The 72,089-nt window shown below is 42.6% G+C and overlaps 2 protein-coding genes across 2 annotated transcripts; both read left to right on the top strand.

Annotated features, from left to right (window-relative positions):
- Positions 1-17,598: 17,598 nt before the first annotated feature.
- Positions 17,599-45,179, top strand: LOC306919525 (globoside alpha-1,3-N-acetylgalactosaminyltransferase 1-like). Its single transcript, XM_079496187.1, has 11 exons — positions 17,599-17,725; positions 33,912-33,944; positions 34,262-34,396; positions 34,604-34,636; positions 36,228-36,362; positions 37,431-37,539; positions 38,527-38,640; positions 40,152-40,268; positions 41,662-41,795; positions 44,175-44,252; positions 44,911-45,179. The coding sequence occupies exons 1-11, from the start codon at positions 17,661-17,663 to the stop codon at positions 45,059-45,061; spliced, it is 1,104 nt and encodes a 367-aa protein (XP_079352313.1). The 5' UTR covers positions 17,599-17,660; the 3' UTR covers positions 45,062-45,179.
- A 16,617-nt stretch (positions 45,180-61,796) lies between these two features.
- Positions 61,797-67,879, top strand: mpc1 (mitochondrial pyruvate carrier 1; the record flags this gene model as incomplete). The annotated part of the gene is made up of 4 exons (XM_079496930.1): positions 61,797-61,996; positions 65,029-65,032; positions 65,246-65,342; positions 67,743-67,879. The coding sequence occupies exons 1-4, from the start codon at positions 61,926-61,928 to the stop codon at positions 67,877-67,879; spliced, it is 309 nt and encodes a 102-aa protein (XP_079353056.1). The 5' UTR covers positions 61,797-61,925.
- Positions 67,880-72,089: the final 4,210 nt, after the last annotated feature.

Here is a 72,089-nt window from a genome sequence, read left to right as displayed (position 1 = left end):
CTTCAGATTACGACGGAAATGCAGTATACATACGGTAAATATATTAGGGTGCCAACTAACCAATTTAATCTATTATAACAATATTTATTTTAACAGTTTGACGCCACATCACGCGGAACCCGCCTTTTAAGCAAATATCCTACGCTGCCTGGATTGTTTTATTACCTTTAGATCATACGCTGAAGTATGGGATCCTGTGGTATGCGGCCCCTACGCTTGCAGGGTGAGAAGCCATGGTCTACCCTGCCTTTAGGCCTATTACTTTCAGCTCACAGCCCTCTCATAAAGAGAGCTTTGAGGAGTCTGTATCTGGTGAGATGGGCTGGATCCTGTGGGCTGTTTTGTCCGATAATAGCCAAATGGATTCGGTCCCCAATGGACAGACGTGTTTACTAAACGCTTCGTAGGTGGCGCAAGGGAGATTACGTGTGCCACTCTTGAGTAATTAGGGGCCAGCACGTGCATTTTTGACATGCATACCAGTTACATGTTACAAATATAATATTATACTAGAAGAGATGGATTATGTGTGTTTGTTTGTGCCGATTCTCCCAGCACATCACACAATCTCCTTACCTTTCTTTTATTCACTTTTCTCAGAATTGTCATACTTTTCATTCATATATAGGCCCATATTTTGGCCACTAGGGCACCCGGACGCCACACCCTAACACGGTGACTCGCTGCAGCATCGCTGCTGTTTATTTTCATTAATGTCCATTTCTGGCGACAGACAGTGGACAAAGTGTGTGCTATCTCTCTCCATTAATTAATTGCCATATGGTTATCTTTAGTGTAGCTTAATTGAAATATATAATTAGACAGACAAAATGCTATACAGTAGACCGTGGTGTGCAACAGCGATGAAGGATGGCATGTACAGGTGGATTATCCATAGCCAACTTTTATTCAAAACAGTACATGGTACGTTGCGAACAGATTGCAGAAATAAAACAATATTGCAAGCACATCGAGTGTCAGACCAATCACACACAATTGTTCTGTCAGATGTTGTTTGGACTATGTAGCCGCCGAAACGTTTTAGTGAAAAGAACGATAATTCCCATTGCATTCACTAGTACTTCAGGAAAATATTTCAATTGCATAAAGGTTACAGCAAAATTCCACCAGGCTTCTTTTGAACCCACCGACATAGTTCAGTCAGATAACTCACGAATAGATTTAACCAATATTTATTATAGAATGAGAATACATGTGTGCATATAATATTTTATCTTGGCGTTCGGCTCTACATTTTTTAATTGAATTTAATTAAACACCATCATTAAATATTAAGAGCAAGGAGATAGATATACAATAACAACCCCCCATGGGGAACAGAAATAACAGAGCCCACCGGTGGTGCTGGGGTGGCGGTCACATAACAACCAGGAACCATATGCAGAAGGAAGGCAGGAAGAAGCATGCAGTCTAGGTGAGCTTAAATACCCCTCCCAATTGATCAGCTGATCCACCAGGATCATCTGATCCTGGTGGATAACCCTTGTCTCCACCAGGCCAAAGGCATGGGGAGAGAGTATGTTTTGCACTCCGTCCGTGTGTCCGTCCGTCCGTCTGTGTACAGCTAATCTCCGGCACCGTTAACCCGGTCGATGCCAAACTTTGCACACACTTTGGCCTGTTATAGCGCCACCAGGAGGCCGACTTTTGTAAAACACATTTTTTTATATTACTCCTCAATATTTTGTTCAAAAATCCCGAAAATCGTTACACAGTACCTCTATGTGCTCTAGACAGATCTTTCCGATATTTCATATTCCATCCTGATTGGCTAACATTGGCTTTCAAAATTTGCAGGATTGGCTTTTGAACATCAAATCATGAACGCAGTGTGCAATTTACGTGAAATCTTTCACAGACGTTCCTACTAGGCTGAGGAATATATCCCACCCTTTTCACATTGGCCTGTTATAGCGCCACCAACAGGTGTTTTTTTGCAAAACACATTTTTGGAAGAAAATGCCTCAAATCATCCAATTGCCATCCAAGGCGTAAGAACAAATGGCACCCTTTTCACATTGGCTTATTATAGTGCCACCAGGAGGCCACAACCTGACCTGCCCTGGTGGAGACCTGTGCCCCGAGGGGCACTTTTTCTAGTTCTGTCTCATATCTTATTGTCATGTCATTATGATCCAGCACTATATATGTTCCTGTTTGTGTAATAAACTTTGAGAACAATAACGCGACACTGTTATGTTATTATCATGAGTTGCCCATGTCTATGTACTCCAACTTGAGATACAGTCTACTTGATATGTATTGTGTACTGCCTGTACTGTAGCATACTTTATAGATAGGCTACGAGAGACATCAGCGGCAGCAAGGTCAGCCTTGCTGCAGTAGGCACGTTATTGTCTCCACCAGGCTGAAGGCATGGGGAGAGAGTATGTTTTGCACTCCGTCCATGTGTGTGTGTGTGTGTGTGTGTGTGTGTGTGTGTGTGTGTGTGTGTGTCCTTCCTTCCGTCCGTCCGTCCTTCCGTCCGTCCGTTATCAGCTAATCTCCGGCACCGTTGGCCCGATCCATGCCAAACTTTGCACACACACTCCCTAGATGCCAACGACGAACCTCTGCCCCAAATATTCCTCAACGGCCTGTTATAGCGCCACCATGAGGCCGATTTAAGCAAAACTCATTTCTGTAGATTACTCGTACACATTTTATCCATACCTCACACAATTCGGTATACACTATCTCCATAGTCATGTGATCAACACGGAGCGGCACCATTTCCCATCTTCCATCCAGATTGGCTAAGATTGGCTTCCAAAGCTCACACGATTGGTCCGTTTCGAACAAAATGCCACAAATCACAAACACAGTGTGCAATTTCCGTGAAATTATACACGCACATTTCCACTAGGCCGAGGACGACATGCCACAAATTCTTTCCCCAAATCAGCCTCACGGTGGCGCTATAACAGGCCAATTCCTGTTTTTAGTCGACTGCATCGATCTGTATACAACTTATGTATGCACACTCCCTAGAGGCCATGGAAAAACATTGTCCCTGCATCCCTCCACATCTGCCGGTTTTAGCGCCACCATGAGGCCGATTTCTGCAAAACACATTGCTTATGTTAGTCGCACAGATTTCATCCAAATCTCACGCAAATCGGTCCACATGATCTCTATAGTCATGTGATCAAGACGAGTCTGTTGGATTTCTCAGATTCTACATTGATTGGCTAAGATTGCCTTCCAAAGTGGCCCGTTTCGTTCAAAATGTCCGGCTCATCCAGAATTCTATCCTCAGAGATGCTATGAGTGATTTGGCTCTGCATTTCCTCAACAAAATGAAGAAAATTGTTGCAAAAAACGAAAACAAAAAAACATGTTTATATTACTCCTAAACATTTTGCCAAACATCTCACACAGTCCTATCCTCCTGGTGGAGACCTGTGCCCAGAAGGGCACTTTTTCTAGTACTACAATTGTTTTTGGCTTGCAGCGACCCCACATTGTTTCTTCAGGAACAATATTTTCTAGTTAAATTCATGAATTTTGGAGTGAACCTATTTCTTACAAAACGTAATGTAATTTTAGAAGGCCCTTCAAGAGCGCACCTCCTTTCACTTCTGCCCATAGGACTTGCATGCGTGTGATTGAGCTCAGTGTGGTGACATCCAGATTTGTTTGTGAGTGTGAGTACGTGTGTATGGTTGAGAAGGAGTTCAGTGTATTGTTGAATGCTGTTTATATTGTTTTATTGATTATTTTATTTTCACAAACTTCATTTCAAGGATCTTTATTTCCCCCATCACATTACCAAAGGAAAATATTCCTGCACACTGTCTTCAAATGCAGTTAAAGGCTTCATTGGGAAATCACAACGTTTCAGTCTATGGTATCACATTACCAGAAATGTCCTGCTTTTAGCCAGAAGACAAAGGTTAAAACTGGTATGTGGAAGATGAATCAATGAACAACAATGTCTTATTGTCTTCGTTGTGTTACATTCAGAGATGATTACACTGACTGTATACAGTATACACTATATTATGAGTACGCCTGAATCACTGCCGAGTTGTGTTAATATATTGTTATCAAAAGAGCAGTGCTGTTCTTTTCAATGGTTACACTTTGATTAGTCAGCAGAGAGAAGAGAGATGAAAGTAAAGATAAAGGAAATAAGCATTTAAGTGTTTTTGTCTCCACCAGGCCGAAGGCATGGGGAGAGAGTATGTTTTGCACTCCGTCCGTCCGTCCGTGTGTCCGTCCGTCCGTGTGTCCGTCCGTCTGTGAACAGCTAATCTCCGGCACCGTTAACCCGGTCGATGCCAAATTTTGCACACACACTCCCTGGATGCCAACGATGAACCTCTACCCCAAAAATTCCAGAACGGCCTGTTATAGCGCCACCAGGAGGCCGCTTTGTGCAAAACAAGTTTTTGGACAGTACACCTACAGATTTTGTCCAAACATCACGCAAATTGGTACACAGTCTCTCTAGAGCCATTCAACGAAACGGGTCTTTCAGATTTCTCAGACTCCATCCTGATTGGCTAAGATTGGCTTCCAAAGTTTGCAGGAGTGCTCAGTTTCAAACAAAATGCTGCAAATCATGAACACATCGTCTGATTTCCGTGAAATTGCGCACGCACATTCCCACTAGGCCGAGGAAGAAATGCCACGTTAACATTTTCAACTCAGCCTCATGGTGGCGCTATAACTGGCCGAAAAGTGTTTTTACCTCCAACTGCACGGATTTGTGGATAACTTTGTATGCCAACTCCCTAGAGGCCAAGGAAAAACCTTTGCCTGGAATTTTTCACATCTGCTCTTTATAGCGCCACCAGGAGGCCGACATATGTAAAACACATTTTCTAATATTACTCCTTCAGATGTTATCCAAATTTCACGCAAATCGGTACACATGCTCTCCATAGTCATGTGATCAAGACGGGTTTGTTTGATTTCTCATAATCCACCTTCATTGCCTACGATTGGCTTCTAAACTTTTCAGGAGTAGCCCCATAGAGTATATATATAATAGAGACTGAACTAGCGCGAAGCTCCGCCCCCCCAGCTATTCATGTCAGTGGAAGTTGCTCAGTGGCGTTTTGAAGCACCCGGAAGACTGCCGGAAGTCCCTCCCAGGACCTCAACTTTGAGGTCCTGAGTGACGTAGGGCAACCGAGCGCTCAACGTTAAAGCCCAGCTGCACGGGGTTTCCCGGTCATGAATCCACGGGTCCGCCTGTAGTCCCTCCTCCTACCACTAGGACCCAGAGCTTCAACGTTGGAAAGTCTGCCTGCCCCCTTGAGTAGCCCGCTTTGTACCCGTTTTGTACAAATCGCCACAACTACTCAACGCAACGTCCGATTGTGGTGAAACTGTGCATGCATATTCCCACTAGGCTGAGGAAGAAATGCCACTTGACAGTTTTCAAATCAGCCTCATGGTGGCGCTACAACAGGCCAAGCCGTGTCACGCACACACACACACACACACACACACACACACACACACACACACACACACACACACACACACACACACACACACACACACACACACACACACACACACACTTATATTACTCCTAAACATTTTGCCAAACATCACACACACTCCTATCCTCCTGGTGGAGACCTGTGCCCAGAAGGGCACTTTCTCTAGTTAGTTATGATTTCAACTAAGTGAGATTAGAGGGGTTTCATCTGTGAAATGTTTTATTTATTTCCTTGTTTGTTGTATAATATTTGTTTGTTTTTACACAGAGCACAACTTTGGAAAAAAGTGTTATAAGTATAGACCCAATATGCTTGTGTAGCCCCCAGCCAAGACCCAGCCCGCAACAGCCCTGCCAATCGGGCTCAGCCCTATTGCCAATCGGGCTCAGCCCTATTGCCAATCGGGCTCAGCCCTATTGCCAATCGGGCTCAGCCCTATTGGCATAACAGGTTGCGCATGACAGGTTGCGTGTTGGTCTGGCGAGTGGGAGGCCGGGGTTCAATCCCCGCTTTCCGCGCAATGCTACAATCTGGCGTAGTCGGCAGGACGTGGCGTGTGATATCCTCGTGTGAGGGACATGAGGACGGGCCGGCCCGAGTGCCGTGGGCCCCTGGCCTGGACCAGGGGCACGCAGCTCTTCAAAGACTGAGGAGTATAGAGGAGTCCCAGGGGACATCGTGTGTGGCGGTCCATGGTGTGAAGTGAGAAGCGCGAGGACGCGCTTCAAAAGACTGGGGGGTGATTGTAGCCCCCAGCCAAGACCCAGCCCGCAACAGCCCTGCCAATCGGGCTCAGCCCTATTGGCACGACAGGTTGCGCGTTGGTCTGACGAGTGGGAGGCCGGGGTTCAAACCCCACTTTCCGCACAATGCTACAATCGCAATGAATTTTATTTCCTCATGTTGTAATAAGATGTTGTGAGATCCATGGGCCTGGGCCATGGCTCAGTGGTCCAGGCACCTTGGCTGGTAATCCAGTCTGGCAGTGTGCCGTGGGTTCGACTCCCGATCCTGACAGCCTTTACTGCATGTCTTCCCCCCATCTCTCTCCCCATTTCCTGTCAGCCTACTGTCTATCCCTCCATGAAAAAAATATAAAATAAAGGCAAAAGCCACAAAAAAAAAACATTAAAAAAAATTAAAAGATGTTGTGAGATCCTACAATAAATAAAATCAATAAAACAATCAATTAATCAAGTGTCTCAGGCAGATCTTTGTCGAAGTAATGCCTCGACAAAACAGAGTGCAACACTCACATGGGTGGGGCGGATTAGTGTCGTTTTCTCAGCTAATCCACGCAGGGATAATTTGAATTGCAGAGAATAAACAGTTAACGGATGGATGGAAGAGAATAAACATTAAACATTGTTACAGCCAGCAGGATGGGAGCAGCTCCTCCCGGATGGCAAGGTCAACAATAAACATAGCTCTGGTCCATAGCTCTAATGCGTTGCTATGAACCAGAGCTACAATAAACATAGGCCTATGACTTTTATTTGTACTACATAGACTTTGTCAAGAGGTCAAGATTGGAGGGTGGCTACATGGGTACGTTATGTGATTTTAGGCATCGATGTGCAGTTTATTTTGTGGTCAGATCAGCAGCAGGTTAAATATTTATCATGGAGAAGACCGAATATGTATAGCACGATACTGACATGCAAGCCAAGGTACAGTACAGTATAGTGCAGTTAAATTCCTTGATCAGTGAAGAAGAGGGAATTCCCTGTAATTAACCACTTAATGCCTATGTACATAACATATCCAAATCTGCATTTTTGAGACAGATTTTTGTAGGGATGCAGGGTTTAAAGTGTAAAAAAAACACGCCAGCAGGAAGTCATATTTGGAATCTGTAATCAGGGAAGTTAGGCCTACTACTAACGATAGCTTTACATTTAAGCTCAAAACGCACTTATTCTTCTACCAACCATTTACTCAAATGTTTTACTTAAGTAAAAGTATCAATACTGCAATGTAAGTATTGGGCATCAAAATGTACTTAAAAGCACCAAAAGTAAAAGTATTCAGAATGTTTCATTTTAAGTTTTCAAAAGGCCAAAATGTATATTATATGTTTTCAAATAAATGTAGTGGCGTAAAAGTACAATATTTGGATCCAAGATGTAGTGGAGTTGAAGTAAATGTATTGCAATTTGGAAATACTAAAGTAAAGTAAAAAATACCTCAAAATTGTACTTAAAGGGATATTTCAATTTTTGGTCATTTTATCATCTACTCAGGTCTATGTGAACACACCCCAGACAGTTTTTAAGTTGCTCGATTCAGATATTTGAAGATATTCATTGTAGCTGCCCTGCCCCCTTCCTATACAAACCAAATAAATTACATTTTAACCATGATAGAGTAATCGAAAATACCTTTTCTGGTGACTGATATTGTCCTTGTAATACGTGAAGGGGTCGTGGTTTTGTTGTCTCCACCAGGCCGAAGGCATATGGAGGGCCAAAACTTCCATATCTAAAAATAAATGAATAAATAAAATAATAAATAAATAAATAAATCCAAAAATAAATAAATATATATGCAAAGAAATATATAAATCAATAATTAAATGCAAAAATAAATAAATAAATAGGCAAATAAATACCCAGGCAGTCTGCCGTCACCCAGGCGCATCCGCCTGGGTGACGGCAGACTGCTGACCCCCCATGCTGGCCGCTGGCGCTTTGGCATGGGGGGTCAGATCAACATATGGAATGAATTCTGTACTGGCCATATATGGAGCGTGTCTTGAGTGTACAGGGTTTGATGAGGTCAGAGGTCAGATCAACATATAGAACAGGACAACTCCAGTCAGAACAGGTCAACTCCATATATGGAGATATAAGGGTGGCAGCGGGGGCAGTGTCTTGAGAGTACGGGCCTTAATCTTCGCGCCTGTTGCATGGACAGGTATCAGTCAAAAGGGAGACATCGAAGTGGAAGGACAGGTGGAGAAGGATCAACATATGGAATGTCAGAACAGGAAGGAGAGGTGGAGAAGGATCAACATATGGAATGTCAGAACAGGTCAGCTCCATATAGAGATCTAAGGGTTTGAGTTTGAGGTCAGATGTAGAGTTGCTGGCCGGCTCCATATGCAGATCTAGGTGATGATCCAGTCTTCTCCATGTATGCCTATCCAGGGTTTGATGAGGTCAGTGTCATGATCTTCATATATGGAGATGGCCATATATGGAGACGTGATGTCACGAGGCGTGATGTCACGAGGCATGATGTCACGAGGTGTGATGTCATGAGGTGTGGACTGATGACTATATATGGAGGCGTGACGCTGACTGACGGAATATGCAGGTTTTCATATTAAACTGTGTATATCTCAACAAATACCTCAAACTTGTAGCCTACTTAGGTACAATACTTAAGTAAATGTACTAGATATTTTCCACCACTGCAAATACAATGCTAAAAATTTTGAACACAAGAAAGGGTTTGATTGATTGATTGATTGATTGAAAATTGTATTCACAGTTTGTATAATTTGGGTACAGTTCAAACGAAGGTACAGGACAAAAACTGCTATGAGGATAAAACCAGAAAAAACACTAAGACTTGTTTGTTTACATCAGGGTCCTCCATTTTCAATTTATCAGAAAGACGGGTAACAGGGTTACAGGTCAAGTGGACACTTAGTGGATCGACAGGTCACTTGTACACCTTGGATGAGTGGGCACTAGGTACAGGGTTGTAGTTTTTCTGGCACCTTGGATGAGTGGGCACTAGGTACAGGGTTGTAGTTTTTCTGGCACCTTGGTCGATTACCTTTGACCTCAGTACATTTTATTCTCAGTAGTAATTCTTAGTGGGGCAACTGGGCACCTAGGGGTAGGATAACTGGGCACCTGGACAACTTGGCACTGGGTAAAGGTGGGCAGTTTTTTGCCACCTTGGTCTGGCACCATTGACATCAGTACATTTTATTCTCAGTAACATTCTTCTTGTGTGCAGTGAGATTAAGTATTGGCCTAAATTGGACATCATATATCTCTGATTGCACACTGTATGCCCAGGCAAACATATGAATGCAGACATTTTGTAAGTGCTCTTCAGATGTTAAGGTTTAACTTTTTAAAGCATTTTGCACACCATTGTACACCAGGGGTTTTCAACTGATTATGAACCAGGGACCACGTACCACCCTGACTGAGAATCAACCTGGGGACCACCACCCTGACTGAGAATTAACCTGGGGGCCATTGTTGTGTTGGGAGGGGGGATATGGTCGTGGTGTGGGGGAAAGAAATTAACCTTCCATATTGAACTCATGTTGCTGTTCATTGTAACTTATTCTATGAGTAAGCAGACACCTGCGATTGATTATGGGCACATTTCCTTAATGGTGACTCAACCAGGCAATCCGGTTTCCCTTGAGATTCTAACTCACTTTTCTGTGGAAGTTCTTCACATCCGACTTCCCAGTAACTGACAACATCGACGCGTCATCATTTGTCACCAGATAATTTACTGCATTGTTTCTCAACTGGTCAATACAATAAATTCAAATACGAATCTTCACTTTCCTACATTACTAAATGCATGGTCAGGGTCCAGGGACCACATGCAACACCTTCACGGACCACCAGTGGTCCACGGACCACCTGTTGAAAACCCATGTTGTACACCATCACTTGTTTACCTTTACTACCACCATATGATAATATTGTATCTGTATTTATTTATCATCATTTCCTGGGAAAACAGACAAGTACAGTCGATCTCTGAGCTCCTACATAGATTATCCAATGGTTGTTAAGTGACATCATCAAGTTCCACCCGGTCAGTGAGTGACATCATCAAGGTCCACCCCCTCATTAACATATGGTTCATGAAATAGACCCTTGGGAAAAGCAGCTTGAAATACACATTTAAATGTGCATTTAAATGTGCATTTTAAAGGGGAATTTAAATGCATATTTAAATGTACATTTAAATGCGTATTTAAAGGTACTTATATTTAAATGCATATTTAAATGTACATTTAAATGTACATTTAAATGTGTAGATAAATAAAAATAAATAAATAAATAGTCACTTAAATACATTTAATTATTGATTTATATATTTCTTTGCATATTTCTTTATTTATTTTTGCATTTATTTATTTATTAAATTATTTATTTATTTTTAGATATGGCAGTTTTAGCCCTCCATAAGCATGGGGAGAGAGTATGTTTTGCACTCCGTCCGTCCGTCCGTCCGTCCGTGTGTCCGTCCGTCTGTGAACAGCCTCATGGTGGCGCTACAACAGCCCCCCCCCCCCCCCCCCCCCCCCCCACACACACACACACACACACACACACACACACACACACACACACACACACACACACACTCCTAAACATTTTGCCAAACATCACACACACAATCCTATCCTCCTGGTGGAGACCTGTGCCCAGAAGGGCACTTTTTCTAGTTATGTTATGTTTTAGTTATATGAATAAAAATGAGTAGCGATTTGAAGGAATTAAAAATAATTTCACGTAAGTAAGTAAGTAAGGTGCGCGTATAAAGATGTATTCCTTTTGGTTGCTGGTGTTTATAATAGATTTGTTTTAATTTATTAAAGCAAAGAATTATTACATGTTATTATTGTCTCCACCAGGCCAAAGGCATGGGGAGAGAGTAGGTTTTGCACTCCGTCTGTCCGTGTGTCCGTGTGTGTGTCCGTGTGTGTGTGTGTGTGTCTGTCCGTCCGTCCGTCTGTGAACAGCTAATCTCCGGCACCGTTAACCCGGTCGATGTCAAATTTTGCACACACACTCCCTGGATGCCAACGATGAACCTCTGCCCCAGAATTTCCAGAAGGGCCTGTTATAGCGCCACCAGGAGGCCGATTTGTGCAAAACAAGTTTGCAAATCATGAACACATCGTGTGATTTCCGTGAAATTGTGCACGCACATTCCCACTAGGCCGAGGAATAAATGCCACGTGAACATTTTCAACTCAGCCTCATATAACTCGCCTAAAAGTGTTTTTACCTCTAACTGCACGGATCTGTGGATAACTTTGTATGCCAACTCCCTAGAGGCCAAGGAAAAACATTTTCTAATATTACTCCTTCAGAATTTATCCAAATTTCACGCAAATCGGTACACATGCTCTCCATAGTCATGTGATCATCACCCGTTTTGTACAAATTGCCACAACTACTCAACGCAGCGTCCGATTGCGGTGAAACTGTGCATGCATATTCCCACTAGGCTGAGGAAGAAATGCCACTTGACAGATTTCAAATCAGCCTCATGGTGGCGCTACAACAGGCCAAGCCGCACACATGCACACACACACACACACACACACACACGCACGCACACACACACACACACACACACACACACACACACACACACACACACACACACACACACACACACACACACACACACACACACACACACACACACACACACACACACACACACAATATTACTCCTAAACATTTTGCCAAACATCACACACAGTACTCCTATCCTCCTGGTGGAGACCTGTGCCCAGAAGGGCACTTTTTCTAGTTCTGTCTCATATCTTATTGTCACGTCATTATGATCCAGCACTATATATGTTCCTGTTTGTGTAATAAACTTTGGTAACACCTGTGTGTGCATAGAGCCCATGTACTAGTTCTAATGTGCAGTTTTTGAAGTTTAACCTAAATAGCTTTCCAGTAAAGTCAAGACACAGTTGAATGCTTCTCTCTGCTCTGAGAATGCTGAGGCCTCATTCACACGTATCAAACACCAATCAAGCAAATATTTGGTCGTTTTTTTGTTTTTTTGGGCCACCCCAATGCTTTTCCAATGGGAGTCACATGGTTTGACCAAACATTTTTGTTTGATGAGGGGGGAGGGGCAGAACAAACCATGTGACTCCCATTGGAAAAGCATTGTGGTGGCCCAAAAAAACAAAAAAACGACCAAACATTTGCTTGATTGGTGTTTGATATGTGTGAATGAGGCCTGAGAGCCTCTTTATGGTAGCCTGAATACTTCTGGCCAAGTATGATTTTAAGACCATGTCTGAGTGCTTTTCAGCCTTTTAGGCCCACGTTTCACATTCAATTATTGGACAATGTTTATCATGCAGATATACACTGTTAAGCATTGTCTATTTTAAGAGGTTTTAAGAACGTATTTATTGCTTCAGCAGAAGGGAGTTCCAACCGCGCCTCTAGCCTATGGCAGGCCAGTCTGGTGCATCTCAGAGGCCTCTAGCCTATGGCAGGCCAGTCTGGTGCATCTCAGAGGCCTCTAGCCTATGGCAGGCCAGTCTGGTGCATCTCAGAGGCCTCTAGCCTATGGCAGGCCAGTCTGGTGCATCTCAGAAGCAGGACAGGTTACAGGAGGAAAGGAGGCACTGGAGCAACTCAGACAGTTTAAGCCCTTATTTTATTACCAGGGTGCAAGTAAAAAAGCGACAACATTTCGATGTTTCAGTTACATCTTCGTCAGGTCCGTATTTATTGCTTCCTTATAGGAACATCTTGTTCCTAACATAAACATTAAATGCCATTAACAATAAAGATAATTTAATGTTTGTTTTGTCACTTTACATCACCATTACATCACCTAATCAACATGAGTTGGACTTTAATATATTAGCGCCCCTCACTTCACACGGGTGTGATTTTTATGCTTAGATAAGAGTCTTTTGAGTGGTGCAAACCACTCCAACAACCAGCTTTGTCTGTATCTGTGTATGTGTGTACCTGTACGTGGGGCCACGTACAGATGAGCACGGTTGCTATGGTTAGTGCGTGACGTCACTGCACCACTCAGTTCACACGGGTGTGATTTTTAATTGATTGAATACTTAACAGTTTGCAGAAAAAGCACAGGAAAGTACAGTTCAATATAAGGTCTGCTAAGAGGATTTAAAACCCAAGAAAGCCTATATTGGCTTATTGCCATTGGGGTCCTTCATATTCATTTTGTCAGAACATAAATGCCTGGCATACAAATATACAGTACAATGCAAAAACATCATATAAACGGTTAGAAGTAAAATAAAGAAATAATAGGCCTACAGTAAAGTTTTTACTTGGGCCAGTTTCAAATTGCAGCCACCCGTGCTCTTTTGATGATGTTTTCAAATAAACTTAAACTTGATATAATAATTCATAACCCTCAATATGGAAACCGAGACATACAATCACAAGAGACCCCCTCCGATAAAGCTATCATTTATTATGTATTTTTAAACGTATTCACATATTCATTCATCTCTGTAAAGTTTGCATACAGCTAGACTTCTTCAGTTGAAATGTATTAAGGTATTGTTGCAATTTCAGTAACATGCTTGTCTTTGTCCCATGAAATTAATTTGGTTTTTGACTGCTGAGTGAACTTCTTTTAAGGTTTTTTGTGTGGTGAACATTTCCCATCATGTTGTATGTCATATAGGGCTGCACGATATGGACAAAATGTCATATCTCTGTATTTATGCCAAATATTGCGATATCGATATGATATACAATATTACCATTCAAATTGCATATTCTATATTTTAAGTTGAATAGAGGAAGGAAGCGCTGCCGTGGTCCTTTGTTTGTTGAACTGAATACAGGTGCTCGTTGGCGAGGTATAATCATTTAGATAAAGAAGAGGATCCAAGGTACTCTGTTCCAGTGAAGTAAAAAATCCTTTATTATATTTTATGGCATGGCATGGGACTCTGGCGAAGGCTTATAGCCGAAACGCGTTGGTCCTCCTTTTTTTAATGATCTTTTGCCATGCCATATAATATAATAAAGGCTTTTTTACTTCACTGGAACAGAGTGCCTTGGACCCTCTTCTTTAGCGTCTATATATTTTTGCAGAATTACAGTACATTTCAAGCACAAACTCAATACAAAGGCTGTTAACTGTGAGTGGACGACCCAATTAAGCATTACACTTGTTTACAACAGGGTCCACCATGTTCAATTCATCAAAACATTTAGAGACGTACAAATAGACACTTCTATATAGACAAAGAACAGTACAGGAATTCATCATAATGGAGGTAAAAAGGGAAAAGAAACATATACAGTGAGGGGAAAAAGGGGGGGCGGTGGGGGGGGATTCAGATTTTACGGGGGCCAGTTTCGAATTGCAGCCATCCGTAGGTGCCCTTTGAGAGCGGTTTTGAAGGAGTCAAGGGATTCGCATGTCTTAATGACTGTTGGTAGGGCGTTCCACATTTTGGTGGCATAGGAGCGAAAAGAATTTAGTCCCTTGTTTGTGCCGAATCTGGGTTGAACATGATTCGTTGCACTCCCTCTGGTGTTGTGGGTGTGGACTTCGTTAACATTAAGGAAGTATCTACACAGGTACATGGGTATCTTGGTGGAGTATCGAATCTTGTGGACCAGACCCATTGCAAGATGCTGTACTCTGTCGCCGACCCTAAGCCATGCCAGTCTGTCAAAGTGGGCAGGGGTGAGGTGGGTTCGGGGGGTGAGGCCAAGTAGGAGCCTGACCAGTTTGTTTTGGGAGGTCTGGAGCCTAGTTTTAAGGGCCTTTGTGTTGCAACATTGTGTTGCAACATTGAAAACTAAACATTATTCAAAAAAGTGATGTTGCTGACTTTAGAAGTGGGCGATATATTGACGATTTCTTATGATCTAAAATGAATTGCAATGAAGTGAATGTTGTGAATTTAGTTGACCATCCACGATTCCACGTGGTCCTAACAGGGTACATGGTTCAGTTGATGACAAGTTCGAAGAACAAGATGACACCACGACAAGTTCTGAGGTTTATTACACAATAATATAGACATGATTGACCAGAATGATTCAACAAATATGTACTGGCAGTATACTCATAATTTAAAAAAGAATGGAGAGATTGGGCTAGTTGGTTAAAAATCTGAAAGGAGGGGGGGAAAGCAATTGTTTAGTTGTATTGGTATTTGACTTTAGACTGCAGTGCTGCCAACATTGGACTGAGAATCCAGGAGATTTGTTTTGTGCATGGGGTGGGGTGGGGGGAACTCCCTAAGCAGGGGTCCGGGGGTCTGGGGGTGCTCCCCCAGACACTTTTTAACAGAGTAGATGTACGTTCCTGCATGTGTTCTGGTGAATTTGGGGACTTTGATACTGTTGGCAGCCCCTGGGCTTGGGCCACACACACTTATGTGCAGAGGCAGCTCATTGGGAGCTGCCACTGCAAAAGCTCGGTTCCCTCTGAGCTCGAGCCTGGTTTTAGGCACCACCAGGAGAAGCTGGTCAGAGGACCTAAGCGTCCGTGTCGGAGCATAGGGTTTCAGCAGTTCAGATAAATAAATGGGTGCCAAACCATTTAGACACCTAAAGACAGAGCAATACTGTTGTGTATAAAACTCCGGCGACCCAAGGATCAATTTGTTACATAAATTTAAGATAAGGGAAGGCTCGAAGACCAATTTGTTGGAAAGATGGCGAGAAAGGCCATTTAATGGATAAAAATTAATTATATCTATTCTGTAATGCTAATTAGAAAGGACTGTAAATATATACCTTCAATAACCCAGCAGGGAGACCAAATACCGTGCTGTATTTACCTTAAAAATGAGTGATTAGCCCTTTAAATCTTGAATGACAGCCACGGTACCATAAAAAATAGAAGGATACCTTAAAAACGAATTGGAGACAGACGAAATAAAGTTCTGAGAGGAAGTTTAAGGTTTTAACTGTAATTTTTAGTAGGTAATAAAGTAAATTTACATAGAGAATGTGCTACATGGTTCAGATAATAATAATAATAGTACAATACATCACTATAATTTAGAGTATTCAATTGTTCCAATATGGATCCGAACTGAACCTGATTTGAGAGGCCATAGACCGGGAAAGCACAGAGGCTGGCGTTGCTATGGCAACCTGAAGATAACATTCTTTCCCTGCTAGCTGTAAACTTTCGACAGAGAGAAATACTCCTATCTACTTTCTCACTAGGCACCAAGGTCAAATACATGTCTCAAATCAAAATAGGCCTCTCAGTATGCGAGTTAACTTGCCTGGGGACAGACAGTATGGAGACCGAATAAGGAGTCAACAAGATATAAGATATTAAATCTGAATGTGGCATCAGGAAATCCATAATATAAATATGATAAAATAATATAAAGGATAATATAGGGCTGAGATGATTAGGCACGTGGATGGTGACATGACATAAATAGGATAAGGAGAACAACCCGGAGTAAACAGGCAGTAGGCTTTTAAGAGTAAAATGATGATAAAAGGGCAAGATGACAAAATATGACCTATATGTGGAACACGGTCTGGGCCCAAAGTTCTATATGTGTTGACCAACAGAATATGATGGAGTGGCCAACTTGACATGACGTGTAAACAACATGTCAGAATTTATCTAACAAATACTTTGAAGTCAATCCTGTATCGCACAGGAAGCCATGAATTACAGTTTCAAACACAGAGCGGGATAGACAAGATTTAACCTTAGATTGCCTCCTAAGCGGAAGAAGCTCTTTCTTACTACCTCATTTATCTGTTTGTCGATTTTGAAACCTAGATTGGTGGCAGTTGGCTTTAAGAAGGGCACACACACACACACACACACACACACACACACACACACACTCACACTCACACTCACACTCACTCTCACACACACACGCACACACACACACACACGCCCCTGATAGTACTGTCAGGAGGTCATGGCTGGTAGGCCTATATAATCCATATGGTGAGATAAGCCCTAACTTGTCTGTCATTTTGGTTACTTTTTTTCCTAGGCTACAGGTTTGGCCACTTCCTAATTGTTGCTGTTGCCTCTCATTCCTATTCTATCCCCCGGGCCCGACTCAAAACACACACGGCACACGCACGCACGTGTACACACGCACGCGCACGCGCACGCACACGAGCGCGCGCGCGCACACACACACACACACACACACACACACACACACACACCCACACGTTTGCTCCTCCTACCCCAGTGTTGATGAGACACCAGGTAACCTCCTCTCCTAACGTCTCGTCTTTATTATTATTTCCAACTCCCTCCCTGCGGTATGTAGCGCTAACTACGACCTGGTTGCTTGATTTGGTCGTGTTAATTTAGTCTTTAATTTGGTCTACAGAGGATATTTGATGTGTGGTAACTAAACTGTATACACTTCAATATACCTGCAGGCAGATATTTATCAGATTAGAACATATTGATATGTTTCGACAAGTCTCCAAGACTCATGCTGTTGCATTGGCTGCTGCTCTCCTCATCCTCCTAGGGTAAGACTTTTAACAATAGCTGTTTAATAGGCTTAATTTGCACATTTCATTGTATAAAATCAAAGCCTTAATGTAAAATGATGATGTATTTTTTGTATGTGGAGCAGGCTTTTTTTTAAAACCCACATGCATCTATGGATATTTTTACCTTATCTATAATTTCCTCAGTTTCATAACTACTTCATTTGAAGTTATTCATTTCATTTATTTAACTGCTTTCACATGATCTGCAGTTTACCATGAATGACCCTGCATATAGCGAGACCGCATTGTGAACCATTTCATTCAATGTCTTTGGAAGTTTTAAAGTAAACTGAATTGTAGAGAACACAAATGTATGCATTTATTTCAGACAGTCTCACACTATATGTTGCTGAATGTTGTCGGCTCCAATGAGTAGCTTATACGCACAGAAACATGATCTGATCTATTCACCAACACGTGCATATAAAGAACAGTAGGCTATAATCCACTCAGATCTGAAAGGCCTACATGAAAGAGACCGTTATATAAAACTAAAAACCACATGAAGATCACATGATGTACCTTAGCAAAACAAAACGCGGCACATTCTATTTCAACAACACCCCCCAGGGCTTTTCTTGTGAAATGGAAATGAAGAAATGGCTGCACTCATGCAGCACCCAGTGTTGGCTAGGTTTTAGTTGTGTTCAGAACTTCTAAACGATATTGTTTTTGAACGAATGCTTATTTTCAAACATACGACATTAACTGGAAACCAAATAAATTGATCAGTCTTTCTCACCTTTTTTTTTTTTTAATCCTCAAGGACCTCACCTCCCCCAAACAACATAGGCTCGTTTATATTGAAGACAGAACACCATTGATCTTAAAGCCAGATTTTAAACTTAGTTGCACACCAGTGTCACACTAAAAATATCTCACGGTGCGTTTTGAGCGTGGCTGACAATGACTGTTAGCCTACTATAATAGCCTGTAGGAACAGTCACTGGGCCTCAGAAGAGATAGCCAAGGAATTCCCTCAGGTATAAGAGAAAATGTTACAAGAGGTGGTGAAGAGCTCATTAGGCCACAAACAGTTGTTTTTCCAATGCAGGGAAATATATGTTTTAAAGTAGAAGAACATAAATGCATGAATATATTATAATCACATTTAGTCTTTGTTTTTTAGAGTAATTATAACTGATTGAATGGTGCATTATTGAATTATTACATTTGTGGGCTATGGAAATACTAAATGCTCCACTGGATCCTCCCCGATTATGTGCATTCATGCTTCCTCTTTTTCTCATTTTCGGCCTCCTAGCTGACACAGCATTTACAGCATCACAACTGTTAATGTTTAGCTACTACCTTAGCCGCTACTCTTCCTGGGGTCCACATTAGATTTTATAAGACAGTATAAGAAAAGCTTAAAACACAACCAAATGATATGATGATATGGTATTGTACATCATTGTGTAAATATAACCTCTTAACAACTCAACAACCATAATTACAATTTCAGTTTTTAAGTACAGATACAGTATAAAAGAAACATTTTAAACAGTGTGCAGTGTGTTAACCGTAATCAAAAGCAAATGACATGACATATTTCTACCAGTATAAGACGCCTGAGGGCGAGAAGCGAGGTCACGTGCACGCATCCGCCTGGGTGACAGCAGATTGCTGAGCGAGCGCTGGCGCTTTGGAATGGGGGGTCAGATAAACATATATCCGCCTGGGTGACAGCAGATTGCTGAGCGAGCGCTGGCGCTTTGGAATGGGGGGTCAGATAAACATATATCCGCCTGGGTGACAGCAGATTGCTGAGCGAGCGCTGACGCTTTGGAATGGGGGGTCAGATAAACATATATCCGCCGAATACGAGACATCTCACCCCGGTGAGTTGTCTTCACTTTTTGACATGTCGGGGTGAGATGTCCGGGGTGAGATGTCCGGTCAGCTCACCCCGGAAAGTGAAGACATCTCACCCCGGAAAGTGAAGACATCTCACCCCGGTGAGATGTCTTTACTTTCCGGGGTGAGATGTCTTCACTTTCTGACATTGCGGGGTGAGTTGTCTGTACTTTCCGTGGCACCCATTACAGTAGGCATAATTCAATTTCGGATCTAACTATCGGTTCCTACAGACGTGCGCAGTCACGGCTAATTATTTATTTATTTAACAGTAAAATCCGGTGAAACACTTAGGAGTAGAGCGTCTCTCTCTCTCTCTCTTTCTCTCTATGCAGCATTGAGGGGGGGGGGGTCGTTTGTGGATAATGTTTGCGCTTCAAAGGCAGAGTCTGACGGCTGTACAAAGTTGCTAATTAGGTCACATTCTCACCTAATACTTCTGTAGACTCAAATGCGTATGGGCGGAGAATTTGGATTCTTGCATATTTAATTTGATGCGGTTTGCCTTCACACTGGCTGTGTCAGGGAAAGCAAGGAAACGTAGCAGGGAATTTTATCAATGTGTTCAGAAGCCGATGTAAAAAAATTGACTTTTCACGTAAAGTGAGAGTAACGGATGCAGTGTGTCGTCGGAGACTTACTGTGTGTGTGTGTGTGTGTGTGTGTGTGTGTGTGTGTGTGTGTGTGTGTGTGTGTGTGTGTGCGCGCCACTGTTCTTTTTTTGGGCACATGAACGAGGCACAGCGGAGACGGGAGCGCAAAATGATCCGAAGTTTACAATAGATGTAGTCCCATTGATGATCCGATCACAATTATTATGCATATTCCATGTTAGCTATACAGTTTATAGATCATGCTGAGCTAAACATGTGTTTTAATTTTGAAGTATTTATATTTAAACAAGATGAAGAAAGTCTCCACTCGGATCCCCACACAGTGACAGACAGACACATTAGACACGCATTAGGATTCGAATGAGCCTTCACACCTGCCAAACGAAGCGAACTTTCGGACAATGATCTTGCTACTGCTAGTTAATTAGCATGTGAGAAAAGTGACAGCCATCTGGACTCTTCTGGAGTAACCAAATTGAGAGGGGTTCAGTTCACATTTCTTCAGAAGTTTGCACACACACACACACACACACACACACACACACACACACACACACACACACACACACACACACACACACACACACACACACACACACACACACACACACACACACACGAGTGACAATGTCGCTAATGATTGCATATTGTAAAATAAATGTCTTTGCAAAATAGCCCTAAAATAATGTGCTGAATACTGTATAATATCACAGTATAACATTTGGCATATAGGCTGCGTGCTATAGTGGAATTGTGGATGCATTGCTTGATCTATACCAAATACTGAGTTAATTATTTCTAAGTATCTCTAGTCTAGACAGGAACATATATATATATATTAGATTTGTTTTTGGCTTTTTGCCTTTTTATACAAGTGAAGGTAGACAGGAACAACCCTGCCTCCCAAGCTAAACATGACTGGAAAGAGGGAGAGAGAGAGAAGGGGAGAGACACGCAGCAAAGGTCGTCATGAACGGGACTCGAACCCGTGACACGCAGTCAGGCCAGAGCCATATTATGTGTGGCATGCGCCTGGACCGCTAGGCCAGCGGGCGCCCGACAGGAACACATATATTAACTAGAAAAAGTGCCCTTCCGGGCACAGGTCTCCACCAGGAGGATAGGAGTGTGTGTGATGTTTGGCAAAATGTTTAGGAGATGTTTTTTTTTTTTTTTTTTTGCAACAATTTTCTTCATTTTGTTGAGGAAATGCAGAGCCAGATCACTCATAGCATCTCTGAGGATAGAATTCTGGATGAGCAGGACATGTGCAGCATTTTGTACAAAACGGGCCACTCCTGAAAACCTTGGAAGGCAATCTTAGCCAATCAGTGTACAATCTGAGAAATCCAACAGACTCGTCTTGATCACATGACTACAGAGATCATGTGTACCGATTGCCATTTCTTCATACGCCTTTGATGGCAATTGGATGATTTGAGGCATTTTGTTCCAAAAATGTGTTTTGCAAAAATCAACCTGTTGGTGGCGCTATAACAGGCCAATGTGAAAAGGGTGGGATATATTCCTCAGCCTAGTAAGAAAATGTGTGAAAGATTTCACGTAAATTGCATGCTGCGTTCATGATTTGAGGCTATTGTTCAAAACGGGGCAATCTTGCAAACTGTGAAAGCCAATTATAGCCAATTAGGATGGAATATAAAATATCAGACAGATCCGACTTGAGCACATGACCATAGAGATACTGTGTAACGATTTGTGAGATTTTTGGACAGAATCTGGAGGAGTAATATCCAAAAATGTGTTTTACAAAAGTGGGCCTCCTGGTGGCGCTATAAAAGGCAGATGCGGAAAATGCAGGTCAAAGGTTTGTCCTTGGCCTCTAGGGAGTGTGCATGCAACGTTTCACGCAGATCGGTGCAGTTTTAGGTAAAACATGTGAAAAGCTGCCTCATGGTGGCGCTATAACAGGCCGTTCTGGAAAATGTGGGGCAGAGGTTCATCGTTGGCATCCAGGGAGTGTGTGTGCAAAGTTTGGCATCGGCCGGGTTAACGGTGCCGGAGATTAGCTGTACACAGACGGACGGAAGGACACACACACGGACGGACGGACACACACACGGACGGAGTGCAAAACATACTCTCTCCCCATGCCTTCGGCCTGGTGGAGACAATGATTGCACACTGGATAGCTAAACAAACTCAATTTATTCGGTCTAACCATAACAAGCATAGTTCTAGTAAGTAGAGAGTGATCGAGAGGTTTTTTTCCACATACACAAAGTTACACATTGTAACTCTATAAGTCATTCTGACATTGAGAGCAGAGAAGAAGACAGCTTTATTTAGTTAGATGCTGCAGAAAGTCTGAGTTTTAGGAGACAGAATGAGACAGAAGTGGGTTTTAATGGCCTCTGTGCTATATCAATTCGCTTCAGTGCTGCAGTCTGACTATCTCATGTTTACATTCTTGCATAATTGATAGATTGTACAATTTTTTTTAAGCATTGTTAGAGGGGTGTAACAGTTAAACCCATTCTGGATGGGAACCCCTTTTGGTGTTTTAACTAAGCATTATGTTATACTTTAAGCTATTGAAAAATAGCAGATCTACAAGCTCATAGCGAGTGGCGCGCTACGAGCTTGTAGGTATGCTATTTTTGAAAAAATCGTGAAAATGCAGCACAAATCTTTGAATATATTCTTTCAGAAGACTTTTTTTTATTTCGAAGTCAGGTCTAAATGGGTTAAAGCAGTACTATGTCACTTTTTAAACAACTATATAGCATTATTATGTCTGATAAAAATTATAAAGTTACAAGCAATATCAATCATCGTTCCATAGAGGTCCCTGACTAGGGGCTTGACTGTGAGTTGCACATTCATCTAATCATATGGGTAGGCTACTGGGTAGCCTACATACAAACAATAATGTTTGTATTTGTAAGGTTTATTATGCATTTGACCAAAATGGGACAGCACACTCCCCTACACACAGCACAACTTTTTTCTTTCTTTTTGTAGATATGACAACTTTTTAGTGTTTTTGTAGCAAACTGATGTTTTTTTTTTATGACAACTTTTTACTATATTTTTTAGTTTAAATTTTTTCTATACTTAACTTTTTTCTATATTTTTTTGTACAAACTGATGTTTTTCTAAACTTTTGATGTTTACCTAAACTTTTTAGTGTTTTTGTAGCAAACTGATGTTTTTTTTTTTTTTATGACAACTTTTTACTATATTTTTTAGTTTACATTTTTTCTATACTTAACTTTTTTCTATATTTTTTTGTACAAACTGATGTTTTTCTAAACTTTTGATGTTTACCTTTTTTTTATATTTTTTGTACAAACTGCTGTTTGAACTTTGTTTACAATGTTTCTATATTTAAATAAACTACATTACATTTGACCGTACATTTGACTCTTGTGTTATATTCTTGTGAAATATTCAGTAAAGTATAGCTCAAAGAATACGAGACATCTCACCCCGGTGAGTTGTCCTGACAACTCACCCCTAAACGTGAAGACATCTCACCCCGAAAGTGGCCAAAAGTGAAGACATCTCACCCCGGAAAGTGAAGACATCTCACCCCTAAAAAAGCAGGGGTGAGATGTCTTCACGTTTAGGGGTGAGTTGTCTGGACAACTCACCAAAAGTGGCTTTAGGGGTGAGTTGTCTTGTTACCTATCCGCCTGGGTGACAGCAGACTGCTGGGCGAGCGCTGGTGCTTTGGCATAGGGGGTAAGGATGGATTGGGACATATGGAATGTCAGAACAGGTCAGCTCCATATGAAGATGTAATTTGATGTTTGAGGTCAGATGTAGAGTTGCTGGCGAATATTGATGACATCAGGGATCTCCATATGTGGGCTTAATATTGATGACATCAGGGATCTCCATATGTGGGCTTAATATTGATGACATCAGGGATCTCCATATATGGGCTTAATATTGATGACATCAGGGATCTCCATCCCTGATGATGTCACGTGATGTCACGTGCCTGACCAACACACAAACTGACCGGAAACGCACGATGCATTCATGTTTTAGATGGAAAACGTAAAGAGACCTTGTGATGTCTGGTGTTGTAGATGTGTGTGTTTTGTCACTGCTGCGATTTTATTCCCCTGGAATCAATGTCAGTATAGCTACCGGTCAACACACTTACCTATTGTCTATTGACATATATATATAAATGGTGCATTTATATAGCGCCTTTATCCAAGGCGCTTTACATAGATTGTGCATTACATTCACCCATTCACACACACATTCATACACCGATTGCGGCGGAAGCCATGCAAGGTACCAACCAGCACATCGGGAGCAATTTGGGGTTCAGTGTCTTATATATATATATATATATATATATATATATATTCAGATATTTTGTATTACTTTTGTTTTATTTTGAAAGAAAGAAAGAAAGAAAGAAAGAAAGAAAGAAAGAAAGAAAGAAAGAAAGAAAGAAAGAAAGAAGGGTCAAAACACCAAAAGGGGTTCCCGTCCTGAATGGTTAAGTGTATTAAACAGTAGCCTAGTCAAAGCGCTGCAGAACAGAACCACATCAAAGTTGTTGTACAGACTTTGGTCATGACCTATTAGTTGTGTGGTCCATGTCCCAAAGTCCTTACACACAGCACACAAAAACGTTATTTGGCGTTACCTATGCTAATAACAAACAAATAGCCATGCTCCTCCAATTTATGATCAATTAGGATTCATCATTCAGCACATGTGGTTAAGAGCATTTTTTCTTAAGAAACAAACATTGGCGCAGTTGAAAATAACAGAACATTTAGAGTACATAGGCCTAAGAGAAATATAAGAGAAATTAAATGTTGCTGCATGAGGCATTTCTTTCCAGTTTTCTCCCCACACTGCGCCTGATAGAATATTTTGAATATTTTGTTGTTCAAATTTTATCATATAAGAATGTCAGGTGACTTTGAACTTCATATCAGATTAGATATGGCTATGGCTGGTTAGATGGCATCATATGGCTTCATATCAGATGGCAGCATCGTGCTCTCCTAGTAGCAGCCTAGATAACTGTCTCGCCACTTATTTCTTCTCTCATGTAGAACATGTTCTGGTAGAGTGCAGCCTTGCACCTGCAGTAAATGTCTCTTCCCAGCTCCAGTCTGCCTCAAGAAGTGTAAATGTAAAGAGTTGTTTTTGCATGTCATAGAGGTCAGGTAAGTAAGTAGCCTTGCCGAGTCCAGGGTTTTTTGGCCAACATACTCACTCTCTCTACCTAGCTGTGAGCCAGGTATGCCTGTGCTGGCGTTGTCTGTGAATGCACCCTGCGGCTACGGATTCCAATCCCATAGGCTGAGCCTGCAGGGACTGTAACCATGACGATATAACTATTGTGGCCGCACATGTGCAGTAACTCCGACACTGTTGCAGATCCTATCGCCGCGGGTATAACGTAACCGTGGCAACGGAGCCCAAAGCACGTTGCCACGCATGCGCAGGAACTCCAGTGCTTAGAGTAAGCCAGAGTTGACAAAAATTAGGTAAATTGTAAATATGTAAATAGTTACACACTGGTCTCAGTTCACTTCGGGCTGCAGCACCTGCCTTCAAGATGTTGAATGTGCGCTACTCTTTGATAGTGCCAGTTATTATTGCCACATTGTCACTGGTATTGTTGGCACAGACTTCATGTATCTGTATGAGTCTTTGAATGTTGTCATTCTCTTGTATTAGGCTACAGAGGTGTACAGAGGTGTACAGAGGTTCACCTTCACCCTTTCCTATATTAACATAATAATGCCATAGCTCAGGGGTGTCCAAACCTTTTTCAAAGCGGGCCATATTAGAAAATATCTAAACACCCAAGGGCCAACTACATCTCCTGACATGACTTTGGACTATAACAAAATCACATTACATAGGCATCACATTTAAACGATTCTATTTAACTATCAACGTCAATATTTAATATTAATGGTCTTTTGTCAGGTGTGAACAAAAAGTGTAAGTGTAACTAAGCCTTTTTTCACATTACCAATACCAAATGTAACCAGACGAGTAAGGTAAAAAAAAAAGAAAAGAAAAAAACAAAAAAAGAAAGGAAGGAAGGAAGGAAGGAAGGAAGCAGGTTTGAGCCCCAGCAATGTGTAAATAATTTCTCATTTATTGTTTAGACAATAAAGTTGAGTTTGAGTTTGTTATGAGAATATGGGATTCATTGAGACTATTCAAAGAGATTCATTCATGGCAATCCATAAGCCTGATTTCAGAGATTGCCCCTTAGGCCTACTTTATTTTTGACACTTTTAATACTGAAATTCTAAAAATAAATATTAATTTGCTTTGGTGACAATAAGATGACGATAAAATGACTCCTGATTCTCAGGATTCTCGATTTCCATGTTCAAGTTCTGACAGGCGATTTTATGTTACGAGTTACAACAATGGCTCCCATGTATGAATGGGATATATTTTTATTTACACATGAGTCACATAAAGAGATACAAATAAGGACTGCTTCCATACAAACATAGTAGCAGCTAGCTTATAAAAGCTATAATATTTTCTTTACTCAATATAAATTCCAATATGTTTTTGGTCTGCCGTGGTGGGAGAGTTGTTGTATTGGCTAGGGCTGTCACGATCATGACATAAAAAATGTTTTTACTTGACATTTAATTATCATACAATTCACTTAGTAAGAGACCACACCTTCGCTCAAGTTCAACCGTTTATTGAATATGAAAAATGGGGGGAGGAGGGGAACCCGGGATGGGTGAGACTCAGGGTGGGGGAGTAGTCTCTGGAGAGGACGCCGTGTATGCGCGCTCGGAGAGCGGACGTCTCTGCTCCGGTACTGCCCCCAAAAGAGCTGACTGGGAGACGAGTGCGGGACTGGAGGAAGGGACGCGAGTGAGGATCCTTGAGAACGGGGAGAGGGTTTTACAGGCGGCCTAGGTGAAGGTGGGCGTTTTGGACGTCGGTGATGTTAGTCCTGATGTAGGACTGGTAGGCTTGGGAGGACCAGCGGCCGAGGATTCGGATGAGCTGGTCCGAGAGGCCTCGTCTAGACGCGGTGGTGGCTGCGCCGATACGGAACGAGTGGCCGGAGTAGAGCTGGGAGGGGAGGCCGGACAGCGTGAGGATTTGGCGGAGGTGTTTGTGAAACCAGGAGCGGGTGGCGATGGAACCCGTCTCTGTGATGAAGAGTGGGTCGTGTGGTGAGGCGTTGAGGGAGCGTCTCGTGGAGATGTAGCGGAGAATGGGTTCGTAGGGGCTGAGAGGAGGATCGGTTCGGAAGAGGTGGATCACTGAGGAACGCCCGAGCTGGTCTGTCTTGCTGTGTTTGAGGGTGAAGGTGAGGGAGTTGGAGGAGTGGAAGGTGACGTCGGAGAGGCTAGGATGACGGGAAGGGTCGTAGCGGGCGGAGGAAGCCGTGAATTCTGCGCAGCGCAGGAACCCGAAGAAGGCGAGGAGGAACATGCTTTCGAGGGTTAGGTCGACCAGGGGGGACAGGTACCCGGCGCGGAGCGTGGCCAGGCACTTGAGTAGTGAGTCGGAGGCAAGAGGCTGGCGGCCGGCGGGGGCCGGGGCTTCGGCACGGCGAAGGCCTCGGAGTAACAGGATGATGTGGGGGTGAGTGACGGACGGGCATGGGGACCCGTGGAGGAGTTTGAAGAAGAAGTTGAGGCCACTCAGGTAGACTTGCATGGTGGAGGTGCGAAGGCGGAGGTGGGAGTGGGCGTAGGTGACGAAGGCTGCGATGACCGGGAGGTGTGTGGAAGGGAAGGTGATGCTGGAGATGGTGTGGAAACGCTTGTAGGCGTTCCAGGCGGAGAGGTAGGTTGAGAGGGTAGCCGGCGAGAATCCGTTGAGGATGTGATGTTGGGCTTGGGTGATGAGGTGACGGATGTGGGGGTTCAGGTGAAGATGGTTGCAGAAAAGGGAGGAACTGGCGTGGGTTGGGGGTCCGCCTCCGGAGCGAGCAGCCGAAATCTCTGGAGGGAGAGACGAGAGAGGGAGTCAGCAATGATGTTGTGGTGACCTGGGATGTGTGCAGCACGGAGGATGAAGTTGTGTGTGACGGAAGTCCAGGTGAGACGGCGGAGGAGGGGCGAGATGTCGGGGGAGTTGGAACGACCTTTGTTGATGATGGCGACGGTGGCAGTGTTGTCGGAGTGGATGCTCCTTCGGGACCATTCGTGGCCCCAAAGAAGCGTGGCGATTACGACTGGGTAAAGTTCGTGAAGGGCGGAGGAGGGGTGGGTGGCGGAGTGGGATAGGGTGGTGAATTCCGGTGGCCATGCCGAGGCGAACCAACGGCCTTGGTAGTAGCCACCGAAGCCAATGGAGGGAGCTGCGTCGGTGTACAGCTGGATGTCGTCGGGGTGGGTGGTGAGGGTGTTATAGAAGAGGGTGATGCCGTTCCATTTGGAGAGGAGGTGGTACCAAAGGCGGAGGTCAGTGCGGCATGGGTCGGTGATGGTGATGAGGTCGTGCAGGGAGCGTGCGGAGGATGCTGTGGTGAGGAGGTGAGATAGGAAGGGGCGGCCTTGGGGGATGATGCGGAGGGCAAAATTGAGGTGGCCGAGGAGGGACAGGAGTTGGCGTTTAGTGCAGCGGGGCGTGACCAGGTAGTTCTGTAGGAGGAGGGTGAGTCGGTTGAGTTTATCTTGGGGGAGGGAGGCTTTGAATGCCACGGTGTCCAGGGTGATGCCGAGGAATTCCAGGGAGGTGGCGGGGCCGATGGTCTTTTCCTCCGAGAGGGGGACTCCAATGTCTGTGAATACGGACCTGAGGATGGAGAGGCCGTGTGCGGGGGGGGGGGGGGAGGGGGCTCCACTATGAGGAAGTCGTCCAGGAGGTGCACGAGGTGGGCTATGGGGTGGTTGTTGATTAGGATCCAGCATAGGGCGTCGGAGAGTGAATTGAATATTTTTGGGCTGCTCTTGCATCCAAATGTGAGGCGGGTGGCAAAGTAGAAGGAGTCCTTCCACTGGACTCCGAAGAGGTGCCAGTAGTCGGGGTGGATGGGGAGGACTTTAAATGCATGTGTGATGTCGGCTTTGGAGAGGAGGGATCCGCGGCCTGTGAGATGGATGAGGTTGATGGCGTGGTTGACGGTGTGGTAGTGCATGGAGAAGTCGTGACTGGGGATGAGGCTGTTGATGCTGGGGATGTGTGAGTTGTGGGGGGAAGAGAGGTCCATGATGAGGCGCTTCTTCCCTGAATACTTTCGCGTGGCAATGCCGATCGGGCTGATGCGGTATACCGGGAAGGGAGGCTCTGGGAAGGGCCCCATCATGAACCCCTCCTTGACTTCGTTGGTGAGGAGGGTGTCGACCGTTGCTGGGTCTTGGGTGGCTGACAGGAGGTTGTGGGAGGTGTGGGAAGTGGTGGGGATGGCTAGCAAGCCGGGGTGAAAACCATTGGTGAAGCCGTTGAGGAGGAAGTGGACGAACTGTCGGTCAGGGTGATTGCGTAGGGCGTGGGAGAGGGCTGGGATTTTGACGGGGGTGTTGAAGTGGCGGCGGGCTAGTCAGGAAGTGGGGTTGTGAAGACAGGTGGTGCGGCCGTGCGCTCCTCCACAAAAGGAGCAGGCATGCAGCATCCTGCATGAGGATTGGGAGCAGCCGAGGTGGTTGAAGTTATTGCAGATCATTCTTCCGGATTGGTAAAAGATGGGTCTTCCCTGCTTGTCTGTGGCGCTGGAGGGAGAGATGAGGCTGTCCGGGTCTTGTTTGGGGACTATGGGGGGAGGGGGGGCTGCGGAGCGGAAGCGGGGGGGTTGGGCTGGAGGGCGGGCGGCAGAGGTGGATGGGGGTTTGGGGCGGGGCTTCTGGACGGCCGTGGTGCAGGCGGAGGCCGGGTGGGAGGGAGCTCCGCAGACCTCGCAGGACAGGGAGGCCCTGGACGCGAAGACCCTGCAGTAGAGCTCGTGGTCCAGGACCCCCCAGTACGAGGCCTGGTTGAGCTGTTGAATACAGGCGGCCGCCTGGGTGGCAAAGAGAACGTGGTAGGTGTAGTACCCTGTGCCGCCGAACCGAATTGCCAACTCGAGGACCAGGTTGAGGTACTGGTCCAGTTCGGCTCGGCGGCTAGGGTACACGGAGAACACCACGTCCCTGTAGAGGGAGAATGCGAATGCGAATTCGGTGGGGGTCAGGTCCCGGGACCGTGTGGGGAGGGGTTGACGGAGCTGCGCGAGGCAGCCAAGGGGGGTGGTGAGTTCCCTGTTGCGGAGGGGGTCTGTGATGGATGGTTGAATGAGTTCTGCCAGGTCTACGTACGTACCATTGAGTATCAGTGTGCGGAGGTGAGTCGGGACTGGGGATGGCCTGGAGACGGCAGACTGCGGGAGGGTGGCCGGGGTGGCTGAGGCGAGAGTGAAGATGGGGGCCGGAGGCTGGCCGGAGTTGAGGGCAGCGGGCATCTGGAAGGCGGGGGGGAAGGTGGGTGGAGTTGCCTGGGGGGTTCCGAGGAGCAGGGAGGAAAGCAAGGAGAGGACTTGTGCTGGGTCGGGAGGAGGCGTGGCCTGGGTGGTCGCCGTGGTGGCGGGGAGGGCTTGAGGAGCTGGGGTGGTGCTCGTAGCAGGCCATGCAGGAGGGGGCGGAGCCTGACCGGGGGCTGTGGGGGGATGCTGGGGTGGCGGGGGGGGCGCCCTGAGCCCGGTGGCGTGCTGAACGGCGGGTGGAGTGGTGGACGAAGTCGTCGCGAGCCCGCTGGCGCTGGGTGCGCTCAGGGAGGGGCGAGTGGAAGCGAGCCTGGCGCTGTGGGGGCTCCAGGTGGGCGGGAGGGGGGGAGGAGGGCGAGCGGCGTCGAGCCTGGCGCCGAGTTTGGCGCTGGGTGGGCTCCGGATCGGTGGGGGGGGAGGAGGGTGGTGAGTGGCGGTGAGCCTGGCGACGGGTCTGGTGCTGGGTGTGGTCCGGGTGGGAATGTGGCAAGCGGCGGTGAGCCTGGCGGCGGGTCTGGCGCTGGGTGGGCTCCGGGTGGGAAGGTGTCGGGCGGCGGTCTCTGTGAGCTTGGCGGGTGGGGGGAGGAGACGGGGAGGTGGGGGTCGAACGCTCGCTTGGCGGTGCTAAGGAGGACGAAGATGGGGAGGAGGAAGGGGAGCGTTTCCGGGTTACTTGTCTAGATCGACCACGGCGGGGGGACGGGGGGGGGGAGGGGGAGATGGTGTGGTCCTGGGGTGCGCGGCGTCGGACTTGAGGGGGAGGAGGCATTTGCTGACCTGAGGGAAGAAAACGGGAGGGGGGGGGGGGGTTGGAAGAGGGCGAGGTGCGTTGCCGCGACCGCCGACGTGACGCGTTGCCGCGATAGTCAGCGTGGCGCGTTGGCGCACCTGCCAGCGTGCTCGTAGGGAAGGGAGGGGGGTGTTGGGAAGATCCTTGTCTAAGTGCGGAGGGGGAGGGGGGGGAGGTTGGAAGTGGGCGGGACGCGTTGCCGCGACCGCCAGCGTGCAGGGGGGGGGGGGGGGGGGAGGTTGGAAGTGGGCGAGGTGCGACGCCGCGACCATCCGTGTGACGCGTTGCCGCGACCACCAGTGTGGTGCATTGCCACACCTGCCAGCGTGCTTGTGGGGGGGGGATGGGGGAGAGAGGAGGAGGAGGGAAGGAGGTTTGTTGCAGGCGACGTGTGCACCGGCCGGTGTGTTGGTGAGGGGGGGGGGAGGAGGGAAGTGGGCCGGGCACTTGCCTGTTGGTGCTGGTGGGCGGAGATGGCGGGAGGCGTGGCCCGGGTGGGCGGGGCCGCGTCGCGTCCGGGACGGCCTGATGAGGTAGACAGCCATGCAGCGAATAGTGCCGCCTTTCGGTCAGTGCGCAAGAATGGTATACCTCTGGCCGTGAGGAGGCGCTGGAGGCCGGCCACCGTCCAGTCGGCAACCGACAGCTGGAGTGAGCCGAGGCTGGCGGCGACCGGGGTGGAGGAGCGGGAGGACCGAGAGGAGGACGGAGTGCGGCTGCTGCTGTGGCTGCTGTCAGGTTGTCTGCCTGGCTGAGCCGGCGGGACGGAACGCTCGGAGCGGGAGCCTGACATGTCAGTGTCCGGGACAAAGGAGGTGGAGGCACGGCTAGGGCTTGCGTTGGAGAAGAGCTCCTCGCTGTCAGAAGCGTAGAGCTCCAGCTGGTGGCGTGCATCCATTGTGGATATGACTATATAGAATATCTATGTATATATAGTGATCGGTCTTAATTAATCACATATATAGTCCACGATTAGTATAATATGTGGAGATATCTATATGTATATGTATATATATATATATATATAGTGATCGGTCTTAATTAATCACTTATATATAGTCCACAATCAATATAATATATGGAGATATCTATATATATATATATATGTATAGAGTAGATCGGTCTCAATTAATCACTTATATATATAGTCCACAATCAGTGTAATATATGGAGATATCTATATAAAGTAGATTAATTAATCACTCTATATCCAGTTCACGATGAGTATGTATATATATATATAAATATCTGAGTATATAGTCGATCAGTATCAATTAATCACTTATACTATATATATATACTATATATTCCTACTCTATATCTAGTCCACGGAGGGTATATAATATATAGGACTCAGTAGCTATATATATATATAGTATAGTATAGAGAAATAGCCGCGGCGCTGATGCCTTGGTGGTTTAGTTTCTCCCTCTCTCTTTATTTGTAGGACGGAGCGAGAGAGATGGAAACAGGGAGACAGCCCGCGCCGCTGTTAAGCGGCGCTTCGGGTGTTCGTGGGAACACAGACAATGGTGGTGTGATTGTTTACAAACAAATGAGTGACTGAGGAGTTTAACGAACACGGATTGAGCTGAATGAGTCAGTGACGACTGTCAAAGAGTGACGCTTACGTGTTGATTGATCGCTGAGGATTGCTGAGGACTTGTCACTTCGGTGTCGGAAGACGGTTGTTTGTTCTTGATCACGTATGCAGTGAGAACAGGTAGTTGACGGCGCACAGGTGTATTTATACTGTGGTGATTGTGGCAGGATTGGCCAGGAGATAATGGAAGGCAGGTGAGTTTGATAAGGAAGGAGGAGTGATTGATAAGGAGGGGGGAGTGGTTAAGGTCGAGCGGAAGGAGGTCTCTTCTCCCGAAACTGCGTTGTATAAGACAACTTCCCATAATTGCAAGGCAGATATGACAAATAACTGAAATACACAAAGAAATTACTAACATATTTAATAACTTTTTAATTTATTCAAACATACTGTATGTAGTGGAAATAGCCAATGTACAAGCGGTGGGCGTGTTGTAGGCCTATGGACTTGTAGATCTGCTATTTCCGCTGTTTATTTTATATTTGAAAATATATGACATTTTGACATCTCATGGAGAAACTGACACTGTCTGAGACGGCAGGAAGAACAAATGGAGGACAAATGGTCCAAATGGACAACATTTAAGACTGAACAGAAATAATTTATTTTATTTCATTTTGTATTTCTGTTTCTTTCTTTTGCTATTGTTTTCTTTGGATTTTGTTCAAAAATTAATACAATTTTAAGTGACACAAAATAAAATACCATATATGAAATTTTGTCAACATGTAAAACGATTATGATTATGCAACATAATTGTAATTATCTCAAGTAAATGATATACAATAATTGTGATAAACCTACTGCTGGCCTGGCCTGGATGTAGGCTATAGAGAAAACACTGACGTAATGATTTATTTCTCTGGCTAACCTCTTGACCTGTGTCTTTATAGGGTCATCTATTTCTACTTACCATATGACATACGGTAAGATTAGCTTTCTATGGTTTTATGAATGATGTGTGCGTACTGTCAAACATTCTTCCTGAACATTGTTTTTGTTTTGTGAACTGCTCCCAATGTTTTTGCAGATTCTGAAGAATTAGACACGTTTTTAATAACGCAAAGAAATCAAATAGATTAGATCCATGCCTTAGTAAAGTGGTTATCAAAGATCTTAATGTTGAAGGACCCTCATATTCACCCTCATGATCCAAGAATGAACTGAACTGAACCAAGCTTTTTTGTTTTTTGACTGTTTGAAGAGCATGTTACAATCTTGTTTGTTATCGTTTTCCATGAAGGCTTTGCAATGACAGTAACCGTGCTGTGCCAGATTCAAGAGATGTGGAAGACACGTCTATATCGAAAATTATGGAGAGCAGAAATTGCCCAAAGAATGGCAGTTGGAAAGTTGGAGAGCTACTAATGCCATCGAAGTAAGAACACATTAGTACATTAATTAGTACATTAATACATGTAGAGAGAGAGAGAGAGATACAACTGTGTGTGTGAGTGCGTGCGTGTGTTGTATACGTTATGATTGTTGCCTAATGTTGTACTTTTACTTGTACTTTTTTCTACTTGTGGTGTACCGCAACAGACACTGAGCCTCATTTTTTTTTCCTCATTTTTGTTTCTCTCAGAATTACCTATGAACAGCCAAGTACACAGCAAGGGTAAGTTTTATTCAAATCATTACACACAAGAACAAACATAAACAATTATCTTATAATTAATAAATTTGTAACAATAGTGTCATTCACATGAAAGTAAAATGTTAAGGCAACAGTGGAAAACCTCATTATACTTACCAGTCCAGAAATTGTGACTTATTGAAAATGTTCTTCTATTTTTGAAAGCCTCGACAGACAGACAGACAGACAGACAGACAGACAGACAGACAGACTGACAGTGCCTACCGACACTGCCCGTCTTGCCCCCATGGTCTCACCAGAGACAGCCTTGTAACTAACTTGTAACTTTTATTTTTGTAGAAGAGGCAAACTAATATTGTTTATGCCGTTTGCTTTGATGGAATAATTGATTGTGTGTTCTAAATAAAGTGTGTTGATTATATATATGTGTAAATTATCATACTGTAAGGTCTGTTTTCCCTTGATTCTTTCGATAATCAAAACTAACACTTTATTTAGAACACACCCAAATCAAATCATAGTAGAATGTATGTGTTCAATCAATTATTCAATCAAAGCAAACGGCATAGACAATATTAGTTTGCCTCTTCTACAAAAATAAAAGTTACAAGTTAGTTACAAGGCTGTCTCTGGTGAAACCATGGGGGCAAGACGGGCAGTGTCGGTAGGCCAATCAGAGGCAGGCGGGGCGTCACCATGTCTATGCTCGGACGTAGAATAGATTCACGCCTTGCGCATACATAAGCTGCAATGAATCAGACAGGAGTTTAATATTTATGGTTAAGAGAACAGAATATGGGCAACTATGGGAAACGAATAGATCGGTGGTTCTCAATCTTGTTTTCTTTTAGCTCTGGACCACTAGCATATCTCAGTTTAATAATGGCTGTTAGAGCTTGATTTAATCGCCTCAAATTAACAAATTAAATGAAGTCCTCAATATTTAATTTCAAGCTTTCCCCCACACCAAGGCCACACAGATAAGTCCAGGTGTGCCTTGGGACTTTGTGAAAACCACACACTATTATTGCAATATATAAAACATTAGGAATTGTTTTCAAATGTACTATATCAGTATTTTGTGTGCAAACTCTATATCCTACAAATTGACTGTTGAATGTTTTTGCACTTTCAACCTGACATAGATGTGGTCAAATTTAACATGTCATTAGCATGTCTCTTTTTTCCCCACAATAAATAAATAAATAAAATAGAAGATCTACAAGCTCACATTGTGTTACATCGCGTTGTGAGCTTGTAGATCAGCCATTTTTGCTATGAAATCTTGTTTTGTCTGATCCCTTATGTGGATGGACTGTATGATCAAGGTATGGCGGAACACAGGCATGGGTGTGTTTGGGAGGGAATACAAATTATATATGGCCATTTGTCAATGTGCAAACAATATAAAGAAGCTATAAGCTCTGACCTGGCCTCTGTTTCATCTTTGTGACCGATTACACAAGACTGGCAGCAGCCTTGTGTCATTTATTTGAGACAGTGCAGCATGCATGTCCCTGTTGTAAACTGTCTTTGGGAGCATGTTCAGACTAACGGGATTTCGGATCTATGGGCAGTTCCCGGTTTAACGCAGATCTCTCTTCTTCCCCAGACGGACTGACGTTAACTCTGTGACCAACTGGAATGCTCCTCTGGTTTGGGAGGGTACCTTTGACCCCGTGGTTATAGATTCCATCTACAAGCCGATGGACCCCAGAATTGCTGTAGTAGTGTTTGCTGTTGGAAAGTAGGTACGGGGAGGTGTCTCACCTCACCTCACACACGTCTGTTTATCAATCAACTGTATGTGTGTGTAATCGTTGTTGTGTGTAAACCTTGGTTCTCCATATTTTTACTTTTATGTTTTTTGAAGTACACCGCATTGCTATTTTCACTATAAAGGGAACGGAAAAAGTTTTCACCTGATGGTAAAAAGTAGACCTTTAGAGCATCAACCATTACTTAAAAGAGTGTGCACAATAGCTGTGCGTAGCAAGGTCACAAGCAGGCACAGCATGCTATATAGTCTGTAGAAAAGTAGAGACAGGTCAGAATTCTCCGGGACAGACACCTGCGCTGACCTGCGCTTCGAGGGGAGCCCCCACCAATGAACTGATGTGGAGCGAATCTTGATTGATCTAGCAAGATAACAGCCACGATAGATATCTATTTATCTATCTAACATTTCTTTCTCACTATATGCATAAAGGGCCTTTCAAATGTGAAGCGATATAACGCGCCTATAGTTCATTTTCAATGAGACCTGCTTTTTTGCGCGGAGCAGTCGCGGTGCGACAACGCAAGCGTATTTACGTGAGCGCGGTCCTGTGAATTTGTTGCGCGCGTGCTCGTTTCGTGCACATGCCCGCGACTCACCAGACCTGGACTCTGTTTAGCTTTTTTTTTACGCTTATGTTGTCGCCCCCCTCTTGAGCAGACCTGTAGCAGATCTGTCGTTGATCCAGGCAACAACGTGTGCGTTCCTCGCTTCCCGTTTGAAATCAACTATCGATTAATTCATTATTGATAATTGATAACCTTCGATCGATTAACCGGTAGTTGATAAGCGGCGTTAAATATTTTCCATCTGAGAATTTCCCTCAATGTCTAACATAAAAATCTACATTTTGCTAATATCCAGAAAGAATACAGAAAGAATAGAAAAGGTATATTCTATTCCTTAATCAAATGTCTATTTGACCATTTGAGATACAGGGCCAGGCAATGGCAATGGAGGAATACAATGAAAAGTGCACTGTCTTGTCTGTCACATCACATGCAAAAGTATTTAACATCCCTAATAATGTGTTATCAGGTACACACGCTTCCTGAAGGGTTTCCTGGAATCTGGAGAAAAGCACTTCCTTGTTGACTTCCGAGTTACTTATTTCGTCTTCACGGACCACAAGGATGAAGTTCCTGAGGTCAGTCAGTGGTGCTTTACCATAATGAGTATTACTACAATGTTATTTGGTTTTATTTATATTATATTCTTAGCACGGACATGATATTGAAATCGATTAAAGGAGACCAGAAGCAGTACAGTGTTATAACTTATAAAACATTATGGATTATAGTTCTGGCCTTTGTTTAAACCACTTTCACCCATGTCATTATAGACGAACAATTTTTAAAAAAAAAGTTTTTCTGAATACAGCAGATGTACAAGCTCACAACACGCCCCGCTGCAACACATTGTGAGCTTGTAGATCGGCTATTTTCACTGTTTGTCGTACGGGGAAGTACAGTATATAGGACTTAAAGGACCTATAACATAAAATTCAACTTTTTCTATTTCTTTTGTGTTTTTGGGGCTCCCATATGTGATTTCTATCCCCACAAATAACCAATTTTGAACAATCAGGCTTTCATATCATATGGGTGCTTTAATGGTAATTGCTCTCAGGAACAGCTCAACTGGTTTTGTCCTCATCGTGATGTCATCAATGTCACCCTACTTTGTATAATTCCTCCTCTTCTTCAGTCATCAGTTCCAAATTTGCATTTCCACTTTGTTTACAATGTCCACCATTGTTGATTTTCCAAGCTGGCATGGAATGGAAACAAGCCTGGTTTAATCTAGCATCAGTATTATAATGACTCAAATATTAAATAATCTGCACATCAGCACACCCACCACCTCAGGACATTGTGGTACAGCAGCTAAAACTGTTTTCAAAGTCCAGAAATAAATGACAAGGACTGGTTGTATATAAGTGGTGATTGAGGCTCAAACCATTAGAAATAACTTTGAGGGACAAAAGCCGTTTTAAAATGCATGTTATTTGTGCTTTAAGTTAAGTGGTTAAACAGAATGTTTGAAAGGCTAAAGTCTTGGACGTTTTTGATTGTGCTTTATTTATATTATAAATATAATATTGTTTGTTTTCTGGTTATTACCAACTATGCAGATCGCCCTGGGCAAAGGAAGGAAGATTTCAGTCATTACAGTACCCAGTGCCAAGCGCTGGCAGGACGTGGTTCTGGGCAGAATGAAATGGGCCACCGCCACCATTGACCAACAGGTAGGAAGTCAAATAATATCACTTTGTCGCTGTCAGGCAGAAACTTTGTATCTCCATATTTTAACGTTTTATATTTTCTCATAAATTAATTAACTACTTGGTCATACAGGATTGTCACAAAAATAGCCCATCTACACATTGGCACAAGCTTTGTGTGAGCTTGTATAGAGATGCTATTTTAGAAACATTTTGAAAGTGTGTTTTATAAATATTGTCATATTGAACCAATGAAAAATATTAACAAGAGAAGATTGTGACTTAATAATTCCAACTACATTTGATCCAGTGTAAATCTGGTTGTTTTTTCCATTTCCTGAAAAGTAATGTCCACAGTGTGTCCACTGAACTTACTGTAGTTAGTTACACCAGAACATTTTTAGTTGGATAAACCTGAAATTCACGACACCTCTTAATTGTTTAATGAAACGTATTCATTGTTTTTGTTTATTTATGTATGTATTCACCTACTAATACTTACTAATAGTTTATTTGTCAGGACTGGCTTCAGAGATATTATTTATATACATTTACTGTTGCTATTTTCTTTTTCTTATGTATACAATCAGAGAGAGAGAGAGAGAGAGAGAGAGAGAGAGAGAGGCTCTTTTTGAGCCTTTCACAAACTTCTCTGTTCTGAGGATACATGGATATATTTGATCTGAGACCATACTGATAAACAGTGAAATCATCAATGTTAACATTTTAATTTGTAATTCTGAAACCAAATATGGACCCATGATTACATTTGTATACTGAGATAAGTTAATGAACACACCAGATTTTGATCTCATTGTATATCATCTTATTTGATCTCTCGTCTCAAGGAGTGGGCTTGGTCAGTTGGGGGTTGTTTGAGCATGGCCAGTTGGTTGAGCAGCTGCATAATTAGGCTGTCCGTGAAATATGGGTTACAGTTGGAGGCCATCGATATTGTCCTTTTCTTTTTGCTGAGGTTTGCGTGATCTGCGCAAAAGGACAGACATTTTGGGCGGGAATCCCTTTTGGTGTTTTAAACATTATGTTATAATTTAGCTATTGAAAAATAGAAAATCTACAAGCTCATAGCGCGCCACCGAGTGGCGCGCTACGAGCTTGTAGGTCTGCAATTTTTGAAAAATCGTGAAAATATTTATTTCAGAAAACTGGAGGATTTAGAAGGATTTTTTTTTAATTTTGAGGTCAGGCCTAAATGGGTCAAATGATAAGGGACAATATCGGTGGCACCCAACTGTATGTTGACAACAACAAAACCAAAAAGAAAAGTCACCATACAGTATAAGAGGACCATACGATGCAGCACTTCCTTGTCTGCCCTCTACTACCCAAACATTGCAACAATAATGCAAAAGACTGTGTAAAGAAATGGGAAACTGTCATCTAACCACATGCTTCAAAGACACGAAAAGAAGAAGAAGTATAAGAAGGCTGTCTCAATGTGTGGCTGCTGAGGCGGCCATCACACACCTTCCGTTTCTTCTAATCTGAATCATCTGTGTTCTGTTCCCATGCAGATCCGTGGTGAGGCAGACTACCTGTTCATGATGGATATTGACAGTGTCTTCCACGGCCGTTTCGGAGCAGAGTCCCTGAGTCGGATGTCTGCAGTGCTTCACCGTGGCTACTACAAGGTTTTACTGTTGTTATTAGTAGTAGACTAGTAGTATATACTTTCCACATAGAAATACATAAATACATATTTTATATGAAGACAATATGATCCTACTCTGTTTTGACTAGGGTTGGGATTCGTTAGGATTTTAACGGTTCCGGATCCTTACCGGATCCCTCTTAACGGTTCCGGTTCCTAACGGTTCCCTTAACGGTTCCTAATATTATTTTTTTACCCTTTTTTTTCTGACATATATTATGCTTATATTATAACTAACCTAACCAAGTACTTAATAAACACAAATTAAATTATTGTATTATGAGGTGGCACTATTATTTAAACTTCACCACCACCAGCTAGCCACCACGACAATATCATTGTTGCAATTTATACTGTATATTAAATATACAGTACACATTGCAATAATGATATTATTGTGGTGACAAATGTTGTGTCTTTAATGTTCAGATTAATTTAATATGAAGGACCCCAGTTACCCTAATGGAAACAAGCCATAGTGCTTTCTTGGGTTATAAAATCCTCCTCCAGACCTTGTATTGAACTCTAGGCTATGTTCCTGTGCTTTTTTCTGCAAACTGTTTATAAAGTAATCAATGTATGGAGGTATATATGCACCTAAAGGCTGGGCTCTCAACAGTTGCGCGATTAATTTAGAGCCAAATCAAAAGCAGTTGAGTTGCTTATAAGTTGTAAAAATAAGTGCAGACAAATTGATCAATTTCAATACGCCTACACGAGTCACACGATTAATCTACTCACTCATGTCAAGTAGTAGAAGTCACCCCAGTAACTTGGCTCTGCATGCATGCATGCACAGACACAGCAGAGCTAAATGACGACTGATGAGAACCGTTTGGGGAACCGTTAATAAAAAAAACGATGGAACCGGCTCCGGATCCGCAATGTCGGAACCGGGTCTGAAATGGACCCGGTTCCGAATCCCAACCCTAGTTTTGACTGTCCTGAAAATTAATAACTTTTGAATGCACGGTTTATTGTTGCTAATGCTTATGTGGTATATTATTTTACAGGACACCCTATAGTCCTACCGTGCAAAATAGACTTTGCTTATTTGTTCATTTACTTTCTCTATTGTGTGATTGGTGTTTCAATGTCTACGGCTGCAATTATCTTCGAACTATCGATAATTTTTTCGAGACACACCATTTTTATAATATTTATTATATTGAGCGTTATTTTATACTTCGTCACGTTGCACATCATGCAAAACGATCTGCATGCCCACAACATGTAAGCTTTCTTATGGTTTATAATGGATTGGTTATTAATCGATTATTTTATGTTATGATTGATACATTGTTATAATCAATTGAAATTGATTAGTTCGATTAACTGTTCCACCCCTGTTTCAATGCTCTCCTCTATATTAGAACACACACAGGGACAAGTTTCCGTATGAGCGGCGCCCACAGTCTCAGGCCTGCATCGGAGCTGGTCAGGGGGATTACTACTACACTGCAGCTGTGTGGGGAGGCTACCTGGAAGACATGTACAAACTGGTCAGGTAAGCAGAGCAGAGCTGTTAGGAGGTATTTCTGCTTTAAAGGAGTAGTTCACCCCCCCAAAAAATACTTATTTTCTATCAATTACACACCCCATGAAGCCTTGAATTCATGGCAATTTTTTGTTTTTTTGTCACAAGTTCAAGTTCAAGTTCAAGGTGGTGAAGTCGGTGCGGCAAAGGGTTCTTGAGTTACGTGGATTACAGGAGTACACACACACACGTACAGACTTACAGAGATGTGGTGCATTTATTGTAAGAGTAGAGTCTAGACTTGTGCCCGTCGGCCACCGGCCTACTTGGGAATGATGCAAGTCATCAATCATCAGCACTCGAAAAAGGAAACTAACCTGGCCCCTGAATCACTAGCAGAATCACTACTAGGAAAATTCATGCTGAGTATCTCTGACTCTGACTGGGTCTAGAGTTTTTTGCTTCTCGGGTTTCTAATTTTCTACTCCTTATAGTAGAATATACCCCCCCCCCCCCCCCCCACCCCACCCCACCCACCCAATGCACACACAGACAGGAGGAGAGGAGGTGAGACGAAAGGAGGAGAGTAGAGAAGGCAGAGGAACTTCTATCCCAAAAGTCTGTGCACGTCTCTGCACAAAATGTTCCTGAATGTTTAGCAAATGTGTAATTTAAGAAGCCCTGTTAAACAGGTTGGGACGACGGGATGGGTGTCTTGTAACGTCACGTCATCACATGACATCTGTTACCTGGCACACCTTTCTTTTTCTTTACTGACTGCAACTGGTGCACAACTGCACACTGCACAGAGGGGGCATGTTGACCACAAACCATAGTTACATTTACTCGGGTATCGGCATCCTTGTGGGAAATCAGACAGACCCACCCAGACAAATAGATAGCCACAACACCACAAACACATTTACTCACAACTGCTGAAACAACTGAACATTAAGTTCAGAGATTGTTGGACTACCACTTCAGAGGCTATAGGCCTATGGTTGTCAAGGAATATCACCTCAAACACTAGCCTTGTGTTGTATGAAGAATATATCGATAGGTTGCTACCTTCTTTGTGCTATGTCAAATGTGTTTTGCATACATGCTTGGTCGCAAGACAAATTTCAGTGTGAACTGAAACTTTGCATCGCATGCATACAATCATAATATGAGTCATAGAGATAAAAGCTTTATTGTCCATTCAATTTGACATAAAATGGAAATTTGTCTTTGGCACACCGGCAGTCAGTTACAACAATAAAACATTACAAAAGATACACAGGTGCATTAAAATACTATATAAAAATACATTCACATTAACACAACAACAGTGATCATGAGCAGTGGCGATTAGACTATTTCAACATTTTATTATTTAAAATGTCCACAGCAGTTGGCACAAACAAAGTTTTGTAACCCTTCTTTTTTGCTAATTTTGCCCTAAGCCTCCTGCCCGATGGCAACAAGTCAAATTCAGAGTGAAGAGGATGGGTAGAATCATTGTAAATCTGAATTGCTTTTTTGGTTATGGAGCGGTTGTATATGTCCTGAAGTTGCAATTGTTTGTCTCCAATGATCTTACTTGCCTGGTTGACTACCTGGGTGAGCTTGTTTTTATCTCTAACTGAGAGATTATATTTAAGAACTAAAAAATATCGCATGGATGCACCTGGGACGTATCCTCAGTGATGTATCCCAAGGTCCTCTGGGTTTCGGGTCTCTCAACATCATACCCCTCACTCGGGTGACCCAGCCAGGGTGATCAAGTCCCGACTTACGTCCCAGTAGCTACCCTCTATCAGTCCCATTAGGGAAAAACCAGGAACACATAATCCGCTGCTCCAGAACTACTCTGCCGGTACTGGGCGGGCCATCCAGTACTGGGCGGGTACCGGGCGGGCCATCCGGTGCGTGGAGGGACTAGGCACTGTGGGTTGACTCCTGGCCGGGCACCTCCTACGCCTCACCAGGTCCACTCCTGCTCTCACTAGGTGTAGCCAGGACCTGTGCGTTGCACCAGATTCCCAGCACCAGACACTTCATTCGTGAGTGGTGGATTCTGCAGGCTCCACCGGTAAGGAAACGGTGGAGCCTGCAGAAGTGAAACCTCCACTTGCTCTTAAAGGCCTCATGTGGGTTTTTTGGGCTTCCTCCTCACGGCGGACACAGGCTGGGGCGCTAACCCAAACTGCTCACCCGGGTGCCGTCTACATTCCGGCTGTCAACAATCTCTCGGGTGGTCACCAGACTATTCCCGGTTGTCACATAGTCTATTCCTATGAGTCACTATAGTTTTATATTGTAAGCTAAAGTGGCAGTAATGCTTTCACCTGAGAATGTTTTTCAGCATTCTTGTCGTAATACTCTCAGGTACTCTTATGAACAATCAGATTGTCTTTCTATTCTTAGGTACTGCTATGAACAATCAGAGATAGATGCCAAGAATAATATCGAGGCCGCCTGGCAAGAGGAGAGTCATCTCAACAAGTACAGGATAACTATGCATTTTCTCATTTCTCATGTGCTTAATGAATGTGTTTTGCTTTGTTGTCTGTCTACATTTTGAAGAGAGGTTTCAAATATACTTGGGCTGCTTTCACATACATTGTGTGCTTAGATAGGCTATTCATGATGGGGCTCATACATTGGTCCAACGTACTTAACAGTCCGACACAGGCTAAAACTCACCTGTGGCTTCCTTGTGAGGTTAGAGTTAGGTTAGGTTTTGGGGTAGGGTGTCAAACTGAGAGGTTAGAGTTATGTTAGGTTTTGGGGTAGGGTGTCGAACTGTGAGGTTAGGGTTAGGTTAGGGTTTGGGGTATAGGGTGTCGGACTAATATGCCTGTCGGACTGTAAATGAACCCATTTATGATAAACATTCCTCCCCTAGAATTGGGATGCTGGGATTCAAGTGGTTAAATAAATCATAACTAATCCGCTGGCTCCCCTTTACAGGATAATTTGGTTTGATTTGGAAATGAAAGGAATATAAGTAACATATTGTTCACAGCATAATTTCTAATTATATTATCCTTGTTATTTTTGAGTGGCTTTTTATATGATCGTTGGCTTGTTCGTTGTCTCTGTGTTTGTCCCTCTATCTTTCTGTCCGTTCATCCATCCCTCCATCCATCTCTGTTGGCAGGTACCTACTGTACAATAAGCCGACCAAAGTACTGTCTCCGGAGTATCTGTGGTCAGACTATGACTCGAAACCAGACGACATCAGAGTCATCAGGATCTCTCAACTGGTGAAGAACTATGCAGAGGTCCGACCAAATGGTGGACATGATTGAAGTCAAATATCAAAATGACAATGATGTTAGCCATGACTGTGGCCCAATTGGTAATCGTGTCAGGTTGTGAACAACTGCACTGAACATTTAAGAAAGAAAGTTGAGTTCCTTGGCTGGGTTTCCCGAAGGACATTTCTTACACCTTGTTAGACCAAGATTAATTATGCACACGATGACAATTAAAAGCTCTTGGAGAAATGGTCTGGTCTGAGATGGTATATTTATTCCATGGTAAGATTGTACAAAATGATGCCACACAACCTCTCGACACGAGACGCTGGGTAGACATAAAGAATAAATGCACTTTCAGTGCTTATATGAATGACACAGAATCCACGAGTAGGTGGGTCTTAATCATGACAAGTCCTAATTTACAAGATAACAACTGGTTCAAACTGGTTGCTCATCGTTCAAAGTTTAACAGAGCCCCGACCTTGGAGAAGGCAGGGGAGTGAAAAGGCAGGGGGGTGTGTGTCTGTCTGTCAGATGGTATTAATTATGATACGAGGGGCCCACTGGAGAGGTATTTGCAGTCAGCATTTACATTATGAGAGCAACATGTTAAAATGAAAATTTATAGAGAATTAATTGTATATTAGCAAGAGGAGAATTAATATTCTCCTAACAATCCTCCCTTTTGTTTATTTAAACAACTTAAACTAAACAATCAAATGTGAATATACAATTACAACGGAGATTGCCGTAGGACACACATCAGTGGAATTCCCCCCAATGGTTGCAAAAGAGCACATCAATCACAGCTGGACATTTCAGGCTGATTTTACCAAGAGAGGACACCCACACGTTTTCAAGCAAAGCAAAATACATCACAATCAAAATACTTGAACAATAACCAAATGTAAAATGGAACACAAAAGACAACCAGAGTACCCAACGTAAAGGTGCAACCTCGTGCAAAGTGCAAGTTTTCCTATATCGAATGAAATCATCACCCTAGCAGCATATTTATCACCAGCAGCCAGACAACAGGCCTCCCTTTAGCCCGCTGCCAACACAAATTCTCGTTCAGACCGGGAACCTAGTGGGAGGTAATAGTGAGAATTTCTGATTATGTACAGTAGTCCATTGTAAATCTCCACCTGGGAAACAAACACCGTTTGCAGATATCAAACAGGGAGATTTGGCATTGTGAAGACAATGACCTTCCTGTCTCCTGTCTAACACCAAGGAAAGGAGTATAGCATTAAGTTAGATTAAAGTCAGACAGTGAACCCACAACACGGGAGCAGCAGCATTGTCTGGCCTGTGGAAAAAAACGGAACAAATTGGCATGCGGTTAGCGAGAAGACGCCCATTAATTTGCCCTATGTGTGAAATCACTTTGAATCAAAAACCCTCAAACACCATTTGTGAAATCACTTTGAATCAAAAACCCTCAAACACCATTTGTGAAATCACTTTGAATCAAAAACCCTCAAACACCATTTGTGACCATGTGGCCCGCTCCCTCATCACCTTTGACATAACCCAGATAAACAAGATACCAAATCCAGGCAGAGCTACAGGTGGACATGTGACATGCATGCAAACATCAATTAAGACATTAGAAGGTACACCATTCATCCCAGTGACATATTGTTAGGTTCGGTCCGTCCGGGTCGGCGTGCGTGTGGAAATCCGCTTGCACATGCGTGTGTGCGTGTGCGCACGTGCCAGTGAGAGGTAGTTCAGTGAGAGGTAGTTGGGGGGTGTGCATGTGTATGTATACATGTGCAAGGTTGTGCCAATGAGAGGTAGAGACGGTAGACATTCAGAGGTAGGCAGTTACGTGTGTATGACAACAGCTCCACTGTCTCAACTGGAGACAATGACAAAAAGCCTCAGCTGGTCGTGTTGTTCCAGCGCAAACTTTACCTCGTCGTCGAATCAGCCTCCTGGCCACTAAGGGGTGTCCACTACTCTGGCCCTCCGTGTCGGGGAGCCAGTAGCCAGATCGTAGCTCCTTGACTGGTGAGCTGGTGGAGCTGTTGCTCCCGCGACCCGACTACGGATGAGCGGTTGAAGATGGATGGATGGGCAGGGGTCTGGGCCAGGTTGGTTGTAGTAGAAACGAATCTCCTCGTCGATGAAGCCGCCAATCACCGGAAGGCCTGGGTCGAATCCTTTGTAGTGTGTGGCATGACTCCATGTCTCTCTTTCTGGGGCTCATACTGCCGATGGGCTGGTCAATAGGGCGCGGGAGAGATTTTTAATCTTGGTGATATCCTTGAATATGAGGTCATCAGGTTGGAGATGCAGACAGCTGTGGCCCCTGGGTGGGCAGGGCAATATTCATCCTGAAAAGACTTTTAGTTATAGCAGAACAAATATCTTATGAGCTCCGAGGCCAAGGGTTTGGCCTCTGCTCCGGTGTTTCCTCCTGGTTGGCTCCAGTGGTATGCCTGTGGAATAATGTGGACGCCTGCGCATAACTTACCTAATCAATACCTACCTATAGATACTGGATGTAGTAGGTTTCTTCTGCTCAAGCAGGAAGTGAGCATACGGGATCTGTAAGTCAAGAGTTGGTAGAGAAAGTAATTTGAAATCAGTACAGCTGTCTCACAAGCAGACACAGCTGCGATCTTCTCATTTTGTCAACAAAGCGGACGAAAAGGAAAGTAGAAAAACACCAAAGCCGTAAATAAAAACTGCGTCTGTTGGTGGACGCCATGTCAGCAGAGAGGACATGGGAGTTTTCAAGGAGCGGTCATGATCACGTGCCCATCAAAGTCTGCCACTGTCGGCATGCATCCGCCTGTCAAATGGTGTGATAAAACAAGCAAGGAAAGCACATGTTGCCTGCGCCATACGTGTAAGCGTTGGAGAATTAAAACAAAATAAAATGTCAAGATCCTGGTATAACCTGCCAGTCAGTCACGGCTGTGCACGCCTGCACGGTCCCCTCAGTCAGTCCAGTTTTCCTGCAGCCCACAGGAATGCGTGGGGGGGGTTATACTCCTATGAGATAACAGTTAATATATTGCTCTGCATGTTGACGCACAGGCAGCCAAGAAAGACAAGAGAATTAATCTAAAAGATATATATACATATATATTAACAATAATAATAGACACCAGAGCATGGTCACCGTGTGGCTATGAAGAACATAACCGGTGCGAAAACATGTCTGTGGAGCGTGTCACAAATGTAGCAGTGTGTAAGCTAATTTAGAATCATCCAGCTGGAATAGATATGAATTTAATTTGACACATCGATAGGTAGGGTAGTACCCTACCACAATGGGGGGTTAAAATGTGTCTTGAATCAGCTGTAGGCCTTCCTCCCTTTAGTTGCAACATATGTTATGTAATTTTACTAATTACCTTAAAGACACAATGGTCATTATTTATTAATTTATTTGCCCCAGAGAGGGTAGTAATCACACTTTGATCACCTACATTTCTGTCAACATTTAAACCACAGTTTTCACTACCTAACATTATACTGAAACTCAGTTACTTCCAGCTTCATATTTATCACAAAGCGTAGTATATTTTAACCATTACAATACATTTAAGACATTGGAACCTCATGTATAAACCATCTGAAACTCAAAATGAGTACATGTGATGGATAATTTTGAATTATTGTAGATCTGTTATTTTGTGGGATTTGGTTACATGTTCCCAATAACTTTGCCCTGTGTGCCATGAGTTTACATCTCATTTCTGCCCCAGCGTAAAACAGATAGTATTAATTCTTCCCCCCAGCTGGCGGGTAGATAAAGTATTGTTTTCTCCTGGCCTTCATCGTCTGTGTCAAACTCATTCTAAGGTATTCTGGTATACTCTGATACTTTTACTCAGACTGAACAGAAATACAGACAACAGTTAGAATGCTGCTTGTGTGTGTTTTCTACTTGGGGGCATCGTTGCTGTATAGGAGTGTGGGGGGTGTGCCCCAGTGGGCTGCAGACAGGGACAGCAACCAATGTATTGTATTTTTCCTCTAAAGTATTCATCCTTAAAAGATATTAATATAGATTTACAGTTTAACATATTAACATTAAAGATAAAGTTAATATTCACTTGTTTAATGAGGTTTTACAGTCCTGGCTTGAGTACTTGTACTCTATTACCTTCTTACAAATTCTCCTCAACGGGACTCCTCCAGAGTCCAGATGATTGATTAGTTGATAACTCAAAGGTTATCTTAATAGTTTATGGCTCTACACGCCAAAATGGTATTTGGAGTTTTCTGTTTTAACCCCTTAGTTTCCAAAAGCAGCTTTAAGACGCTGCCCCTTCCGACATTATGGTATTGGGCTTTTCATATTCATATTGGTAAATACGTATCATTAAATACATAACAAAATGGCCTTTCTCGCCATCTTTCCAACAACATGTACCTTTTTCTCTATTTTGCAGTATCGATACTTTTACTTTAAACATTTGAGTACTGTTTCCCTCAACTGCAGTTGAACACCAGGTCAAAAATACATGGGCAGTTTATAAACGAACACTGTGAGGCATATGTGGACAAGGGACATTCTAAAACACATAGTAATAATAATAAAAAACAATCTTCTCTGTGTGAGACTTAAGTGGTGGTGTCGTGCATTGTCATGGCACAGGGGGTGTATGAATGAAATGAGGCGTGGGGTCGTGATTCATGTTTCAGAGGGTGTTTGTTTGCGTGTGGTGTTTTTAAGGCATGATTATGATCTGCTTGATTGCAATTTAAGTGTGGTATAGTGCAATGAAAATGGCTCAGAGGATGTTTGTTTGCGTGACGGCATGGGACATGTTTTATTTCTCAGGTTGCGTGGGGATGTATGTGTGCCTTTTGGAGCGTGTTTATGTAGTGTTTGAGTGGGTGTATGGAGTGCATAACCTTAACCTGTGACTGACTCGACGTCTGAACGCACAGTGCAGCATCGGCCCCAGCTCTCTCGTCCGCCTCCCCTCACCAGACAATCCGGCCCAGCGCCCGTCATCTCCATCATCCCTGGTCTCCGTGGTCTCCCTTGGAGTCGCCTGACCCCTCCCCGTGCGGCCCTGACCTCTGTTCCCCCTCAGTAACGGGCAAGCCGCTCTCCATTCAGCTGTTGGTTCTTTTCACCTCCCTTTTCACCACTCTCGTTGTCGTCAGCTGTCTGCATGTCGGCCGGTGGTGCGTTGGTTTCATCCTCCTCTTCTTGCTGGGCCCATGGGTCAGGATACAGTTCATTTGAGGCGGGCCCAGCACCTGGCAGATGATACGTTTGTGAGGCGCCCCGTGATCGGGGCACCGTGCCAGTCCTCTATAGGCTGTTAGTCGAATATGTTGGTGTGCCCTTTTGTACTGTCACTGTTTAGACAGCACTGGGTCTGAAATGTCAGTGCAGGACGAGCGTTGGGTGTCGCCTGCGTCATTGAGTTGAATCAAGTCCATAGGCTGAGGGCAGCACACATCTGTGCAGACTGTGTTTCTTCCAGAGTGGGCAGGGTCGTCGATATGGAGATATGGCGTAGGAGGCCGTGGGGTTGCAGAGGTCACAGGCATGTGTGTTGACAGGGCTGCTGCTGTCCACTTTGTGCAGAGGCATCGTTTGGGGTGCTGAAGCATTAACCCAACGATGCACGTCCATTTCCGTCATAGGTTGTGAAGGGGTTATTTAACAGCTGCTGCTGCGAAGCGGGGAGGGCTGCGGGCTCTGCTCGTGCTGGAATGCTGGTTGCTTTGCTGGACAGGGCAGGCAGGGCGTAGAATGGCTGGTATGGGGGGGGGAAACCAAGATCTGGGTCGATCCGCAGCAGTGCCTACAGAGGTGATACAGACAAAACACATGCGAGTAGGGGCTCCCATAAAAATGTAAAGAGGGAGGTTGCGAATTCTCATCCATCACTGATTCTATTTTAGACATCACTTTCACATCATTCTCTCTGTCTGAGCTCTGCTCCGTCATCCACTCATTCTTCCTTCATCCACATTGCAAACACTTTTTTATGGAGATCACATTACACATTCATCCAGTATCTCTCTTGTTACTGCCTCTTTCTACATCAACTTTGCACATTTAGGACTTTTTATTTTGTTTGACTTTGTCTATGCTCTCTTTACTTAGAGAGACTTAACTTTGTCTGGGTTAGCTTTTCACCAAGTTCAATCACTTGGTTCACACTCAGTGTACCTTTCTCAGAAAAACCCATAAAATACCATTCAGACAGACAGCTAAAAAAAACTACAGGACCGTGTTTTATTTCATGTCCCTCATCACCTAATCTTGATGATGACCGATGGTTGCCCATCTTTATTCCTCACTGATAACGATCTCAGTGACCTTTTCTAGTTAAATTTCTTTAGCTAGGCTGGTTATACCGTGGGTTAAACAAGCATAAATACCCTCAGTCACTTAAAGTGTCAAGAACACCTTAAATATTAAGACTGACCTCCGCGTGCCTCTACCTCGAACACTTGCGGACCTTAGATTAACCTCTGCTATGCACCACTACCTCGAATGCTTTGCAGACCATTAACTAACCATCAGAAAACTGACCTTCGCAGCACCTCTACCTCGAATGCTTGCGGACCTTAGAATAATCTCTGTTTCACCACTACCTCGAATGCTTACAGACCATTAGACTAACCTCTGAAACGGACCTCCGTTCAGACCGACATATGTAAACACGGTCCCGACATATGAGTTAATACTCAATTTATCTTTACAACCTTAAATATTCCCCCCCGATTCACAGGAACAAGATTTATAGTTTTTAGAAAAACCTCACCGTGTGCATGTCTTGTTTGTTCTTTTGAGATCCAGTCCGCTGTGCTCCTGGCCCCTCCGGGTGTTTGGAAACGCGGCTCCCCCTCGCTGTTTTCTATGTGCGGTCCGGGGCCGGTTGGCAGAAAGCCTCCGAGATGGTTAATCAGCCGACGGCAAAACACCCGAAGGGCCTGGAGGGCGGTGACCTGGATGACCTCTGCTCGCCGCGCCAATTGTTAGACCAAGATTAATTATGCACACGATGACAATTAAAAGCTCTTGGAGAAATGGTCTGGTCTGAGATGGTATATTTATTCCATGGTAAGATTGTACAAAATGATGCCACACAACCTCTCGACACGAGACGCTGGGTAGACATAAAGAATAAATGCACTTTCAGTGCTTATATGAATGACACAGAATCCACGAGTAGGTGGGTCTTAATCATGACAAGTCCTAATTTACAAGATAACAACTGGTTCAAACTGGTTGCTCATCGTTCAAAGTTTAACAGAGCCCCGACCTTGGAGAAGGCAGGGGAGTGAAAAGGCAGGGGGGTGTGTGTCTGTCTGTCAGATGGTATTAATTATGATACGAGGGGCCCACTGGAGAGGTATTTGCAGTCAGCATTTACATTATGAGAGCAACATGTTAAAATGAAAATTTATAGAGAATTAATTGTATATTAGCAAGAGGAGAATTAATATTCTCCTAACAACCTCTTCTTAAGAAGACTTTTTTTTTTTAAATAATTTTTATCCCACAATTTTGTAACCCATTTTTCACCCGTGTGTCAATTATCTAATGTGATCCTGGGCTCTACACACCCTCCGCCAACCTAGTCCCCATATATGGGGGACATGGGGAGAGCAACGGACTGCTTCCTTCATGCCTGAGTGTCCAAGTTGCTCCTTTACACCTGACAGGGGGGAGTTTCCCTGGTTGGACGTAGCGCGTGGAAGGAACACGTTATTCCAAACAGTTCCTTTCCCCTCCATCAGGCGCCCCGGCTGGCCAGGGGGAGGCAGTTTAGAGACCAGGATTACTGCATGTTTTTTGTGAGGGTACCTACCCTAGGGGACACGGGGAGAACATGCAAACTCCACACAGAAAGGCCCTTTCGCCAACCCCGCCTCGGGTATGGGCACCGATGACGCGGAGGAGGAGACACGCCGCCAGTGCCCACAGCGTCCCGAGCGGGAATCGAACCCATGACCTTCTAGCTGTGAGGCGACAGCACTACCAACTGTGCCACCGTGCCCCCAAGAAGACTTTTCTACGCATGCGCAGTTGCCCTCTAGGCCGCACATGAAGCCTGTGAACATAGACATTCCGTGCATAGATGTGCCATGCAATGGTAGGCCTCAGGCCTGGTATAGGCCTCAGGCCTCAGGCTTGAGGCCTGGTATGGTAGGCCTCAGGTCTACCATTCTGACATTTAATTTAATAATATTTGGACTGCTGGACAGCTGACAGTAGGCTCTCTTATATATATATATATATATATATCGTCCATATAACCGCCCATGGGCCGTTATTTGCAAATTTAATCAGCCTCAGCCCTCATTTATATTATTATATGCGTGTTCACCGTGTTGAGTTTGCAGATCTCCGCACGCCACTCACCTCACAACAGCGCAACACCAGTCCTCCACATCCATCAAATAAATCTAGGCTATAGTTTCACAAGTGCCTATATGCAGCCTATGCACAACCAATTGTTTTAATTCAAAGTGGTATAGGCCTATACGGTATTCTGTGAAATGTTTATTGTCATCCGTCCGTGTATCTACAAGCTCCAAGTGTTGCATGACAGCGCTTTGTGAGCTTGCAGATCATCCATTTTCGGTGCGCGGTGTGTGCCAGCGCCCAGCCAGCCAGGTCCTCACAAGTATAGTACTATAAAACACCGCTGCCATGAAGTCCTCAGCGCAACCACAAAATTGAGATTTAAATCGTGCTATACTCGGGCAATCTTCAACCGATTGTTCTAATTCCAAATGGACTATAATCCGTGAAGTGTAAAGTTTTCATTGGGTGTATAATTCATGTTTTTTATATGCTTTTATTAAATTATATGGAGTGAGATGCTAATTTCACGTGCACTGCATGGCTCTGCTTGACATTACATTTTCTATCGCCTGTAACCTGTGGGGTTTAGCCACTTGACTACACACAGTACTACAGTAGGCTATGTGTAGTGTAGGCCTATAAATTATGGTTTTATTCAATTGCAATCTACCAGTGTAGGCCTACAGTTTATAATGAAATCATTGATTTGTCCGCTGCTTCCCCTTGCTCAATCAGAACATGTAGTGGTTACACATGTGTGTTGATACGCTCCCTCTTACAATTAAATCAAAATGCATTGCCTGCAATGTTTATTGTTTACCATACTAAAAAAAGATGACTGCATGCTTGGTGGCGCGCCTTTCCAAAAAAATAATTAGCCTACTCCATTCATATACTGCGCCATGGCGCAGCAAAATGAAGACGACGCATGGAGTTAAATAGCCACATTTTCCTAAATGTGCTCTCCAATAATTCTAAAAGAAATATAAAACATATGGCAAGATGGCTGAAATTCTCTAGATGATGCTGAGATAAAAGTATTCGTTTAATTACGACATTTTTATATTTAAAAAGGCTTTAGGAAAAACGGGGTTGCTTCTAAATTCATTAATGCAGGAGGCCTTATGACACGTAAGGCTGTGCTCTATCTATATTCTATGTTTATCTTGTCGTGTTTAGACGGTGTTTCCCAAAAAAGGACATGGTGTCTGATTCGCTGCCATGCAGCCAATTAGGCAGCAGACAGGCTTCTGTGTGCGGCCTAGAGGGCATCTGCGCATGCGTACACTACAACTCTTACGCATGTCTTCTTTGAGAAACCCGGCCCTTGTCTTTCGACATAACACACTATTGTAGAAACAAGTTTGTCAGCTATCTAGCTACTGTATCTAACCTACAAAGAATGTACACAATATTCCTCTGGTTGTTTTCAATTTGCATTGAAACAATTGAAAAACTTCCTATTTGGCATAAAAAGCTGGCTAGATGTAGACAATTTCCCAATAGCAACAACAGATATCTATACTACACTATACTAAAGAGTGTATTGTAGGATATTTTGAAAATAGCAAACCAAGGAAGGGCCCAGGGCTTAGTTGACATGCTGTCAACTATAACATAAATTACCTGAAATAATCCTGGGAGAGATTTAAGAAGATTTCCATTTCAAGCTTCTGTATTTGATTATCTAGTATCTTGAAACAAGACAAACAGATTAAAACAGGCTAGCTTGGGTGATTTTCTGAACTGAAGGATGTGTTGTTGTTTTTTTACGTCAACCTAAAGATATGGGAATTCTACCATTTGTCTTTTTGCTGCAGTGCACACTTTTTTGTGTGTGTACTACATGGTAAAATGTAAACCATGACACTGTACTAATCATATGTTTACTTGGATACTTGTTTGTTTTGTGAAGGGATTTTAATGTGCTTTGTGTATAGCTTATATAGTTTATATGGCTTTGCAGCATATGGACTGGGGATTAGGTTATGCCAAAGCACATAATAGACCACATGCTGCCTCCAGCTAAAAAATAAAATTTGGAAACCCCAGTCTGCACAATATATTGACACAACATCCTCTAGTTCTATTTGTGTAAATGAATGTTTCTAACATTGTGATGCACTAACTAGCCTAATGCCGCTAATTACAACGTCTATACCTCAAAAAAAATGGACAGAAGCACGTCTGAGAGGCTTCTTCACAGAGACAAGCGGCCACATAGTCCAGTGCAGTCTGAGCTATTTATTTATTAACAGTTCAAGAGTCAACCGACAGTGAGGCTACATTTTAACCTTCTGATTGACCCATAATCACTTTCATCTTCCTCCAAGGATAATTGAACGAAGAGAGGTCATAAATATGGAGCCAGACGTGACTAAACGGTGCCTGAAACGATACTTTAATACAACAAAAAAGTCAAAACAATGGTATAAAGGCAAGATTTGCAATCAATGTTACTTTACATTGATGATAACTGATACTTATATATAATAAAGTAGGCCTAACACTTTCGGTTGGCGACACTAATGTATGGAGTATAACATGTGCATTATGCAGGGCAGGCAGCTAGTCAACATGGTGCATCCACTGCTTTCAAGTATTAGTTAATTACATTTAAGTGTTCCCCCACTTGTATATGTTGCACAATGTGTGTCCTGTGTTGAAATCATTTAGAGTGAAATGCAGCCACTGAGCCACACAGTTTCGGCCATCAAGCTTGAGTAATCTTTTAAGAGCCTGTAAACACGAAGTACCCTGCCTAACCCAGTATGAGTATTCACATTTTTGTCAGAACACAGAATAATATGTGATAATCCACCCAGCCAAATTAGAATGACCGGTATTTAAAAAAAAAAAAAGTTAAGTAGGCCTATATAAAATTTGATTTCAAAGTCATGAAAAATAAGCTGTAGTTTTTCTGCTTAGGATTGTGGGTGGTGTCCACTGAAGGTAGTGAAATAATTATTCTAGCTAGGTTGAGGGAACATAGGGCCTAATTTGGGTAAAAACAAAATCTTAGGGATTGAGGGAACATAGGGATGACCCCGGCTACGTCTCCGGTGAATTGCATGCAGCAATAACTTAAGCACATTATTGTTCAAACACCTGCTCTTATTGTTCATCTGTTGCTCTTATTTGGCTTATAAAATAATGATTAAGAATTAATGCAATTAATTTGTTAAGCTGTTCTCTTCTCTCTCTGTGACTGAAGGTTGTGCCCAAAAATTGTAGACAGTGATTTCCCCTCATGTTCTTTTTTCCTCGTAAAATGACCTCTTTTCTTTTTTGTTTAACCATTTGGTTCGCTTAACATGTCCACGTGTCATTTGTTTACATATTTGGTTTTCTTTACAAAGTCCCTTGTGAACACTAAACGGACCAAAATCAAAATGCAACAATTTAAACATTTGGTCCCTGATCCGGACCTTCTAAACAAACTTTGGGTGTGAAGCGCCCTTAGTTTGACTCCACAAATATTGTAGAAATTAGCAGATCTACAAGCTCACAACGTAACATTGGCTAGAAGGCTCGCTCTAGTGGGTTTGGATGTGTTGTGTTCATCTTTCATCTGTGTTCCTGCACACAGCTGCCATCTTTCCAGCAAGGTGCTACCTAGGTGCAACTTCCCATAGACAGCCCATTCATCCAAACAGAACAGTCCTATCTAATTGTATTTAATAACGTCAAACTCACCAACATTGCAGCTGACTGTACAGAAAGCTTGAATTATACTCTTTCTGCAATGTGTTTGTTTAATAAAAATCCACTGTAGACATGTTATGAGTGACTCTGTGACTCCCTGTAAAGAAATTCCTTGCAGATGATTTTTTTCTAAGTGCTGGAGTTTGGAAGTGCTCGTTGACTATCACTCAACAGCCCATGTGTACCACCTGTTTAGAATTTGCACATAATGCAGGAGGCAGCAGGAGGTTGCTTTACTGATAACGAGTGCTTCCAAACTCTGACACTTACAAAAATAATCATCTGCAAGGAATTTCTTGACAGGAAGTAGCTCATAACATGTTTACGGTGGATTTTTATGAAACAAACACTTATATAGTAAGACGATAATTCAAGCTTTTCGTACAGCTGCAATGTTGGTGAGTTTGATGTTATTACAATTGTTTGTTACAATTAAATAGGACTTTCCTGTTTGGAAGAATGAGCTGTCTATGGGAAGTTGCACCTACAGTAGGTAGCACCTTGTCTTCAAGGTTCAAGGTTGTACTTTGTTACATTTTGTAACAAAGTACACATATTTGTTACATCTTGTGTACAGGTACATAAGAGTAAAACTTATTTTTGTTTGGCTTTCTTCAGACAATGCAGCAGCATAGATAACAACTAGCTCTGGTCCACGCATTAGAGCTATGGACCAGAGCTAGATAAAAACATCAAACAGCAAACACAGGATAGAATAAGTGTAAGAAAGAGCAAACAGAGTAAAAAAGAGTAACATATACACATTGATTGATTGATTGATTGATTGATTGATTGATTGATTGATTGATTGATTGATTGGTTTTTGATTGATTTAAATATTTATTAACAGTTTTACAGCAGAATTACAGTACATTTCACAAACTCAATACAAAGACTGTTAACTGTGAGTGGACGACCCAATTAAGCATTACACTTGTTTACAAGAGGGTCCACCTTGTTCAATTCATCAAAACATTTAGAGACGTACAAATAGACACTTCTATATAGTCAAAGAACGGAACAGGAATTCATCATAAAGGAGGTAAAAAGGGAAAAGAAACATATACAGTGAGGGGGGAAAGGGGTGGGTGGTGGGGGGGATTCAGATTTTAGTTTCGAATTGCAGCCGTCTGTAGGTGCCCTTTAAGAGCGGTTTTGAAGGAGTCAAGGGATTCGCATGTCTTAATGACTGGTAGGGCGTTCCACATTTTGGTGGCATAGGAGCGAAAATAATTTAGTTTGTGCCGAATCTGGGTTGTACATGGTTCGTTGCACTCCCTCTGGTGTTGTGGGTGTGGACTTCGTTAACATTAAGGAAGTATCTAGACAGGTACATGGGTATCTTGGTGGTGTATCGAATCTTGTGGACCAGACCCATTGCAAGATGCTGTATTCTGTCGTCAACCCTAAGCCAGGTGGGTTCGGGGGGTGAGGCCAAGTAGGAGCCTGACCAGTTTGTTTTGGGAAGTCTGAAGCCTAGTTTTAAGGGCCTTTGAGGTGCTGTGGTACCAGGAGGTGCATGCATAGTCAAAGAAACCTTGTAGGAGGGCTCCTTCAAGGTGTTTTTGTTGACCAGTGAGGAGATCATGTGCATGTTTTCCCTGTAGTATCAAAATTAGGTGAACTTTTTATGAACAGCTTCACACAGTAGGCTATCTTTATCGTCCATATTTATTATACAACACAATATAGTTTAGAGTAGGCCTATAATAGTGCAAGAAGAGGGCAAAGGTGTGTGTGTGTATGTGTGTGTGTGTCTCCATACATTTCCACTATATTCTAGTCAATCGTAGTCCTGTTCATATAGCCTAAGTCCTTCTAGCAGTGCTGGCCCACGGGAGAATAAATTTAAGAATCTTAAAAAAAAACAAGAAAGTGGCCGCACATGTACACTGATATCCAAAGTGCCTTAATTGGATTAAGCTTACGTTGGTTTCATGTCTGAATGTCTGCTTTAAACGGCCGAAACGTCCTAAATAAAATATTGGCACTTTGGCTATCAGCATGTGAGGCCACTTTTTAATTCTTGTTTGTTCAAGATTCCCTCGATCCTAAGCAAAGATCAAAATATAGGATTTTCTAAAGGCTGCTTGATTTGCGCGCATGTGTTTGAACTTTGAGATAATGAATTCCACTTTTCTTTTTAAGTGTGAATTCATGTGTGAATCATTTGCTCATCAAAAAGAACATCTTAGGCTTTTTATCTCAACGCCTTTACAACTTGTTCTTGTGATCTGGTGTATTTTGCAAGTGAGTCCCTTACGCAATGGATTCATTAATCATTCAACCATCCCATTTATTCACTTCACTTCACTTTCAAAGTTTTATTTTGGTCTTCAGTTCATGTAGGGCCTACAGAATGAAAGTATATACATAAAGATACATTTCTATGACCAAAAAAGGTGTAGGCTGAAGCTAATTAGCTTATTTTGCCTACCCTTACCAACTACAAATAATAGGCTATATGACAAACAAAGAAAACAAAAACAAAGTAATAAGTCTCTGTAAGAATACAGGAAAAAAGAAAAAAATATATAGATGTATGTAGTACATATACCATAATATATTTATAATAGTCACAATATCAAATACAAGATCATAAGACGTGTCTATACTTATTTATCGTCTTGTTTTTAAACATTTTTTTAAACACATGGATTGAACTACATGTCCTGAGTTCCTTGTCACAGCATTTCCACCTTTCACAGATACACAGTGTTGCTTTGTATTTGTTCTTGCAAAAGTTGTATCAAACATCACATGCCAGCATTTCTAAGTTCATATTTGGTTTCTTTTGTCTCAAAAAGCTTTTGAAGACAGTAGCCTATGGAAGTGTGTTGTGGGCTTTGTATAGAATCAACAGGGTTTGTAGATTGACTAGATCCCAGAATTTTAGCATGGAGATCTATAAATAGGGCATTGGTAGGCTCACGGTACTCGCTCTCTTAATTATTCTTATAACTCTTTTCTGTAGGATAAAAATCGGATTGACATTCATTTTATAAGTATTTCCCCATAACTCCACACAGTATGTCATATATGGAACTATAAGGGAACAATATAATAAGTATAATGAGTTTTGATTCAAGATTTCTTTTGATCTATATTTCACTTATAATCAATTAAGACTCCAAGAAATTTGTATTCATAAACTCTTTATATTATTTATCGTCCATGTGACTTCATTTTCTATTTTTTGGTTTCCAAATATTATCAGTTTTGTATTACTTAAATGTAAGGATAATTTGTTTAAGTCGAAACTGTCGAACCATGTATTGAGTATGTTTAGTTCCCTTTCCATTGTCTTCAAAAGCTCTTCCAGATTTTTTCCATGACAAAATAAATTAGTGTCATCCGGAAATAAGACATGATTTAGAAGGTTTGACACATTACTGATATATATAAAATGAAGAGTTTAGGACCCAAAACTGATCGTTGAGGAACTCCAAACTTTACTTTCTGTTTATCTGATTTTACATTGTTTATTTGTGCAAATTGATCTCTGTCTACAAGGTAGCTTTTTAACCAGGAATATGCAGTCCCTCTAATACTGTAATACTCCAAAAACAATTAACAATATTTCATGGTGAAATCGTGTCAAAGGCTTTCTTAAGGTCTATGAAGACACCAGCTGTAAATTCCTTATTATTGATGGCATTGGAAATCTGTTCTGTCAGATTCAGGACTGCCATTGAGGTGGACCGAATTGTTCTAAAGCCATACTGTTGATCACACAATAGTTTCTCAATGAAATTGTCAAGTCTGTGTACAAATAAAGATTTTAGAGAACTGCGGAAGCAGGGAAATTAATTTACTGATATATGATACTGTATATCATGTTTCTGCAACAGACTGACATTTGTAGCATTTTGGCATCTCCTATGGGTCTATTAGTGAAATCACCTTTCTATGCCTTGTTTAGAGGCCCCTCAGTATTAGCCTGGCTAATAACCAGGCTACCTCAGTATGTTATGTATCACAGTGGTTCTCAAACGTTTTCATGTCAAGGACCCCCAAACTCATATGTATTTGATCACGGACCCCCATCTGAAAAGTTATTCGGCCAGGGACCACCAGAAGAGAACATGTGTTATGTAAAAAACATCACAATTATTCAGAATTGTGCCGTGCTGCAAGCTTACAGTTGGCATATATCTATATCCAACATATAAATGGTAGTGTTTAAAATGATCGTGAGGCCTACTATTAATATAACTACTTTTGCTGTGGACCCCCTGGAACCCAAGGACCCATGGCGTGGGCATGTGGTACCAGCTAGGGTATCCGGAGTCTTACCCCATTTTGAGAACCACTGATCTATCAGACATTGTGTTCAATTATATATATTTTTTTTAAAATCACATTTTGTTGTAAAATAGGCCCACACATAGGTGTATCTTTGTGATTTGAAAAGGTCTTGCCACAATTATTCAGGTAGGCTATAGGTTCAGTACTATTTTAATAAATAATAATAAAATCATTAGCATGATTAATTAACGCTTAGGCTAATCTTAATGTCTATGCCTGTGTGTAATATAGCCTAAAGCCGAATCTGTGAATAGAGAATGATATTGATGCCGGTCATTTATGGCCCTTTACTTTATTCTACCAAGGTCAAGTGTAACTAGAAAAAGTGCACCTCTGGGCACAGGTCTCCACCAGGTCAGGTCAGGACATACACCCCCGGTACAGTAGGTGGCGGTATGCACGGTATAATGGTTAACCAAAAGAAGAAAACAATATTACGACAGTGTCGTGAAGTCCAATGTTATGATTTAACCAGTGGTTGAGGTCAGGTATCCCATAGGAGGTGTGTGTGTCCTCTGTGAAGAGACAATCCAAACTGTCAAAGACACAATTCTTCTCAACAAATAAAAGACACCAACCTGCTAAAACATGGCCGGGGTTATTGCACGGAAAGCTATCGATCACCTGAAGAGCAAGGACTTCAGGGATTATTTGACGAGGTAAGACTAAGACGTTATACTATACTATAGTCACAGTTCTTCATGCTAACATGGCTAACAGCTTCAGCCAACATCTAACAGTGGCGGTTGGCTTAAGATTCCACTGTATTAACGTAACGTCTAATGACGGTCTATAAATTAATTAATTTGATTATAATCTATGCTTTTACTACATGATTGGTCTGTTTTGTGGGGTTTTTTCTCTCTTTAATATTAATTGTTTCTCGCGCAATTGTTTGAATAGCATTTGAAGGGCTTTTTCAAACGGCCTTTTCAAAGGACTTTTTTCATCTAAAGTGATATTTTTAAAGTTAAAATTATAACGTAATGCATCATAATTAATAACCTTGGGTCTTTACTATCATCGATTCTGACATTTGCATACAGTACGAAAAGTAAAAATAAGTCTCGATAAAATGCATGCATCTATCATCTATGGATATAGTCTTAATCCAAATGCAGATAGAGGCTAGCCTAGCATAATGACATTGATGTCATTATTGCTTGTTTTGAAGGACGTTTGTTTGTTTATCAGCCCTCTGTTTTAGTTAAAGTTCTAAATATACGTGTTAGTTACATGCGGTATGATAACTATCATGTCTAATATACTGTCATACGGCTGTTTGATATGAGGGAGGGCTGTTTCTGTTTCTGTACTAAGTACAGAAAGTACTACCATGAGCTCAGCTCATGATAGTAATCATCTCACCTAGAAAAAAGTTAATCATTAAAATTGAAGCGTCGTTAAAATCCATCATCCATTCAGTCGATATTGATCATTATTGATTTGTGAAGGCAAACTATAGGCAAGGCGTTTAAAAGCATAAAATACAGGAAAAAAGTTGTTATTATTATTATTATTGTTCATGTTTTCAAACCTATAAAGCCTTAGGTCAGGTGTTCCTAAACTGTGGGTACCGACCCCCAGGGGGGTCCCCACATTATTTGTTTTGGGGTGAGACCCCAGATGATTAGCTTAATGTGCAACATTGTTTTCTCACTACAGTAGTGTATACATGGTATGTGCACATTTCAAAAGTTACAATTTAACGACTTAAGACAGGGGTGTCCACTCCCACTCCCAAAGGGGGCTATATTAGCCAATATTAAAACCCACAAGGACCAACTACATTACCAAATATAATGTGCAAGATTTAAAAAAAATGAAATAAAATAGCCTTTCTTTGACCCCTTCAGAATGAGACAACAATGTACAAGGAATCCTGACAAATGATACTCTGGGAAATGCCCAGGTGAATACAAAACTTTAATGTAAAAATGTCCCATACTGTTCATAATACAATTCACCTTTAGCAAAGCCCCGCCCTCTCCCACTTAGACACTCCCACTTGGACACTTTCCAGCCAGGCTCATTCATTCCAATGTAAATATCATGGATTTTACACATTAAATACTGGTTCGTTTTTGGAACCAGACCTTCAAAATCTCATTCAAATCCGTCAACAAGGCCTGCCATATGCACTGGAAAAATATGTGCATGACATTACTTTTTGAAAACAATGTTTTATCATATAGGAAAACTATCGGTGGAGAGGTTTGTCTAACCCATGTTATGCTTAGCTGTGATTGGACCATAGCAGTTTGGGGCAGGGCTTAGCTATAGAGGATATGCGCGTGACATCACATCATCGTACCTGGAAGTTATGCGGGAATGCCCACTGAGTGGCAAAAAACTACTTTCTGGCCTTTACAGACCATTCAGAAAAGTCCTGTCTGAACATTAAACAATGTTAAACTCACCAACATTGCAGTTGTACGAAAAGCTTGAATTATCCTCTTTCTATCTGCAAAGTTTTTGTTTCATGAAAATCCACCATAGAAACGTTATGAGCTACTTTCTGTCAAGAAATGCCCTGCATTTGATTATTTTTCTAAGTGTCTTGGAAGTGCTTGTTTTCAATAACACAACATTTTGCTGCCTCCTGCATTATGTGACATTTAGAAACAGGTGGTACACAGGACGGTTGAGTGATTTCCAACGAGCGCTTCCAAACTCAAACACTCCATGCTGCTCAATGTTTTGCCACTCAGTCTAGAGGAGGGGGGCATGTCCTGATGGGAAAATCATGCATGTGCATACTATATAGGTCAATTGAGGTATGAAGCTGCGGGCCGCATACAATTGTTCCCTGGGCTGCATTTGGCCATCGGACCGCACTTTGGACACCCCTGACTTAAGAACTTTTTAATACCAAATTGGTCATTGTCTAATATTACTTAAGAAAGAGGCAAACATTGTAAAAAATAAATGAATAGCCGATGTACAAGCTCACTCTGCGAGGCATTGACTGTGGAACCGAGTCAAAGTCAAACAGTCAAATATAATGCCTGCTTGTCGGGGTTCCAGCTCTGCAAGTCTGTCCACTATTTTTGCAAACTGTGTAGGTAACAGTGGAGGTGAGGCATTTAGTTTGTCTGCCCTTGAGGAATAACTCATTTTAGAGCAAACTAGAAAATGAAAATTCTGATTTCAACATTTTACAGTACATTATTTTAGTTATTCTGCCAAAACACATTCCTATTGGCATAATTTAAGTTTGGCTATGTCAGAGAATTCATTGTTTTACACCTGTTCATGCCCAAATAACCTCACATTCTAGAAATCCTGCATTGCTACAATGACACTTGTTTGCTCTTTGTTTTGGGTCTTGTGTTGATCAGTAAACATTGTTAGTTTCCTCCATATTAACAGTCAGTATTGCTAGTGCTACCATGCTTTTTTCCAACTCTAATTATTGTGCTTATCCATGGCAGGATATTTTACACATTACACATAATCTTTAAGTTAGTGAAATAAGTGAATCGATCTAGCGGTTTTTGTGCCTTGCCTTTGCAGAACCACATCTGAACAGACTTCAGTTTCTCACCTGGGGATGTATATATTAGCTTTTTCAGAAACTGTTTGTGGAATATTTTGTCTCATAACATTCAAATTGTATAATTGATCTAATTTCTCTCTATATCTCTCACTTTCTTTCATATGTTGGCCTGGAAATACACCTCTATCACAGCACGGTAAGTGCTCAGCCTTTCAAAACATTTTTGCTCTGCCTGCTGTTCTGTCTGTGCTGCAGTGTGGCCACTACCTTGATTATTTCTTAGTTTTGCACTTTGAACCCATTTACTTCACAAATTAATTTCCATGTTACTTGTCTTGTACTGCATGCTGGCAAATTGTGGCAATATAAATGTATAAATAATAATTTGTTTGTTTGTGCACACATACAGCATTTCTGGGGTCCTGTAGCGAACTGGGGTCTTCCAATAGCAGCCATCTCAGATATGAAGAAGAGCCCTGAAATTATCAGCGGCAGGATGACCTTTGGTGAGCCACATAATATGAACTAGAGATGTCCTGATAGTGTATCGGTATCGGAAAAGTATCGGTATTATTTGTCATATCGGTTCATATCGGTATCTGCGAATATGCCAGTCTAACCACCGATCCGAAACAGGGGTAAGATACTAAGATACTATGGCAGGTAAATAAAATAGTATATCGGGACATCCCTAATATGAACACACTCGGACACAAAACTACTTGGGGTTACATTAGACAGTCATCTAACATGGTCTACTCATATTGAAAACATAACTAAGAAAATGGGAAGGGTTTTGTCAGGAGATGTGCTGAGTTTTTAACTCCAACATCTGCTGTCCAGGTCATCCAAGCATTAGTGATATCCCACCTTGACTATTGTCCAGTTGTGTGGTCCAATGCAGCTAAAAAGGACCTGCGTAAATTACAAATAGCCCAGAATAAGGGCCGATTCATACTCCTATTTTAGAGCCGAATAAAAGTCGTTTCGGCTCTGTAGAGCCTACAATGTGACGTCATTTGAGGTTCGGGGGGGCGGGTACCGTCCTAAAGTCGGCTCTTGGTGCTACTGAAAATTTCTGACGAGCCGAAATAATTTCGGCACTACAGCGCCGAAACAGCGGTAAAATAGGAGTATGAATCGGCCCTAAGGCAGCTCGCCTTGCCCTGAACTGCAATACTAGATCTAATACACTGTTAAATCATCAGAAGCTGTCATGGCTGTTGGTGGAGCAGAGATTAGCTGCTAGTCTGGCTGGATTTTTTTTAGGAACATTTGTTCAAATAAAAAACCAAAATGCTTATATAAAAATATTCATTATACCAGTGATAGACACAGACATAATACCAGACATGTTGCAATGGGTTGATTTACAGTGCCTAAGCCAAGAACTGATGCAATGAAGATGTCATGTACAGGGCAATGACTTTCTGGAACTCTCTACCAGTACGCATCACAGAAATGAAGGGTAAAAGGCATTTTAAGATGGCGAAATTGTAATTCTGTTTGTCAATATACCAGTTAATGTAATCTAGAGTGAATGCACTAACCGTATTTGTTATGCTGTAATGTATTTATTTTTTCTTTTGTGATATCTGTAATTATTTTTTTTGTATGTATATTATTCTGTGAGGACCCCAGGAAGAATAGCTGTTACCAGGTGTAACAGCTAATGGGGATCCTAAATAAACTAAACTAAACTAAACTAAACTAAACATTGAAAACACATACACAGAAAAAATAGACGGATACAAACATTCACTGACATTCACATGACGACATGCAACTCCACACTGTACTGTGTACCATCTTTTCACATTTCTAGTAATTATATAGAAATGTACTGTATACTTTATCTCAAGGCTATTTGCCAACCAAAGTTCCATTAATGTTGATTTCTGGCCCTTATTGTAAGTAGCTCGAGATAATGGAGTAGTGAACAAGGGGCCCTGAGTAAGAATTAGGGATGCACGATATAATCGGTAGCATAATCTGAATTGGTCATATCGGCCATAAAAATGCCATATCGGTATCGGAACAGTCTCAAAATAATCCCAATTATTTAATCGGTTTTCACCAGCAAAAAGAATGAATAAAATTTGAAAGTAAAAATAAACTTTTAAATGTTTCTACATTTAATTGGTGTACTCATCTCATTCATTCAGTTGTGAAAACAGACACTTGGAAAAGAGTATAGGCTATTTATTGATTGATTGTATACTTTATTAACAGGCTTTGGGCCAAGCCCCTATAGGGCCTAGGCTTGTTTCCATTGTGGTCCTCTGTAATATCGGATAGTATCGGCAGATATGACCCTGCAAATAATCAGATTTTGGTCATAATTTCATGATCGTGCACCCCTAGTAAGAATCAACCTGGGGACCACTGTTGTGTTGGGATAAGATTATTGCTTTGGCAATCTGAGAACCCATCGTCAAAAAATAAAGGAAAAACGGCACCCTCTTGTCTTGAGAGACTAGTGCTTTGGTAACACTTATGCACCCCATATCAATAAATAAAAAAAGCTTAATTTGTCTATACTGTACATTCCACTGTTTCTCAACCAATGGTCCACGAGACCCATGGCATAATTAGGCCTTCAGCTGGTCCATGGGAAAATGTTTTAAAATTCGCCCAACTGTGTCCCCGGCGGAAATCTAACCCAGAACCTTCTAGCCGTGAGGTGAGGCGACAGTGCTACCGACCGTGCCACCGTGCCTCTCTCATGTTTGGAATTTAACTATTTCTTCCATAACTAGGACAGGATAGACCTTGACTTGTCCCGAGGGAAATTCAGTCATCATAGCAGCTTATCTGTGATGCCAGCATTGAGGGGCGATTGGATGACAATGTTGCTGTAATAACCAAGGGACCGTTACTCATGATTGTATTCTTCTACATCACAGCTCTGACCTGCTATTCGCTGCTCTTCATGCGGTTCGCCTACAAGGTGCAGCCCCGCAACTGGCTGTTATTTGCTTGCCATTTCACCAATGAGGGAGCACAGCTCGTCCAGGGAACTCGGCTCATCAAATACAAGTAAGTCCTAATCGCAGCAGGTGTTTGTATTACTCTAAGCACATTTTCTGTTGTCCCGAATTTCCCAATGGCCAGCACGTCCCTGCTCAACTACATTCCTAAAAAGGAGCATGGGGCCATGTATCACAATTTCAAAGTCAAAGAATATGTTATTGTAACTATCAGCTATCCTATTGCTATCCCATCGTGTGTGTGTGTTGCGTCTGTGTGTGGGGGGGGGGGTGTTTTTCCACACCCTTTTTCTCTCAGCCACTGCATTCTCATCTTTCCATCTATGTATTTATTTATACTGTGAAATGCAGTTCGCAGAAAAGCCATACAAATGTGTGAGAGACCAAGCAGTCAAAGCATAAGCCCACCCAGGTTTTCAAACTCAAGGTTTGTTGAATAAAAATAAAAATAAACAAATTATTAACAAAAGATTCAACCAAACAGGGCCCTTAAGAGGTCAACAGAAAATAACTAAAATAACATGTGACAAAACGGGAAGTGAACTCAACTAACAGACCTGAAATAATGACGCATGAGTGACTCTTGGTTTCACTTGTTTTGTGGCGCTCCTAGCAGCCAACAATATTGTCTGTCATTATTGGCTGGCTTTGCTAATCATCACCTTTCCAATTTTCTTAATAGCCCCAGAATGTCTGTAATCTTACATACATTATATGTATTCCAAGTACACAGCCGGTATCCTATCCTATACTATTGGTCCTATCCGTGCATGGTTAGCAGACTGACCATGTCAGCATTTAAATTTGTAGCTCACCCAGTAATTAATTCCTAAGACTTCGAGTCAGATATTATACAGTATATACAGTTTCATATCCATTTGAAGGTTCTGTCAGAAAACGTGTAAAAAGGTAAAATATCGCCACTTTTCCACGAGGAAAAGCTGGACTGAAAATATGAAAACTTCCTTTAGTTTAGGGGAACAGTCAATGTTTGGGAAGCACAAATGTATGGGGCACACAGGTGTGTTGCGATTGGTGTGGGGTAATTGATCACACCACCTATTTTGTGTGCCCCGTACATTTGTGCTACCTAAAGGATGTTCAGTCCTGCACTCATTCCAGGCCCCTCGATGGAGAGAATGTCGTCTGTGTGCAGCTCATGGAAAAGTGGAGATATTTTACAAAACATTAGTTCGTTAGCGCGCTCGGTGGTGTCTCTCGTGGCTCAAGTTCGCTAGATGGCGCCCGGGCCCCTACGTCGCGGTCTAAAACTGTTATCCCCTAGTAGGAAACGCGGAGGGGATTCCATACTCGCCTCTTGGTATGGTCCTCTGCATAAAGCTGGCTCCACCTTCAGCCCCCTCTTTTTCCCTTCCCTTCCAGGAACAAAGATTAGCATTAGTCACAGTGCATATTCTCAATAAACAATACTAAACTTGGGGCGCCCGTTGGCCTAGTGGTCCAGGCGCATGCCACATATAGGCTCTGGCCTGACAACCTTTGCTGCATGTCTCTCCCTCTTTCCTGTCTGTCTTCACTGTAACTATCAATAAAGGCACAAAAGCCAAAAACAAATCTTCAAAAAAACAACAATACTAAACTAACTGTTTTTTTTATGTATTTATATTACTGCAAATGCCAATACTAGAAGGTAGAGTGAATGCAAGTGTGAGTTTGAGGAGTGAGTCTTAATCTCAGTGTGAGGCTGTGGTCATAGCCCTCACAAAATGAGAGAATTGAATGGTAAAATTGTATCTGTTATATTGTTTCAGCATGGAGAAGAAGCTGAAATCTTAGTATCACAGCAAAGCTGATGTACTGTTGTGGGAACCAACGCCATGTTGCGGCCCTGTGGCTGCAACATCCACCTCAGCCTGGACATCAACAAAGCACACCTTCAGTAACATATAAGTGATCATCAGTAGCACTTAGGATCGTTTTTATCATAACTACATTTTGTTACTTGGATTTTACAAATGAAAAAACACATTTAGAATAGCAAGCTAGGTAATCCATCAAATACCTTGTAAGGTACGGTAGGAAACAAAACAATGAATTCAAAATGTATACAGGACTTAGGTTTGAGATCTCAGCTTTGTGTGCTCTGGGGCTAGAAGGGGACTTAAAAACAGATGAATTCACAGCTAGTTATGGCTTTCTGTTCTATTTTTAGTCGGGTCTTTGAAACAAACTGGGCTACTGTAACCTGGTCTAAGCAGGCTGCTGCTGGTAAAACATGAACTGTGGTTTGTTTTAGATTGTCATTAATATACTGTCACTTTATTAAGGTGTCATACTCATTAATTTATTCCCTGATTTATGGATTGATTCTATGTCCTCTCATGCTTTTGTGTCCTAAACTGGTATTAAAGGACTTTAATGTAACTGTGTTTGTACATTGATTTCTATTTTCGCATGAAACCTCCATCTATTGATTATTGAATGATACGTATCAAAGTCACGTATCACACACATTACAAATTTCAATGTAGGCATGTGTGTATATTTAGTGTACATGCATTAAAGTTCTCAGTCGCCACAACTGATTCCAGTCATTTGGAAGCATGTCATAAAAAATAGCCGATCTACAAGTGGAAAATGTGTTGCAAGCTTTTAGATCTGTTACTTTCGGTGAAGACATTTGTATGTGTGTGGGTCGGTGGGGGGAAGCAGTCTTTTTTTCTTTTTTTTTTACAATTGCAAATCACAGATTAAGACTTGACAAGTCCTGACAAAATGTTTCAGTCATGAGATTTTATTTTGCTTTATGCCATGAGTGCATCGTTGTATACTGTATACAGTACACACTTGTACACATAGGCTACTGTTAATCCACAAAACATATGTATGCCCAAAGTTCAAAATCTTCAATCTGGTCAGTAATCTGGTAAAACTATATAGCTTGAGGAACTGAATATAACATGGCCCTTCTCTTCACCAAACCATGCTGGTTCTTTAAAGCCCAAACCACACCGATGCAACTAGTCCTTGTATTGCAGCAAAACTGTTTAAAGGACATGTGACTGTCACACCAATGCAACTCCTTGCAACTGCCATTGGGGATAATGGTTGCCGGTTGCTTGCAAGGAGTTGCATGGTGAATCATTGGTGTGGTTTGGGCTTAACTCGGAGCTTGTTTATGTTTATAAGTGCTAAAAAGAGTTCAAATGGATCTACATGTGCTTCTCAACACAGCCATATTTTACAGCACTGTATGCTCTGTATGTTGACAAGCTTTATGGTTATACTGATTTCCTTTTCCAGCAGCATTTGGCACCTGCCCACAGTGCCAAAACTACTAGTAATTGGTGTACTGAGCATCATGGTAGTACTGTGTTTAACTGACCAGCCAACTGGCCTGACCTGAACCCCACAGAGAATCTGTTTTATTGTCAAGAGGTAGGTGTGAGACTAGATTCAACAATACAAATGAGTTTAACGCTGCTATCAAAGCAAACCAGGGCTACCATAAAACCTCAACAGTGCCACAGGCTTATCACCTCCATGAGTTCAACAAGGGTCGCCATCTCAGAAAATGAGCGTCCACTATATAGTTGACCGTGAAGAGCAAAGGTCAGTTTCTCAATGGATTTGTCATCTAGGAGGGTTATTAAACAAATTGAGCCCCCATGTAAATCGCAAAAATGCGGGGAAAATTCATGAGAGCCCCCAATCCATATGGCCACCACCAAAAACCTGTTAAGGCACAATAAGGCAAAATTACCTAAAATTCATTCTGCTTACAGTAGCATGTGACGATTGTGACGTGTCAAACTAGGGGGTTTTCATAATTCCGAATCCATTCCAAGCATTAGTTTTGCACAAAAAAACACTCCTTGGGCTAAATACAGCCATAGCCGTCATCACAAATGTGATGAGGTCATCACATTGAGGAATTCAAGAATTCAAGAGGGTGCACAGTGATATCCCTGGAGCATTTTTTGTTATTAACCCCTTAATGCCCGAAACACTGAAAATCCACCTACTAGGTCTAAATGCATCAAATTGGCTTTCTACAGTGTTTATGAATGTGGATATGCACAATGAATTAGATTTGTGATTAATGCATTATTAACTAGAACTGCACTCTGTCGAGTGCCTACTTGCTTGTTGCACACTAGTAGGCCATAAAGGCCTACTAGTGCTCAAGCAGAGCGTGCAAGTACTGTAGACCGCTACAAACTTTCAAATCTCAGCCTCTCTGTGAAAGAACGTTTGCAATATTGAATTATTAGGTTTAGCTATTTGCTACGTACCTTGCTT

Source organism: Electrona antarctica (assembly GCF_951216825.1).
Source record: "Electrona antarctica genome assembly, chromosome: 3".
NCBI lineage: Eukaryota > Metazoa > Chordata > Actinopteri > Myctophiformes > Myctophidae > Electrona > Electrona antarctica.
Note: the sequence above shows the minus strand (reverse complement) of the source record. Positions and strands in the feature narration are given on the sequence as shown.

What these genes read in the sequence shown, in the direction of transcription:
- LOC306919525 (XM_079496187.1), top strand. Translation starts at nt 17,661, where the DNA reads ATGTTTCGACAAGTCTCCAAGACTCATGCTGTTGCATTGGCTGCTGCT. An exon ending in GTAGTGTTTGCTGTTGGAAA is followed by an intron (nt 36,363 to 37,430) that starts GTAGGTACGGGG and finishes ATGTGTTATCAG; the next exon opens with GTACACACGCTTCCTGAAGG. An exon ending in GACATGTACAAACTGGTCAG is followed by an intron (nt 41,796 to 44,174) that starts GTAAGCAGAGCA and finishes TTCTATTCTTAG; the next exon opens with GTACTGCTATGAACAATCAG.